Consider the following 72,089-nt stretch of genomic DNA (forward strand, 5'->3'; position numbering starts at 1 on the left):
TGACTACAATGTCTAGGGATGGGCTCAGCCAATGCCAGGAGCCTGGAATTCCGTTTGGGTCTTCTGCAGGTGTGGCAGGACCCCAAGTACTTGGGCCATTGGCTGCATTCCCAGGCACATTATCAGGAAGCTGCATTAGAGGTGGAGCAGCAGGAAGTTGAACCATTGCCCATATGGGATGTTGGCATTTCAGGTTGCTGCTTAACCCACTGAGTCACAGTGCTGGCTCTGATAAAGTTTTAATTTCTATGAGATCACTGATTTTCAGACTCTACATCTGAGGCAGATCGTGTGATGTTTATCTCTGTATGGCTGGCTTATTTCACTTAACGTGATAACCTATTTGTTAAATTTATTCCAGGAGATTTTTTTTTTCTTGAAGCTATTAGAAAGGGATTGCATCCTTGATTCCTTTTTAGGGGAAAACTACCAGACTATAGGATGCTACTAATTTTTTACATTGAATTTTTAGTTTACAACTTTGAATTTGTCTATTAGTTCAAACAGCTATTTGATTAAGGCTTTGATATTTTCTCTATATAAGATCACATCATCTGCAAACAGGAACACTTTGGCTTTCTCTGTAGCAATCTGGAGGCCTTCTATTTGAGAAGTCTTCTTTCATATGAGACAAAGATCCAAGCTGCTTCCGTCCTTTGTGTGAATTTCCCTGTAACACTGCTTTGCATATGAAAAACCCAAAGTACGGAGAAGTTTAATAACTTAACTCATGGTTTGTCGTTATTAAGTAACAGAGCTAAAATCAGAACTCTGTTTAGCACTCATTAATATGGGCTCAGTATATGCAATGAATGAGTTGCCAAAATTTCTTTAGGATATTTTTAGTTGAAGCAGAAATATAGTTGGATGCCCTTAGTCCTCATGGTTAGAATATTCATGAGTATTATTTACAAGCTTTAGTATATGACTTGTTAATGTAAATGAACAGAAAGTCAGCATTGGAAATATTATAAATCAAGTGCTTAATTTATTCAGAATTACAAAAAGAAAATTGTTCAGATTCAATACCTAATTTTTAAGTCTTCCAAAAGTTGACTACCAAAACTATCAAAGAAAATTGAAGTGTCCTTGTTTATTATGTGAGCTAGCCAGTTGGTTCTGTTTCTGCTTCCCTGTTCTTTTGGTAATTTGTGACACTTTATGCACCAATGTTCAATACCCATAGTCTATAACCTAGGTGGTATAACATTTTTGTAATAAAACTATTTATTTATTAATAACTCTAGGGTTTTTTGATGGGGAGGTATTCTGAATTACCCATTTTTAATGCTTTCAGAAATATAAGTTTTCATAAAAGAATTTAAAAACCGTTGTATACCCATTCATTTAAACCACTGCTCCACTGTCATTCACCTTAACATTTTTTATTTCTTTGTTTTGTAATGCACACAAAAACTTAATGAAAGCACAACCTCCTACTCTTAGCAAATGTGTGGAAGAACTTTTATTTTCTCAGAAACCTTTAAATATTAGAGCAAAGCATTCTTCCTGTGTAAGAAGGCCTGCATTTGTTTCCCACTTCAGTTAACTCAGGATTTTGCTTTAATGAAAGTTGCCTCATCATATTAAGAAATTTACTTTGCATTCAATAATTGCATTGACAATATTAATTGCCAAGACAACTGAGTCCATGTGTTTGCTATAGATAACTTACAATTTGATGTTACTTCTCTGATAATTGACTATTTGAAATGTAATTGTTTATGCATTGTCAAAATTGATGTACAATGTTTTACTAAAGTTGAAAGTTTCATTTGCAAGACAGACTGCAGCATAAAAGTAGCAGTCAAATGCTGTTAAAAATTACTGTCTCCTATTACAGAAAATGATGGTTTTTGCAAATCACCAGAATGGAAGTTAATCAGAAGTTGGTAATGTAATTTCATATATCCTTGCTTTATAGTAATGTATCCAGCTTAGGTTTTTTTTTTCAGCTTACGTTTAGTCAGAATTTTTTTATATACTTGAATAAGCTTAAGGAGAAAATAGCTAGTGTGAGGCTTAATATTATGTAAATGATGCAGTGGGGAGAAGGTTAGACAGATAAACTACTTACTGATGTAATTTGAAGGATACTGAAATTCATGGAGCCATAGAATTTATGAATGCTATGGGTATAGGTGATCTCTGCAAATGCTGATCAGGCTTGGTTAAGATGTTTTCCTAGCTGAGAAAGCCAAGGTATGCTTTGAAGATCATGTTATAGTGATGGATGGGAAAAAGTCTTCATAGAGAATGTGGAGGAATATTAAACATAGATCAGGTTTGCTTTATAATTTTATGAAAGTGTTTGACTTCTCAGTTTGCTCTCATGAAGAATCAGAGAACGGGCCATTACATACTAAATTTGATTGAGGACCAATGCCAATCTCGGAAGAATCAAAGGCATTTTATGTCCAGAGTGCCTTTCACACATTGGATACTATGAAGAATAAACGATACAGTATGTAGAACAAATGGCCAGCAGGCAGTGATTGTAGAATTACTTTGTTCTAGAGGACAATGACCATTTTGTCTATTTATTGGATTAACTCTCCTTGAACCTTGTTATAAACAGGAGAAATAACCCCTTGGAATTTTATTTAGGCTTCAGAAATCAAGAATTTATTCACTAATCAAAGGGTATTTTTCAGTGTCTTGAGAGGTGACACTGTGTCACTTCTGCCAAGATAATGACTGATGACTGGGTCTCAAGAGGGCTCTGTGGACACTTTATCAGAGGACTAGCAATGCTCAGCCTGGGCCGTCGACAGCAACAACTGGAGCTGCCTGGTGCCACTGCAAGTATATCTCATTGTCGGCACAGAAGCTTGTTGACTGGCGTGATAGGGAATTGTTCCTTTTCAAATGGTGGTTGATGTCATTTTCTTGCTTGGATCATGAAGGAGAATCTCATGTGATATTAGCAGACAGAATGTAACATTTTCTGTAAGAGATTGAAAGATGTGGATGTACTGGCAAGACCAAACAGCTGGTCTTGAATCAGTCTTTTTTATTCCCTACAGATTTTGGCTTTAGAAAGCTGTTTCCTATACTAACTATCTTTTCTTGCTTAGTCTTTACCAAGCCCCACACTGGGTTTCATGTTGTTTTTAAAGTGCTGGATGCGGATGATAATGAGATGATTGAGAAAAAGGAATTTTTCAAGCTGTAGAAGATTGTTAGTAAACAAGATGGCTTGATGACAATGAAAACTAATGAACCAGATTGTCACGAACCAACAGTGAAAGAGCTTGAATATACAAACCCAACTTTAAAAATGCATTTTTTTGGATAAAAAGGAGAAAAGAAACTTTATTATATAAAGAATTTGGAAGATATGGACTTTCTTCGGTTTTCTAAAGGTTTCATTGAATGAGGTAATACGTCTTTCTAAAATGGCTTTTTTCCCTCACTAGCACTACAAGTAAAGACGTTTATTGGAAAATATTAGAGAGTTGACAGCGGGAGAGAACATTAGTTTGGATGAGTTCAAGTCATTTGCCATTTTATCACTCCCTTGGAAGACTTTGTTATTGCCATGCAGATGTTGAGTTTAGCACTTTATCCAGGTTAGGTTACCTCAGCCTTTTATTTTTTCCTTCTTTCTTTTTTCCTCTTTCTCTCTCTCACAATCTCTCTCTTTTTAAGGAAGAAAATATCCTGTGGAGAGAGGCTGGTTAATGGGCAAAAGAAGAGTTGGATAGGAAGAATAACTTCTAATGTTCTATGCCACGGTAGACTAACTATGTTTGACAAAGTTAATTGAATGTCATAAAATAGTAAAGAGAAGTTTGAAATTCCCAATACAAAAACATGAAAAATGACTATGTTGGTAGCTATGCCATTTACTCTGATCTGATAATCACATGTAGTATCCATATATTGAAATGTTATGTTTCTCATAAACAAATGTAATTATTATATGTCAGTTATGTTTTTAAAATTAGGATAGCCAAGATGGCTGAATAGGGTGTAGCCAAATTAACTTTGCTCTGGAATAGGAAAAGAACATAGATAGGGCAACAATTTCAAAGGTCTGAGTAATGAAAATTTTTATTGAAGAATTTATGGGAAAAAAAATAAGAAAGTTTCTGTGAAAGAAAAGGAGTGAAGACAGAACACTTTGTGTTTCACGTGGACTTTGAGTCTGGGCTGGAATGAGAACAGGGGTAGGGTACCAACCTGAACCTGTGAACTGAGAGCACACTGCTGGCTTCCCAACACCCCCTGCTTGCCATCTTCAGGTAGAATACCAATAGGCAGCTAGTTCTGGGAATGCCAGGGCAATCACTACTATCTTCATGGACAGAGCACCCTGGCAGATCTAAGAGTATATCTCCTGCTCCCTGTGACTGTGGGAGCCCTACATGCACTGACAGTAGGAATTCTGTGACTGTTCAATAAGACATGGAGTGTAGCTGAGTAACTGGGCAATCACTGTGTCTGTGTTTGACTTCAGAGGCTCAGAGTTCCCTGAGAGACTGGGGGAAGTCATCGCAAAGGGTTCAATAGTCACATGGAGAAAAGTGCAAATGCTTTATGTGGTTCTTACCAATGAGTGGGTGGGGTATGTTCCCATGTTTGCTGATCACATTGGTAGAGAGGAGGTAAGACTGAATTGCACCAGTGGATGAGATCATACTGTTCTACCTGCTAACAATAGAGGATATCAATGTAAGTGTTCTCTGGACTCCTGTACCTCACCTCGGCACTGACTGGAGCTCTCTGGCTGGACTTAAACACTGCCTTTGATTATCCACTGGAAGAGTTGACACTCCATGAAGCCACAGACATATATTCCCTCTCATGGGGTTTTGATATATTTATTTCTTTAAAAGTTTTTTTTCTTATTAATTCTTCCTTGACTCATAGGTCATATAGTAGTATCATTTGCTTCAAGAAGGTTGTTTATTTTCTTTTTTATATTTTCAGTGATGTTGGTCATTCAGTGGAATGCTATTTAACTTTATGTTGTAAATTTCCTATTTTTTTTATGTGTTGACTTTGTTTTATTGCTTTTCATTTAATGTGATACAGAGTAACTGTCTAATAGGGACTATCATATCCGGATGTGAAAATACAATATAGTATGCATTTCTACTTCCAAATCAAAAGTGGACTCCCAACGAAACTTTAAAATATATCTTGACTATAGGATGATGGATTCTACCATTGTCAATGCCTACAATGTCTGCATACACTTAAGTAACAGGATGATTTAGGACTTAGGACTGGTTATGGAGGACTATACTATAATAATATGGGGAGAATCAGTGGAGGGGAGAGGAATTGGGGAAGGGAGAAAGGAAATCCCGGAGCTTATGGAACTGTATCATAAAATAATAATTAAAAAATGAAAATATGCTTAAGGTAGAGTGAATAATACTTGAATTTCTCTGTTAATTAAATTAGTGCTGTGTTAATTCAATTAGAACACTTTTGTTGTGCCAGCCACCATAAAGAGGAGCTGGTCTTGGGGAATATGTTCTATTAGTAATGATGAGACAAGGAGCTACCACTTTAATACATGACACTAAAAAGGCAGTGGAAAACCTGAGAGGATTGTGAAGATTTGTTAATCCCACATTTTTTGGGTAAGATTAATCTGATGACGGTGTCACCACCTATAATTTACAAATATTCCCACCTTATATAGATACTCTTTATGGCTGTTGTGTACAAATTAAGACAAAAAGCAAGTACAAGGGCTTTGGCAAAACACTCATGAGGATTCTCCAACAGACTATTAATTTTTATTTTGGTAAGAGTTTGGGGCTTTTAAATTTTATCCCAGGGCCTGGCGCAGTGTGGCCTAGTGGCTAAAGTTCTTGCCTTGAATGTGCTGGGATTCCATATGGGCACAGGTTCTAGTCCCTGCAGCTCCACTTCCCATCTAGCTCTCTGCTTGTGGCCTGGGGAAGCAGTTGAGGACCCTGCACCAGTGTGGGAGACCTGGAGGAGGTTACTGGCTCCTGACTTTGGATTGGCGCAGCACTGGCCGTTGTGCTCACTTGCGGAGTGAATCATAGTACGGAAAATCTTCCTCTCTGTCTCTCCTCCTCTCTGTATATCTACCTTTCCAATAAAAATAAAAATAAATCTTAAAAAAAGTAACTTTACCCCAGGCTGCATGGATTTCCTTGTAACCATGTGGCATAGAGTGTTAAATTTGGTAGTCACTTTCCTTTATTTTATTTTCCTTTAAAATAGTCCTTGACTAGTTTTTTTCTCCTATAAAATATGGGAATTAACTTTCCCTTACGTGGGTGTATTTGGAATTATGTTGATTGGAGTATAAATCAGGAGAACTGCATTTGAGTGTAGGAATGTATAAATAATTATTGTTAATTTAAGTGTCCTTAAGAGAGCTTAACTGCTCAAGTGAGTGTTTGCTTAATTTAAATTAAATTAAAAATGATGTATGGGAGAGATGGTTTCTAAAGTGCAACTTGAGTTTAATGAAAATGGGAGGAATCAGAAAAGTGTTGCGAAAATGTAATGTTATGATGATGGGATTTTGAGATACATGGCTGTAGATATTCCTGAATGTTAGACTGGTACAAAATTAAAACGTCAAATGGGACTCCGGAGGGTTAGAGAACTTTATTCCAAAGGTTTCTTTTGCGCAGCTACTGAACTCTATAAAAGGATCATTTCTTGCTTCAAATTTCGGAGTATCTATGAAATTCCCTGAAGGATAATTTTATGTAGAGTATATTAAAATATTCCAATCTTTACTTACCTTCTGGGTGGCTGACCACAACTTACAAGGGAAAGAGATTATATAAGGGCCTGCTAAGTGACAGAAGTAAGTGCCAAAACAACCACTTTGTTTTAGAAATGCTTTCTTAAAGAATTGCATTAGTAAATCTAAATATATACTGTGTCTTTTGTTTCCTTAATGGAAATAGCTTGGGAATGGTTTGAATTGTAAAATCATTTTGTCTGGTTTGGAACTTCTATCTTGAGCATAGATGGGTAAGAAAGAGCGTGGGGAAATGAGCATGACTCACAAATGTGGCTATAGTCTTTTGTCCTGGCTCTCCACCATCTCATGCCCTGAGTATTGTTATCAGAGGGTTTGATTTTCAGATAGGTAATTTCAGGCAGTTAAAGTAATGAAACTGGAAAATCCAGTTGAATACATGGGGAAAAGCCTCAAAGGAGTTTGCAAAAAGTTAGAAGGGTTTAATCTTCTAGAATACATGGGACTAGGAAAACATTTAAGAGAGGGAGACTATAGAGAATCTATATTCCTGGTATATCCAGGGACCACAGTTTCATTTTCAAAATTTTCTTTTATTTTAAAATATGGTAGAGCTCAGATATTGATTATTGAATACCATATATGAGATAATTCTGAATTATAAAGGGAATGCAAAAGGGATTATTTTTGATGCACTTGTGTAAGGTGAATTAATAAAATTCTGGGAAGCAAAAGCACACAAAATAGTTTTGTTTGTGGGATAAACAAGATTCCCATCATGTGCCAATACACAATCTTTTGACATTGGGTAGATTTAAATTCTTTTAAAGTCTTTGATCATGTTTTACAGGACAATAAGTGTGTGACACAGGATTGGAAAAATTTTTATTAATCAATTGTACTTTTTTAGAAAAAATTCCTTTCACTTTACCAATTTTGTGGTTCTTAAAAAAATTTGTTTTGATCACAAGGAACAATGGTTGATCAAGAAAATTCTTAGACCTTGATAGCAAAACTTTTCAGGATATATATGTCACAACTGTTATTTTACTATAAATTCAGGAACCTAGTGGGAATATTTGATGGTCTCATTAGGCTATTTAATTGGATGACTTATAAAATAAATGAGATAGTAAATATCCTAGGCAAAGTGATAATAGACCTACAGCTTAATTTTAAAATTTAGGGGTATGGAGAGAGACATGTTAATGGAACCAACCCTGGGCCTTTTTCTTGTGAACAGTCATTTGGGTCTGTTAACTTTTTTCTTTTCTTTTTTAAAAGATTTATTTATTTTTATTGGAAAGTTAGATATACAGAGAGGAGGAGAGACAGAGAGGAAGATCATCCATCTGATGATTCATTCCCCAAGTGAGCACAATGGTCAGTGCTGCGCCGATCCAAAGCCAGGAGCCGGGAACCTCCTCCAGGTCTCCCACACGGGTGCAGGGTCTCAAGGCTTTGGGCCGTCCTCGACTGCTTTCCCAGGCCACAAGCAGAGAGCTGGATGGGAAGTGGAGCTGCCGGGATTAGAACTGGTGGGGATATGGGATCCGGGGCTTTCAAGGCGAGAACTTTAGCGACTAGGCCACGATGTGCCGGGCCCTGTTAATTTTTCTAAAACTTGGTTTATGAAACACAAAGCATAGATGTAATAATGTATCCTAAGGACACATGTATTTCAAAATTATGCAGCAGTAAAAATGTAGAATCTGGCGAACAAATAATATCCATTTTACTTACTTCGGTCAGTGATTGGTTATTGTTTATTTTTTTAAGAATCGACTAGGTAGCCGTAGGACACAGGAAAGAGCTGATGGTAGCATCTTCCCACGTACTGAATGAGGCTTTAGAGAGCTGATGTGTCATGGATTTTATTCAAAACGGATGGTTCACACTGAGAAAAAATAGACAAAAGGATAAGAAGAACTTAAAGTTTTAATATCCTGTGGAACAGAAAGCATTTTTTATCAAGGAAGAACAATAGTAAAATTTGCAAATTTCTGTTTTACTTACTTTTAATAAAAACTACCTTGCATAGGGTTTATTAGGCAATTGGGGGATTGAAGCATAAGCACAGTTTACTAACTTCTTAGTTATTTTTCCTGTTGTACAGCTCAATTAACTTGATCTCTTATAATGGTAATGAAACATGGGGAAAAAATGAACCTTGTTCAAACGAACTGCTTACTTGTTGTGATCTTATTTGCTTTGTGCCCTGTAAACTCCATACTCCCTGTTTGTAAAAGTAGTGTATGTTTACAGAAAAATTCTCTGGTATGCGTTAAGAAAATAAAAATCATTTATATTGTTACTCCCCAGATATACTATTGTTCATATTTTCTCTATTCATATTTTTATACAATATAGAAATATTAATTTATGTTACAGAAATCTTAACATGCATTATGGAAATATTTCTGAATGTATAAATGTGTATGCTTTAGAATATGGATCTTCCAGCTTTATTGCAAATTCTTCATGGACATTCTTAATGTTTGTGTGTAATATTCTGTTGGTTCCATTTTCAGAGTAGTCAACCTTCTGTGTATTGGAAGCAATAGGGTCAGCAATTTAAACAGCAACTTGCTTCAATTGATCCAATTTCGAATCAATTTTCCAAGGCTGCCAACAAAATGAGCTTTGCCTTTTGCTGGCTGAGAGTGTCTGGTAATGATGCAGATAGGTGGAATACACTTTATGAATGCACAAAGCTCTTCTTGTTTATTTATACAGATTATGATCAAAGTCAGCAATAGGAACAATTTTCTTTCTTTTTAATTCTTTATTATTATTATTAGTATTTTTGCATGATACAATTTTGTATATATAGGGATTTCTCTTTCCTTCGACCATGCTACTTCCTTATTTTCTGCTCCCATCATTTCCCTCTTATCCTATATTATTACAGTAGTATAGTCCTTTAGTAACACAAACAAGTTTAATATTGTGCTATTTAAGTGTATCATGGAATTGTAGGTGCAGGCAATAGTAAAACATCTAGTATCAAATTGTCAAGGTATATTTAACAATTGTGTTGGGAATCTTCCTTTTATGCAGAGGTAGAGATGCATACTACAATATATTTCACTTCTTGGCATGGTAGTCTTCATTATACAGTTCATCTAAGAGAATATATGTATAAACTCGTTTATGTATGTATCAATTTATTTGTATTTTGCATGAAGGTTGCCTTGTATCAGAGAAAACATAAGACTTTTGTCCTTTTGGGACTGGCTTATCTCTGTTGTTAATGGTAGCATTTTATTCTTTTTAATGATTGAGTAGTATTCCATGGTGTAGGTGTAGCGCAGGTTTTCTTCCTTTCTTTTTTTTTTTTTTTTTAAGTCCTGTTCCTCTTTCTAAGGGCGTCTGGGTTGTTTCCATGTCTTTGCTATTTGAATAATGCTGGTGTAAATAAGGGATGCAGGTTGCTTTCTCATTTGCTGATTTCATTTAATTGAATCTATTCTCAAGTGTAGGATAGCTGTTTCATATGGTAGATTAATTTTCAGTTTTGTTAGCACTCTCCACACTGACTTCCACAGTGGTGGCACTAGCCTACATGCCAACCAACAATGGAGTAGGGTACCTTTTCCCCAGAATCATACCAGCAGTTGTTGTAAGATTTCTGAGTGTAAAGCATTCCCATGGAAGTAAGGTGGATCCTCAGTGTAGTTTTTACTTGTATTTCCCTAATAGCTAGGGAGCCTAAGAATTTTTTCAAATGTCTATTACCTGATTGAATTGAAAATTGGCTTTTATTCTAGGGCATTCTCAAATACACACTCACGGTATAAAATCTTGATAGAGTCTCAGGGATTTTCCTGCCAGTAGGTCCTCCAAACCACTGAAGGGGTGAAGTGATGGTGTTCTGCAGCTGCAAGAACCACAGGAGACAGTTTGGTCAAGCATGTCTGTTTAGTCCTTGTAAAGTAAGCGCAAATGTATATAGACCAGGAAATGGAAGGCAGAAGGGGATTTCCCAATAGTCCTCCCACCCAACAATGACACTGTAATTGACTAGAAGGCCACAGATCACATTCAACATGAACGGCTGGCTGGCAGGTATGTTTTCAGATCACAGGCTGGTAGGCCCACACGGGTGCAGGGTCTCAAAGCTTTGGGCCGTCCTCGACTGCTTTCCCAGGCCACAAGCAGGGAGCTGGATGGGAAGTGGAGCTGCCAGGATTAGAACCGGCACGCATATGGGATCCCGGGGCGTTCAAGGCGAGGACTTAAGCCGCTAGGCCGCGCCACCGGGCCTCACATCTCACTTCTTAAAGTTGCTTATCACGGAAATCCCAGCAAAACTTGTCCAAGGACAGAGAAGAGGGACTGGTTCATGCCTGCATAACCAGTGAACAGCCCAGGCTGAGGTCTGGGTTAGCTGAAACAATTGTTAGGGTGTTCCCCCAGGGACACAGTGTACCATGTGCCTATGACCTCCCACATAGGCTAACCAGGCAGGGATCCAAGAGTGATCTCCCACTATAGAAAAAATTCACCTACATTTCCTTCATCATTTAGAACCTTCTAATTTCACTAATCTTATATTAGTATTTTACTTTCTCATCCCAAAGACGCTTAAACATGATTTTTCTGGTGTGGTAGTTGATGGCAGTCTTGTTTATCATTGCTTAGGCAAAAAGTGGGAGTGATCATTTAATTAAATAATTACATTAAATCGATTATTTATTAATGAAGCATTTCAGTCCTTTAAGCTACAACCAAAAATCTAGACTTTTTAAAAATCTGTACTTCTAGTAAACCATTTTTTAAAAAAGACTTATTTTTATTACAAAGTCAGATATACAGAGAAGAGGAGAGACAGAGAGGAAGATCATCCATCCGATGATTCACTCCCCAAGTGAGCCGCAACGGGCCGGTGTGCGCCAATCCAAAGCCAGGAGCCAGGATCTTCCTCCAGGTCTCCCACGTGGGTGCAGGATCCCAAAGCATTGGGCTGTCCTCGACTGCTTTCCCAGGCCACAAGCAGGGAGCTGGATGGGAAATGGAGCTGCCAGGTTTTAGAACCTGTGCCCATATGCGATCCCGGCGCATTCAAGGTGAGGACTTTAGCTGCTAGGCCACGTTGTGCCGGGCCGCTAATAAACCATTTTTTAAATATCACAAACTTTTACCTATATTGTATTAATATTTTCTGAATAGGTCTCTTGGATTCTATCCCAACTGTATTGGTTTGAATAGTGTCTTCCCAAAATTAATGTCCACAAATAACCTCAGATTGTGACTATATTTGTAAATACATTCTTTTTTTAATTAAATAAAGCAAACATTTATTAAATTGTGATAAAAACATTCCATCAAATTACAAAACCTGAGTAAGAAAAACAAACGGCACATGCTTAACTGTAGTTGACATTCAAATAAAATTTGCATTCGCAAAATATTATACAGTAATTAGAAAATACCAGCCAAAGTAATATTAGGATACTTTTATGTGTGGTCTCAACAAATTTGAACCGAAGCAAATTTTAAGAAAGGTAAATTTTACAGTGAAACATAGCAGTAGAGATGGGAATCATTGAAAAAATGGTTGATGTTACTGTAAATACATTCTTTTCAGATAAAGTTAACTCAAACACTGAATACTACAGAAAGGTGGGTTCTAATCCTATGACTGGTACTTTATAAATAGAAGAACCACAAACAAAAATGAGGGAAGGAGAATCAAGATGGTGGGATAGGGTAAGGACACATTTAAACATTTAAATCATTAGCTAAGGTTTTCACCTGAGAGAGGGCACATTCCAGGAAATAGGAGAGAACAGGACAACAGCAGATGGGCAATGAGAGACTAATGGACACGGGAAAGCAGCTGAGGCAATGGTGTGGGTTGCAGTGACCAGATGCCACAGTGGCAGTCAGCAAGCACTGAACTGAGCTCCACCCATAGCCAAAATTGCACCAGCAACCAGGTGGGAAGGGGAGTTCACCGGGAGCTCAGGAGGTGAACCCAGGCAAAGGTCTGCCTGTCCTGCTAAGTTGATTGATTCGACCAGGAGCAGAGACAGAGCAGTATATCCCAAACAGGCTGTGTGAGAACAGGGTGGATTTCAAAGCCCAGACCCCCATCAGACTTGCATTGGTGCCATTTTGTGTAGGGAGTGAAAGGCTATGGAACAGGACTGTGCATGCACTAAGCTGAGAGTGAACTCATTTTTGGTTCAGTGAATTGCAATGATGTGGTATCTTATAGGTTCTACCCAAAACAGGTCCTGGTATCCCCCAGACCTAATGTCTGGTTGATGCATAACTCCACCAGTGGCATTTAAGGTGCCATTTTGTACAGTGTGGTTAAGGCTTTGAGACTGCAGGGAAAGCAGTGAGCTGCACAAGTGCTGAAATGGGAGCAAATTCACTTCCAGCTTAGTGCATTGCACTGGTCCCACAGGGTAAGAGTAGTTTCCACATGATGCTGGCCTGGACTGAAAAGGTTAATCCTCTGCCTGCAATGCCAGCATTTCATTTGAGCACTGGTTATAGTACTAGCTTCTGTACTTTGAATACAGCTCCCTGACTGTGAGTTGGGAAAGCAGAAGATGGATCAAGTCCTTGGGCCCCTGCCCCCACATGGAAGACCTGGAGGAAGCTCCTGTCTCCTGGTTTTGGATCAGTTTAGCGCTGGCTGTTGTGGCCATCTAGGTCCTGGACAAACAGATGGACTGCCCCCCTCTGTTTCTTCTTCTTTCTTTTAATCTGCCTTTTAAATAAAAATAAATAAATCTTTTTTTTTAAAGAGTAGTTTTAACAGAGAAGTGTGAAACACTGAAAAGTAAATAGAATCAAAAACTGAAATAATTTTAGATGTTCACATGGAAGTCACTTTGATGTAATCTCTTGGGGCTAACACACATCAATAATGTGTTAACTATGCTTAGGAATTTTTATTAAGAATTGGAAGATGAATACACATAAATATATTGAAAGTCACATCAAGTTATCTCCTTTTAATAGCAACAAGGATATGAAATTGATAGAGTACACCAGAAATATTTGGCAAGATGTTTTGTGGTTTTTTATAGCAATAAAATCACACAATGTGGACTGAATAAGGGGATGGGATTAAGAGAGGGGTGAGAGTCTGCACTCAGAAGATTGGTTAGATGGAATAGATTTTGATAAGAGATACATTAATTTATTTGGATAATTTTACCTTCAAACGTGGAAGCGATAAAAAATATTGTGGAGTATTTAGAAAGCTTGTTAGAGTATTTCCACGTGGGGCCCCTAGAGTTTCTGGCTTAGAATGTATGAAGTCAGGCCCTAGAATTAAGTTCAAATGACACAGATGTTGCTAGTCACAAGACATTATTTTGCAATCTATGCTTTAGGGCTAGAATGTCTGTTAAAATTGTGTATATTTATTTAAAGAAGAAAGCAACAGAGTATTCCAGTTTTCTGGTTCACTACCCAAATGCCTCAACCACTGTGATTGAGTGGAGGCCAAAGGCAGGAGTCAGGAACTCAATCAGGTCTCCTGCAAGGATGGTAGAACCCAATAACTTGTGGTACTCTAAGAGTCTGTATTAGCAGGGAGCTGAATTAAAGCAGGACACAATAAACCAATACAGTGGATATATATGAAAGATCTATCATCCTGGTATTTATTTGCTTAATTTTCTAATGTATTTTTGATTATATGACCAATTTGTGGATATAATTCTATGAATTTCAACAACTGTATGGAGACCTGTAACCACATCTATTTTTGCAATATAAATCAGGCTATTTTATCAACCTCCAAGTAGCTTTTCTAAAATATCCTTTTGTAGCTACATCTTCTTTCTCTCCCTAATCTCAGGCTTACCACTATGGTATTTATGTTCACTGTCTTAAATGAAAGAATGCAATATGTAGAAAAGACTTTTCAGACTTTTGTTCATTTATTACAATCCTTTTGAGGTTCAGTCAAGTTATTATGTGAATGCTTATTTCTTCTTTCTTTGAAAAAATCTAAAACTTTTATTAATAGAACAGATTCCATGTAGTTTTTGGGGGGCGTATGATTCTAGGAAGTTACACAAACTTTACTTCCTTAGTTTTAAATGCAGAATTGTAGTATATGGAAATACTTCAACTCCTATTTTATTTATGTATCTCTTTGTTTATTGTAACTCAATCATCTGTTGGTAGGCTTTGGGTTGCTTCCAGATTTTGGTGGTTACAACTTGATATATAGGTTTGTATCTGACATTTCTCTTTGGTTTCTCATTGTTGTATGGTAAATTCTTAGGAGGGGCATTTTTGGGCATATAGTAAAAGTGCCTGAGGTGAGTGGCTGTGTGGCACACTGGAGTGGGGGCTGGGCCCAACAGCAAGTGTTGGGTCCTTGAGGCAAGTGGCCTGAAACTGTAGGGTGTGTTGGGGTTGAGACTGAGCAACTTGTGTTGGGGCCTGGGGCTGAGCAACGTGACAGGGTTTTTGGGTCAGGGTGTTGGTCACAGAGGTTTGTGATGTAGGCAGATGACCACAATGGGTCTCCCTGTGCCAGGCTGCTGTATCTGCCAGCACGTGAAAGACAGGGCTGAGAGTTATCTGGGGCTGGGGCAGACTGAAGATCCTGTGCACTGGGGTTCCTTGAGCCAGGCCACAGCACCTGCAGTGTGCTTGTGGGGGTTCTCACTTGTGTCTTTTGGCATCATCAAGTAGCCCATGCTTGTTCTCATGTTGGTTTCAGACATGTCAGGATCTTTGAATTCAGAGGCTAGAACCCATGATGTATAGACTGTGTTTGGCACACACATTACATGATTAGAACATCTATGTTGCTGACTGCTGTGCAAAGAAGCCAACTTCTCAGAATAAAGATGAAGATAAGGGGGCATAACCATTGGCACTGAATGGAAATTCACCAGCTCATGAGAGGGAACCACTAGATGAGATAAAGAGTACTGAACCTATAATAGGCAAGCCCCATGTCCATAATTATCAGGAAGCAACTACAGAAGATGTGATAAATCTGTACTCTTCAACAACTCTTAGATTAATGGTTAGAAATTGTTGAGGGGGAAATTAAATAGGACAGCAAGATAGCAAGTAAAGGGTCATGAGTTAGAAGAAGACACAATCCCCATTCGCTATGTAAATCTCACCTACCTAACACTCAAATGACCTCTTCCACAGGAAATACATCCCTTCACTGGGACCTGGGTGTGGTATGAAACTATTCTGCTTCTCAGGCTCATACAAAGTCTGACAATGTGGAGAGACACCCTCTTCCTACAAACACAGGATAGAAAGCAGACACATTTTTTTTTCCCTCTCTCACCTTTCCCATCCTGTCCAGCTGTAACCCTGAACATGATCCTTGTATGTCTATGATCATCTCACTTTTAAAATAAGCATTAATTAAAAAAATCTTAAAAGAAGAACCTGCAAAGTTGCACGAATTTTGCAATTTATGAGAATCTGAAGTATACTTTACATAATGTTACTCTTAAACTTGTACTTATATTAGCCTCTAATATCCATCCCACTTTTCCCCCCAATCCAGGCAAATGGTTTTATTTACCAGGAGAGATAATCTGATGGAGAGCTGTGTGGTGGGAGATGGCCTGGGACCACTGGCACATGCTGGGGTGACTGTGTGAGGCAAATGACCATCCAGGATATTCAGCACCGGGCTTTCATATATCTCAGGCATGGGGGATGCAGGAAGGAAGCAACTCCTCAGTTTGTGCATGGCTTTTGATGCGTAGCATGGGTCACTCATTATGGCGGGTGTTGACCTTCTGTGCAGAGACAAGGTTAGGGTGATTAGGCATCCAAAGATTATTGAATGGGAGTGTCAGCTTGACTTCGGCAGGGTGGTGGAGTCACTTCTGCTCTGCCCAACCTAACATGCCAGCCTTTTGCTTTATGATATTGGTGGGCAATGTTTATCTCTGGCTGCTTTGAGCTGAGCAGGTAGCCCCCTAATCTTCTCTTGATGTCACACCCAAATAGCCAGTTCAAAAAGAGTCCTTAAAAAGAGTCTCAGTGAGCTGCATAGCAGTGTGTGGGTTTTATTGATTTGTGTTTTTATTGGCCAGGAGGAATTTTCTTCATTCACCAGGCCTGTGCATATCATATCATAAGCCCTTTACACTGTGAAATAGGAAACTAACAGATGACCTTAGAGAGCTGGTTGCAGCAGATTCTGTGCTTTTATATCTCCTTAACAGCTTGACATGAACTGCTGTCACTGGGCGTTAAAGCGGTCGCAATATTGCCTGTCATTAATAGTCTTTGCTACTCTGCCATTATAATTGCTGACCTTAGCTAGGCTCTCTATTCTGAGTGAAAATTTCTGTTAACAGGAACTATTAATGAAACAAAGTTAAATTCCTCAGCACTTTGCAACTGGAATTTATGGCAGTCTTCAATCAATTCTTAAAATAGAATCACCTTGGGGCCCAGCACGATAGTGTAGTGGCTAAAGTCCTCGCCTTGCACGCCCGGGATTCCATATGGGTGCTGGTTCTAATCCCAGCAGCCCTGCTTCCCATCCAGCTCCCTGCTTGTGGCCTGGGAAAGCAGTTGAGGACAGCCCAAATTTGGGACCCTGAACCCGCATGGGAGACCTGGATGTGGCTCCTGGCTCCTGCCTTTGGATTGGTTCAGCTCTAGCCATTGCGGCCGCTTGGGGAGTGAATCATTGGCCAGAGCTTCCTTTCGTCTCTCCTCCTCTCTGTATATCTGACTTTCCAAATAAATAAATAAATAAATAAATAAATAAATAAATAAATAAATCTTTTAAAAAAATAGAATGGCCTTGAATCTGTAACTATTGCTTTCATGACCTTAAAGTGATAGATAACATCCACAGAAATCTTTATGCTCAGAAGTCTTTGTTTTAGGAATATTGGGGTAACTATTTTTAAATTTATACAGTTCTTTGAAGAAGGAAAATAGTTTCCTCAAGGACTGATATTAGAATGATTCTGCAAAATAAAGCAGTCCTGAAAAATTGCTTAAATAAAGACATAAATAAGAGAAATGTACATCACAGATGCATTTCTACTGTTGAATAAAAATCTAGGCCAAGGCATTATTTGTTTAGGTACATAAGCACTGATACATAAAACATATACTATGTGTTTTTGCTTATGGGATTTCATGTTTTGTTTGACTTTAGAGTTATCATATACACATATTGAGTCTTCAGATATTATAGTGGAAATGAAATAAATATGATATAAGTATTATACATGAATATATATATATAAGGAATATTTATTAAGGTAGCAAAAGTTAGTAATGAGAGGTATTACTTAAAATTCAGGTCATAAGGGCATCTGGCAACATGATTGTACTACTTCTGAACATTGCTATGAAGCTGATTATTAGAGTCCTTAGGAAGGGCAGTAGGGGTTTCTATCTTCCTCTCTCTCTGTTCATATACAAACACACAGACACACACACTTATTTATTTCCTAAATGATAGATGAAAATTAAACCAGTTGAGGCGGTAGAACGATGTTAAGATTGAATCTTTATGTGCAGTTAAGGAATTTGCACATAACACAGATGACACCTATTCCTCAAATATCACACTACTTTTCACTTAGTATAGAGGATGTCCCAGTAAATATAATCCCGGAATATTGTGACTAAGTTGGATTTGGCCAGGGGATCCAGGAACTGCCTTTCTTATTGCTTTGCCTACTTCTATTTAAAAAAAAAAAAGTTTTTTTTTAATGGCTGGCACTATGGCTCAACAGGCTAAATCCTTCAAGTACCAACATCCATATGTGCACTAGTTCCTGTACTGGTTGTTTCACTTCCCCTCCAGCTCCCTGCTTATAGCCTGGGAAAGCAGTGGTGGATGGATTTTTTTTAAGAATATATATTTATTTTTATGTAAAAGGCAGGTTTAAAAAAGAAAAAGAGAAATAGAGAGAGGCCTTCCATCTTCTGGTTCACTCTCCAGATGACCACAATGGCCAGAGCTGAGCCGATCCAAAGCCAGGAGCCAGGCAGGTTTCTAGATCTCCCATGTGGGTACAGGAGCCCAAGGACTTGAGCCATCCTCCATTGCCTTCCCTGGCCATAAACAAGGAGCTGGATTGGAAATGGAGCAGCAGGGAGATGAACTAGTGCCCAAATGAGATGCTGGCATCATAGAGGATAGGTTTGTAGTGCCACTTTACTGGCACCTACTTTTTTTGAAAGTGGAGAAAGTTTGAAGCTGGATAAAAATTTCCTTAATAACTGTTGGATAAAAAACAATGGGCTTGAAAATGAGATAGTATAGGATATAGGATTCTAAAATCAAGAGAACTTGGCTGTCAATCAAGTTGCATCTGCAGTCTGTTAGGATAAATTTTCAGAAACTGTCACCTAGGCCAAGATATGGTCTCAGTAATAAGGAGTCTGGTTGCAGGATAGTACAGCACAAAAACCAATACTACAATAAAAAGAAAGAACGAAAAGATGGATGGAAGGAAGGAAGGAAGGAAGGAAGGAAGGAAGGAAGGAAGGAAGGAAGGAAGGAAGGAAGGAAGGAAGAGACAGATGCGGAAAGGCATTTCAAGCTTTGAAACTACCAGAGCGGCTCAGGTAACTTGACAATTATCTTATAACTCTATAACAACTTCCCTCCCCTTAACGTGGCAGCTGCAAGGGGATCCGAGGAGAAAATTGAAGTTCAGCAAGACTGTTTAAAGTCTGACCGCCTTACTCAGTGTCTGCAGTCCTCATAGAACCTGAATTGTCATTTGGCTTTCATTTCCAGATGGACAAGGTAGCTGTAGTTAGGTACGAATAAATGGTAATTCAAATTAGTTCCAGTAAAACATCTCATTCAGTTTTAAGGCACAAACATTTTTATATTAACTTTATTTTTGAAAACAAAAGATAAATATAAATCACTGTCAGGTTTATGTCACACAAATTTTGCAAAAGTCGGGCATGACAGTGAAATATATTTTTATATTTGAAGTTGCAGTAAATAGGAAAAATTAGCATTATATAAAAATTTGAAAAATTATTTCTCTTATATACAGAATATACAAAGTGCCTTTATGATATTTACATGCACAGCTTAAGTACTATAGTGAGGTAAATTAATCAATTATCTTTTATTGTTACCTTTTTTTTTTTTGCATAGTAAGAGTACCTAAAAACACTCCACAAATCTTCAGTGTAAATAAAATATTCAGTGCAATGTCCCCTGGGCTCATCATGTTGTTGAAAATGGTGGTAGCTCATTCTTTACAAAGGCTGAATAACATACCTATATTTTCTAATTACTTTATCCATTAATTCATTGATGAACACATAGGGGGTATTCTGTATCTTAGTTGTAATAATGAAAGTAGTGCAATGAGTATGGGAATTCAGATATCTTCATGAGATGCTTATTTCATTTCCTTTGGATACATACACAGTAGAGGGCTTACTGGATCATGTAATAGTTACGTTTCTAAATTTTTTTAAGAATCCCCATTTTGTTTTTCTTAATGAGTATATCAATTTACACATGTTCATAAGTTCATTTTCTTTCATCTATCAACAGTCAGTTCTCCAAACAAAGTTTATGGAAGATATTTCCCTTCCTTCAAAGGTTCTCTATGGCTGTCTGTTCGTATTAGTTGATTATAGATATATATAGATTTATGCTGAGCTCATTTTCTGTTCCTTTGGCCACTGTTTATATATTAGCAGGTACGGTGTGATAGCTTTTTAATATATTTTGAAATTAGGATACAAGAGACTTACAGCTTTGTTTTCTCTTGTATATGTAAGTTTAAGGATTTTTTTTTCTGTTTCTGTGAAATATTTCATTGCAATTTTGATACAGATTGCATTGAATCTTTAGAATACTTTGGGTGGAATGAACAATATGATCATATTAATTTATCCAATCAAGGAATGGAGGATATCTTTCCCTTTATTTATATTGTCAATTTCTTTCATTCATATTTTATATATTTTTCCAGATTTGCTTTATTTTTATTTGAAAGGCAGAGTAACAGAGAGAGGGAATGAGAGAGAGAAAGATCTTTTGTTTTTTGGTTCACTCCCCAAATGGCTCCAACAGCTGAAGCTGGCCTGGTCCAAAGCTAGAAACCAGGAGCTTGCTCCAGGTCTCCCACATAGGTGTAGAGGCCCAAGGACTTGGGTCTTACTCTGCTGCCTTCCCAGGCCATTAGCAGGCAGCTAGATATATGGGAAACAGAGCCATTAATACGGAACTGGATTGGAAGTGTAGCCACAGGAACACGAACCAGTGCCCAAATGGGATTTTAGCACTCCAGGTGGTGTTCCAGCATGCTATACTGTGGCATAGGCCCCTAGTTTTAAATGCACAGATTTCTTACTCTCTTGGCTGAAGTTATTCTTGAGAGTTTCTGCACGTATATGTCTTTGTGTATGGTTATTGTAAATGGAATTTTTGCATTGAATTGTTTTCCAGGTAGATTGTTATGGCTGGGAAAAATATAACTATTATCTGTATGTTGAGTTTGTATGTTGCTACTTAATTGAATTCATTGTTTAAAGTGTGACTTCCAGCTAAATTTGATGTGAACGAGAAACAAATTTGAAATCTTTGTTTTATTTATTTAGTTAATTTATTTAAAGTTTTATTTAATTTGTTGGGAAGACAGATATACAGAGAGAAGGAGAGACAGAAAGGAAGATCTTCTGCCCACTGATTCACTCCCTAAGCAGCTGCAACAGCTGTAGCTGAGCCGATCTAAATCCAGGAGCCTGGAGCCTCTTCTGGGTCTCCCACATGGGTGCAGGATCCCAAGGCTTTGGGCCGCCCTTAGCTCCTTTCCTAGGCCACAAGACAGGGAGTTTGTTGGGAAGTGGGCCCAGTAGGACACCAACCGGTGCCCATATGGGAACCTGTCATGTGCAAGGCGAGGACTTTAGCCACTAGGCTATCGTTTTTTTAAAATTAATATAAAGGAAACAGATGTTGTATATTCCCGAGGCATAGTTCCAAGCTGACTTCCACACTTTCCTCACTTCCCTGCAGCTGCTCAATACAGTTCTCTTGTGCCCTTTCTTTATCAGTTCTTGCAAAGACATGATTTTATTCATAGGCTTAATTCACCACTAATCATAACATTTAATAAGTAAAAAGAAAGACTGCATTTCCATTGGTGTACTCACATGGGGTAAAAATGACCATCATATCAAAAAGAGACAATTTCATTCTATATGCTTTTTGTATTCTATGTTAGCTACTGAATATCAGAGAAAACCATTTGATGTTTGTAGTTTTGAGACTGCTTACTTCACTAAGCATAATAGTTTCCAGTTGTAGCTTATGCTGTTTAATGGCTTTATTTGGTGTGTGTGGGCACATGGAAATTATCTATGGATCCATCTTGTGTTTTTCAAATTATTTTTTGAACAACTACTTTGACCACAAATTGGGAAGATAAGTTAGTTAAAATGAACAGTACCATCCCTCAGAAACCTACCGTACTGTGGAACTCTTTGCCTTTTTGTAATAGCTTTTTATTGCTTTGTAAAATATAGAAATTACATAACTAAATCTAAGCAGTTTTAAAGCCCTCTTGAGATATTAATCAGCAAGAGTAAAACCAAATCAAGGGACAACTATCTTAAAAAACAAGAAAATATTCACAAGGGACTCTTGAACTGTGCAAAGTGAGATTGTAATAGTAATGCTGAACCAAATTTCATACTTTCCACCATTTACCAGGAAAATGGACTTTGTTTCCTACCTTTTAGTTACCTTTCTTTATATGCTCGGATTTTGTATTCTCCTTTCCTCATATTGTCCTCATGAGAGGTTCCTGCCTTGTTAGAGCCTCTTAGTTCTCCTGTTACTCACTCCCTTGCCTTAATATAGTACAGATCAAATCATACAGATCAAGTTTCTGTTTGTTGAAGAATACACCACACACACACTATTTTTCCATAGGGTATAAGGTGTATGATAAAGTATTTGAGTTACATTTCTAGAATAGTAAAAAGTTTCAGAAAAACACATTATAGAATCTAAAATATCATTTCATGAGTTGCATATGCTTTTGCATTTTCTTTGATTTAGTCATATTGTATCAGAAATCAGAACGCCTTGACTAACCATTTCATTACTACACAGCTTCCAAGTAGAATATGATTTATGCATGATGTTTGCGGCGTAGTAAAGTTAAGTGGATACCTTATTTCCACACTGACATGATAGTCTGGTATATGTTGATGTCCTTTAGTTTCTTAAAAGTAAAATGTTTTAATAAATAAATCTTTAAAAAGTAAAATGATTTGAAATGGCTCAATTCTTTGTATTTGAAAATAATGATGTTTTGTGTGGTAACTTGAGTATGTCTCATAAAATTTTATCTTTATTGGTAGTTATGCCTATAAGATGTTATGGAGGCATTGAAATCCTAATAATTCCATTGATATTAGAACTACTCTGAAGGGTCATTACAATGTAAATATGCTAGTGATTCTGACAAGCTATTCACTGAAGCTACCAAAACAAGGTAGATGTAATCTTGCGGATTAATGACCTGCTGAAGAGCTAGTGTTGGAAATACTTCAGTTCTTTCTTAACTTACTGGATAGGTATCAAGGAAAAATGCATATAAATTTCATGAATTAGGGTAAAACATCCAAACTCAAAAGGACCAAAATAATCCCTTAAATCGTCCTATTTGCTTTTCAGATGAGGCATAGGGAGGTTAAACAACGTATTTTAAATTTCATAACCAAGGGTATAACCAGAACTAGGATTTAAAACCCAAATTCTATTTAGGATTTCTCTCATTAGGTAGTTTTCTGACAGAAACAAAGTAACTCCAGAAGTGAAGATAGTTTGTTTCTTTCTTGTGGAGGTTGGGGTAGGTGGATATTTTCCCCTGGTTTCATGAGATCCTCATGGCCATGTGTGGTTGTTATTCAGGTGAGCTAGAGTTTTAAGTAGCTTGTGGGTTCACTTGTAAAGATCACACAAGTGTGTTTGCTCCAGCAGCACACATATTAAGGTGACAGAAGTGAGCATAGCATACTTTTCATGTAAGTATCAAGATTTTGGCATATAAGAGGAAATGCTGTTTAAACCAGGATATTATTTTTTCCATCTCCTCAAAGAATAATCAGGTGACTATCTAGTGTCATGTTTGTTCTGTCCACTGTAGGGCAAGGACTAGAAGAGTTTGCTGTGTTGGGCAGAGAAGTCAGAAGCAGTTGACTATTTTACTAATTGTGGAAAGTTGGGAATATCTATTTGATGATCCTGGGGAAGCTTTGCACTGAAAGAGGGAAAGAGTTTAGAAATGTCAGATATCACATTGCAGGGCATTGTGCATTTGAATGAATTGATTCATCTGGAAACTCTGTAAGAGTTCTGGTGTAGATATCTTCCTCATAAGATATCAATAAAACCGAATGTGAGTGTGCAACTTCAGGAGAAGGGATGCCATCTTAACCTAGTGATTCTTGGTTAGTGATTTTAATTACTGTACATACCAGGCAACTGTTAACAATCATTCCAAGTTTCATAGTTCTATATTCTTTGTAGAAATCTCAAGTATATGGGGAGGGTTAAGTCAGCACAGTGCACAGCGCCCTAGGTGAGGAGTACATTTAAATTCCTTAACAAAAATGATGCTTAAGTTATGCTAACAATGAAAAAGTAGTGGGAAGTAAAGAGGAATGGAAGAGGAACTTTCGAGCTAGGGGTAAATAACCCATGGTAGGAATGAATATGATATACTTATGACACGGGGAAGTTACTAAAGCTGAGAGCACAAAAAAGAAAGGGAATAGCCTAGAAGAGACTGTGAGGGGGATGGAATTTTAATCCAACTACATGTTTATTTAATACTGCATACTCTTTAAAGAATAAAGTGGGATGATGTTTTAGATTAAAATTTTTATGTTTCACTACAAAGAATTTCTCTGAATAGTTCACTAGAATTTTGAGAACATATAATAATATGCAAAACTCATGATAGGCTCACTGTAAGTTAATTAGCTGACTTTTTAATGAAAGAAAATTTCAAATTCAAGACAGATCAATTATTCTCAATTATTTTGTTTAGAAGTAAAGGTAACAAACCTAACTTATAATAGAACACATTAAATAATGAAATAGATTGATTTTAGTTATTATTCTCATTTTTCCAAGCTGAGAGATACTTGATTCCTTTTTTCAATCATTATGATTGAATTAACTTTTTTCTATTCAGCATATTTCTTCCTCTTGATTGATTATGTTTTGAATGACTGCAGTTTTGAGTTTGAAAATAATTAGAGAAGTTATTTAATTGTTAATTGGTGGAGTCATTACTTGATTCTGAGGTTAGTTTGCCATTAGTGGTGCTGGGGGAAATGCGTTAACTCTGGCTAATTGAAAAATGATATGATCAAGCAACTTTAAGAAAAAACTATGGCTGAAACTTTTAAACTCAGTTCCTTGATGGACAGTTAGCCTGTTTGGCTATATTTATAATGACATATATCCACTAATGCTTTGAAAACTTAATAGTATGAAATAGTAATTCTTGTGGTACTCAGCTTTAACCAGTCATAACATGACTTTTTGATTGAGTTTCTTCAGGTATTTAAAAAAACATAATATTTCTACATATGTATGGGTTTCAGTTTATAGTATTATACATACATAGAACACACAATGATTAAATCAATTAGTATTTCATCTCAAACATTTGTTATTTTTATGTCCTGGGAAACTTAAAACTCTTATATTTTGATTATTTTAAATGTAAATTATTATTTAATAAATTATATGCTATTTGCAAATTAATATAAAATAATAGTTTATAATAAATTATTATAGACTATGCACTCTGCTATAGCATAGACCGCTAAAATTAACTCTATTAAATTATAGTTTAGTATCTCTTACCCAACCTCTATTTCTCCACTCCTTGCATTTTTCTGAGAAGTATATCTGTTTTCAAGTATAATAGTGATGTAATTGTGACATACCAGTGTAGGAATCCAATTAAATATTCATTATTTTTATACTTCCTGGAGTATTCCAGTGTCAGCATATTGCATGGAAATGTTTTCTATGATTTGAAGACTAACAGGAAATTTTGGATCAAGTGGTGTGACCTCTAAGAAGAGGCAAAGAACTATGAGGATTAAACAATAATATCATATTATAATATAATTTCAGACATCTGATTTCAAGGTTTACTTCTAAAACCAGATAATTGTTTTTGAAATAATTTTTTATACATATCCCCCAAAGACATAACCTAAAATATTGTGTATTTTTATATATACAGTGTAAGAAGCAATGTAATTAATGTTCTATGAAAAGTCATTTTAAGTCTTATATTCTGTATGTGTATGTTGTAAATCCCTTTTGAGTTAAAGAACTTTGGCTCACATTTTTACTTTGTTTTAATGCATTTTCTTGAAGTTCTAATCTCCACTTTCTGTCATATTTTCCTCATTATTTTAGCTTGCTTGCTAAATTATGGGTGAAGAGATTCCATTAGTAGAGGTCATTCTTCTATTTCTCTGCCCCAGGTGGGACAGCTGTGTTATCAGGAAGTTTGGCCAGAATGCAGTAGAAGACTGCTTGAAAGCTTGACAATCTGTTGTTCTGTGTTTGGAAGCAAGTGGCTAATTTAGAAATCATAATAGTAAAAGTCACTGCAACTATCAGCATCTTGTTGCTTACTTTGGTTTTGTATTGCACAGAAATGACTTTAAAACCTGGAAACTCCAAATTGGTACAAGGAAAAAATATTTAATAAGCTATAATGTAAATCCCAAAATGTGTACACGTTTCTATTTCTATTTCTTTGTGAAAAGCTGTAGATTTCCTTATTGCTTTCATAGGAAAGGAAACTTGGAATAAGCAGATCTATGGAATTTCTTTTCTGTCACATGGTGGATAGATATGTGAGACGTATGGTTTGTTTACCAATGTTACCAATCAGATCAGTAAATATTGTATTGAAAAAAAATAAAAACTGAAAAATGACTTATACCAATATGGTATGTTAACAAAAATTAAAATCTAGACTAACCACTTGCCTAATTTCTAAATTTAGCTTGTCTATAGTTTGATCTTGGATAAAAGTCACTTTTACAGTGTTAAATGCATACAACCATTTGCTTTTTACGTCTTTGAAGCACATCTATCAAACACATAAGTTAGTAACATTTCTGTTAATTGCTTGTGAACATACTGAAAAACCATTGTGTGTGTAGAATTTTTACATAAGTAGGACTGAAGGCTTGCTGAGCAGATTGTGAATTTTGCAATTGCATTTTAGAGCTGACTGAATCAGCCTATAACTATTTTCTTGGCTTGTATTCATATAATGGATAATGTTGCTTTCTATAAGGCACCCAGATTGAAATGAATATTGAAGTTTGTGTTTCTTTTCTTGAGAAATCTGGTTTTTGAGTAGGCTCAAACACAGTAATCTTGATGTATAAAAATAATCAAACCTTCTGCAAAGGTATATTTCAAGCCTATCATCCTAATAACAATGGAATGAAGGTTCAAAACTGCCACTGAAGAAGTGATTCCTAAAGTTTTGATGTGAATTTTTCACATTTAGAAGGGTGGTATAATTTCTTTTCCATCTCCCTGCCTTTCTGTCTCATACTTTTTCTTTCTTATTCTATCTTCTATGTGATTCAACAACTTTAAAAAAAATGTAAAAAATAAAATTTAACTATATTTTCCTTGGTTTATACTTGGTTTAATACTTAAGTAACTCTATATAATATATAAATTCCACTTTAAGTTGCTTTTTTATTCTAAATAATACAGTGCTTAGGTTTATACACAGTTATAGATATAGTTGACATGTTTATTAAGCTTATTGTTAGACAAATTTTAATTTCACATTACAATTGAACAGAGAGTACATGTTCCTGTTTCACCTTGTACTGCCTCTTCCCCTCTCAGCATCCCACGTTGAATGCTATCTGTGATGCACATGATGAAGTCAATACCTAGGATTCAGTCCTGCTGCTGTACATTCTACGGCTTTGACCCATTTATCTACCAAACAGTTTCATGTAGGAGAGTGCTAGTACCCTGACAATTTTCTGTGTTCTGTTGTTCGTCCCCTAAAATGTTTACTTCGGGTAACTCTATAGCGTTCCATAATTTGTTTGTATGTTTACATGTACATGTGTTTAATATATTCCTAGCCTTGGCATGTGATTCATTTATAACGTTTGTTCTCACTGGATGCTTGACTTTGTCTTTAGTTTGGATGGTAACTTAAGGCATATTGTGCACATAAGAACCAAGTTAAAAAAATTGGGGAAATTTTATTACATGCAGTTTTTCAACCCAAGAAACATTTGCCGAGTACTAGCTGTATATAGACATTAGTTTTGAGTGTATGGAGATAAATATTCAGGCCAGCCAACAGCATTATTCAATAATGAATAATGCTGAGTGCTATAACATGAGTAAAAACTTTTGATTCTCAGAGGAGTATGATAGCAAGGAGATACAACAACAAAATAACCAGAACAAGGAAATGAGTCTTCATGTGAATTTTGCAATTGTTTATTATATGTGTCAACTTTTCCAGGCTAATGAATGTCCACATAACTGGTAAAACATCATTTCTGATGACATCTCTGAGGCTATTTCCTGATGAGATTAATTCTGGGTTGGTGGGCTGAGTAGAGAAGATTGTAAAAATGATCATAAAAATTGCCCTGATATGAATGGATATCATCAAATCTGTTAAGATACTTGCTAGAACATAAAATTGTGAAAAAGTTGATGTTTCCTCCTTTCTTCTGCTTTTGAAGCAATTATCTTCAACTGCTCTTGGACGTTAGAGTACTGAGTTTTTTGTCTTTGAACTTAACTCAACCAGGCAATGAGATTCTCTTGGCCTCAGATTGATAGTCATGGGCCTTTGAACTTGAACTTAGGTTGAGTTACATGTCTAACTTGCCTGGTTTTCCAATTTAAAGATAGCATGTTATGGTACTTTCTGGCTTCCATAATCATATAAGTCAATTGCTATGATCTTTTATTTATACTTGTCTGTATATTCTATTGATTCCTTTTCTCTGGGGAAATCTGGCTGATTCTTGTGGGGCTGGAGGAACAGTGAAGACTGTGTGAATTGTGAGCAATGTGACTGAAGAGGTTGGCTGAGACTGTGATGTTCTATACAAATGGAAACAGAAAGCAAGAACAGTTGTATTTATGTCAGACACAGTAAACTTTCAAACAAAAACTACAGAAAGAGATGAGGTCAGTATAAAATGATTGTGATATTAATTCAATGGAAATTAATATGTAGCTAAGGCTGATGCACCAAATATTAAAGAACAAATATCGTTAATTACAAGGGAATGACATGAGCTCCACAGTGAGGGACATTAACATCTCATGTTCCTCAATGGACAGATCATCCAGACCAAAAAAAAAAAAAACAAAACCCAAAAAGGATTTCAGAGTTAAAATTATATAGACTAGATGGATTTGACAGACACAGAAAATTCCATCCAGCAACTGCACAGTGCACATTCCTGTCAGCAGCACAGTGAGTATTCTTTAGGCTAGAACACATTTAGACTCAAAAGTATGTTTTATGGTCAATATGGAATAGGACCAGCAATCAGCAACAAGACATACTCCAGAAGTCGTGTGAGTGCATGGAAATTGATTAATAGATTCTAAAAGAACAGTAGATTATTGAAAATCTTAGGAAATATAAAAATATTTTGAAATTAATTAAAATGAAAACATAATGTAACAAAACTTATTTGGAGTAGGACAGAGATAATACCAAGAGGGATATTTACAGCAATAAGCACCTAAATCAAGAAATGGCAAGCAATCAAATAACCTAGCCAAGTACCTCAAGGAACTAGGATAAGAAGAACAAAGCAATCCCCAAATTGTTAGAAAGAAATAAATGATAAATTGTGGGGCAAAATTAAGTGAAACTGAAGATTGGATTTTAAAATGATGTTTGAAGTTAGCTATAATAATAAAGAATAAGATACAACTAAAACTAAAAAGAGCTATCACAACTTATTACCCTAGATTTAAAAGTTTCAATATGGAGTATTAGGAACATCCATAAGTCTACACATCAGTGAATTTGAAAGAAATGGATATAATTCTGAGTACATAGAACTTACCAAACTGAACTATGAAGATGCAGAATATAAATTAGACGAATAACAAATAACAACATTTGAATCAGTAGTCAAAAGTCTGCCAAGAAAAACAGACAAACAAGCAAATAAACAAGCTAGAATCAGATGGCTGCATTGCTCCATTCTACTAAACTGCTAAGGAAAATCTAACATTAATTCTCCTCAAACGATTCTAAAAAGACTTAAAGGGAGCTAACCTTTCCAACTGCATTATGTGAGAGCAATGCTACCTTTACTCCAATTTTTAAAAATATATCAACAGGGCCCAGCGGCGTGGCCTAGCAGCTAAAGTCCTCACCTTGAACGTGCCAGGATCCCATATGGCCTCTAGTTCATATCCCGGCAGCTCCACTTCTCATCCAGCTCCCTGCTTGTGGCCTGGGAAAGCAGTCGAGGACGGCCCAAGGCATTGGGACCCTGCACCCACGTGGGAGACCTGGAGGAGGTTCCTGGTTCCTGGCTTTGGATCGGCACAGCACTGGCCGAAACAGCTCACTTGGGGAGTGAATCATCGGACAGAAGATCTTCCTCTCTGTCTCTCCTCCTCTCTGTATATCTGACTTTGCAATAAAAATAAATAAATCTTTAATATATATGTATATATATACACACAGCAAAAAAATTTATAGGCCAATATCCCTAATAAACATATATACAAAAAATGTCAACAAAGTACTAGCAAATTGAATCCAACAGCCTTTGCAAAGGATCATGTTTATGATTATGAGGAATTTAATCACAGGAAGGCAGGGACGATTCAACATATACAAGTCTATCAATGTAATATAACTGAATGATAAAAATGGTCATTTTGACAGATGCAGAAAATGCATTCGGCCCTGGGGAGAATCAAAATGGTAGAATAGGGTAAGGGTATGTTTATAGAGAAGCAGAAACTTTAGCCAGGGTGAAGCAGAAAGAGCACTTTCCAGGAAATAGGATATGACAGACCAATAGCAGTGAGGCACCTGGAAACTGAAGGACACAGGAAAGTAGTGGACAGAACGGTGTGGTGTTGCATAGACCAGATACCCCAATAACATTCAACAAGCAGCGACCTGAACTGCAGTGGTGGCCAGAACTCCACCAGCAACCAGGTGGGAAGGAGAGGTCATCAGGAGCTCAGGAAGTGAACCCAAAGAAAGAACTGCCTGTCCTGCTGGTTGATTTGATTTGACCAGGAGCAGAGAGTGCAGCAGATCTCAAACAGGCTGTGTGGGAATAGGGAGGATTTCAAAGCCCAGACACTCTCACAGGGCTGCATGAGTGCCATTTTATGTAGGGAGCAAAGGCTATGGAACAGGATTGCACATGCACTAAGCTGGGATTAAACTCATTTCTGGTTCAGTGAATTGCAATGATGTGGCATCTTACAGGTTCCACCCAAAATAGGTCTGGGTAGCTTCCAGACCTAATGACCAGCAGATCAAGAACTCCATGAGTGCCAGATCAGGTGCCATTTTGTACAGTGTGGTAAAGGCTTTGAGACTGCAGGGCAACAATGAGCTGCGCATGCGCTGACCTGGTAGCAAATTCATTTCTAGCTCAGTGCATTGCACTGTCCCACAGGGAAAATAATATTGACTTTGGCATCTTACGACTCAAAATCAGTCCCTGTGTTCCTCAGACCTAATGGCCAGCAGGTTCCAGCAAGATCAGCTCCACTAACAATCTATTATTTAGAATACCTGGTGTCTCACTAATCCTGGGACCTACTCCAACCTGAAGTGGGAGAAAGGCACAGACAATGGTGCAGTCATAGCAGGAGCTCACAGGAGTTGGAGAGTGGTGAGCTAGGAGCTGGGCCGCAGAGACCTGGATGAAGGTCTGACGTAAGAACTTAGATCTGGAACTCGCTGAAGGGAGTGGCACTAGTGACTGCAAACAAAGAAATGGGTACCAACTGTAATAAATAAAATAAAATTGTAGACCTGTGGGTGACACAGCTTAGAAACCTATCCTAAAGAGAAGAATCTGTTAACCAGAAGTACAATGACCAAGAGCAAAAGAAGGAATATTACTGAAGACTTCCCTGCAAAGCAGCAAAAATCTTTGCCATCCTCAGAATTATCTGAGGAATACATCAAGAAAATGGGGGGTACAGAATTCAAAACACTTTTTACAAAGCTTCTTATCAACAACGAGAAGCACATACAGGAGTTTAAGGAATTTAAGGAATATATCACACAGATAATAGCAACACTGAAACAAAATCAAGCGTAATTATTGGAAATGAAGGACACAATGGAGCAACTTAAAAATTCAGTGGAAAGTTGTCATAATAGAATAAATGAGGCAGAAGAAAGAATCTCGGAATTGCAAGAGATTTCCTGTCACCAGGGAGAAACAATCAAAACACTAGAAGCAGAGCTGGGTCAAGCTAAAGAAAATATCCAAGAATTAAGAGACACTATTAAATGGACAAATATGAGTTACAGGAGTTCCAGAAGGTGCAGAAAGAGAAACTGGATGTAAAAATGTACTTAGTAAAATAGTAAAGCAAAATTTCCCTAATCTGGAGAAGGAATTGGGAAACAGAACCCAGGGGGGGCACAAAACTCCCAACAGGGTTGACAAAAGAATTATTACCACGGCACGTGATAATCAGGCTCTCTTACGTTGAGCATAAGGAAAAGATCCTTAAATGTGCACATGAAAATAATCAATTGACATGTAGGAGAATGGCAATCAGACTCACAGCTGACCTCTCACAGGAAACTCTACAGGTCAGAAGAGAATGGAGCGACATATTTCCAGATTCTAAAAGCAAAAAATTGTCATCCCAGAATAACATACCCAGAAAAGCTTTCCTTTGTCTTTGAAAATGAAATAAAATTTGTCCACAGCAAAGAAAAGCCCAAAGAATATTGCCTCTTCCACACCTGCCCTACGAATTTTATTTAAAGATACGCTTTTAACAGAGAAAAGGAATATTACCCACCAAAACCAAGGACAAATGAGAAGAACATCCCAGTAAAATAACAATAGAAGACTGAATCAATAAACAACCCATTGCTAAATGACAGGACCAAATTACCATCTATTCATATTACCCCTGAATGTAAATGGCTTGAAATCATAAACCAAACATCATAGATTAGTAGATTGGATTAAAATTAAACCACATCTATTTGTTGCCTAAAGTAGACACATGTGAGTGACAAAGATCAGTGAAAACGATATATCATGGAGTTTGATTTTTTAAGCTTTCATTTCCTCAACGTTTTTTTTTTTTTTTTGGTCATTAAATTCTTCACTGACTCATGGATCATACAATAGAATCATTTTTTTAAGAAGGTACTTGATTTTTTTTTTTCCTTTCTTCAGTGACACATTAGTCATTCAGTAGCACGTTATTTAACTTCATGGCATTTTAAACTTCTAGTTTTCTTTCTGTTGTCGATTTTGTTTTTTGGCTTTTCATTTAAGGGGATGTATATTACATATGTAATGGAGAGCATCATATCCAGGTGTGAGGACAGAATGCAGTATGCATCTCTACTCAGATCTATGGGACTCATGGGCAAAGAGGTCACTAAGTCAATAAGATGGCGACTTACCGTCCAGTTCACTGGCGGGCAAGATGGTGGCCAAGGACTGAGCCCTGCACGTGAACCAGGGCAGGAGTCACGTAGCTCCAAGGACATACTGATTGACCAGGGCCATCTCACTTACCTACCCTGGCCTATGGGAGGTGGCTTCTGCAGTCATGCTCCTGGTAATTGGCTCCTAGTTTCTCCGTTCCTGGAATTCCTGAAGTACCTGCTATCCCTTACCCTATATAAGAATCTGAATTTACCCAATAAATCGAAACTGCTTAGACAGAACCCCTTTCTGTCTGTTTGTCTCTCGCAGGCCGGGAGGCTGGGTGGGGGGGCAGCAGGTTCATCCCCTCTGGCAACGGGGTACTAAAGGAATCTGTGGGGGAGACCCCACAAGATCAAAGATGGACTACCAAAGAAACTGTTATATTATCTTGACAATAGGATGATGGACTCTCTGCCATTGTATATGCCTGCAATGAGGGACTTCTGACTGTTTGTGAAGAGCTATACTATTGTAATATAGGGGAACTCAGTGCCAGGGGTATGTTTTGGGGAGTAGGTTAAAAAAAATTCCAGGACCTATGGAACTGTATCATAAAATGATAATAATGAAAAAATGAGAAAAATAAAATGCATTCAATAAAATGCAACATTACTTCATGAAAAAAAACTCTCAGCAAACTAGGTATAAAGGAATATACCATGTGGCTAGTGTTGTGGCACAACAGGATAAGCCACTGCCTGTAATACTGGTGTCCTATGTGAGTTCTCCTTCCAGTCCTATTGGTTAACATGTTCCTAGAATAGCAGGAGATTATGGCCAAGTATTTGGGCCCCTGGATACAGGAGACCTAAATGGCATTCCAGGCTTCAGACTTTCAAGCCCTGGCATTTGCAGCCATTTGGGGAGTAAACTAACAGATGAAAGATTTTTTTTTTCTCTCTCTCTCTCTCTTTCTTACTTTGTGTTTTTAAAACACATAAATATTTGAAAGAAAAGAAGGAACTTTTAAGTGCATGTGTTAGCTCTAGAGCCAACACTATATTGAATATTTCAGTACTGCAAGCATATCTTATGAGAACTGGAATCATTATTTAACATAGTATTGAAAACTTTACCCAGAGCCATTATTCAAGGAAAATAAACAAAAATTTCATGGGTAGGAAGTGAAGAAGTAAAATTATCTCAGTTGGTAGATGACACAATTCTATATATAAACCTGAAGACTTTACCAGAATATTGTTAGAACTGTAAAATGAATTCAGTAAAGTTGCAGGATACAAAATCAAAACAAAAAATACAATCATTTTATATGACAATAATATACTCACTGAATGGAAATTATAAAACACCCCATTTGCAATAGCTACAAAAAATAAAATAACTTCGAATAAATTTAACCAAGGAGACAAAAAAGTTCCATAATAAAAATGATTTTTGAAACCTGGCAAAATAAATTGGAGAAAAAAACAAAAGCATAGAATTTGTCTCATGCTAGTTAATTGAAGGAATTAATATTATTAAAATTGAACAAAGTCTTATCAAAATATAAGTGGAATCCCTCACAGAACTAATAATCTTAAAATTCATATGGAAGTGGCAAAGACTAAATAGCGAAAGCACTCTTGACTTAAAAGAACAAAATTGGAAGCATCACAATGGATGATTTTAATATATAATCAGAGCTATTATGACCAAAATTGCATGCTGCTGGTATAAAAACAGACTCATAAACCCACAATAGAGAACTGAAATTCTGGAAATTAATCCATTCAACTACATCCAGCTGATCCTTGACAAAGTTACCAAAAACATACAGTTGATAAATGACAGTTTTTTTAAATAATTGGTGTTATAAAAACTCAATGTTCATAATCAGAAGACTGAAAATTGCTTTAAATCTATCTAAACAAAAATCAGCTCAACTCAAATACATGTAAGATCTACATGTAAGACCTGAAACTATGGCACTGTTAGACGATAACACAGGGGAAAACACCACAAGACACTGGCATATTGACCAGTAACTGAAATAATTTAGAGTGAAAAGAAGGTTGACAGAATGAAAGCAAATATTTTCAGGTTATTCTTCTGGCTGAAGATTGATATTCAAAATAAATAAATGACTGAAACAACTCGCAAAAACAACATAAAATAAAAAATTCATTTAACTAATGGGCAAAGGATCTGAATAGATTTTTTTCAAGTAGAAGAAATACAGATGGCTAATAAATATCCAGATTTGACCATGTGACTCACCATCAGAGAATGCAAATATAAAGCACATTCTCACCTCAGTTACAATGGCTATTGTAAGAAAGTCCAAAAATGACCAATGCCGGTTAGTATACAGAGATGAGGGAACCATGTACACTGTTGGCAGTAATGTGAATTAGTGGAGCCAATAAAGGCTCACAACATTTATAAAACCCAGCTTTCCAATTTTGAAGTATATATATTTGAAGAAAATTATATCAGTGTATGAAAGAGGTGCCTGTACTTCCACGTTCAACACAGTACTGTTCACTATAACCAAGATATGGAATCAAGCCATGTGTCCATCAATGGGTAAATAATAAAGAAATAGGATATGCATACACAATAGAGTATATTTGGCCATGAAAGGGATGATGTTGTGACATCTGCAGCCAAATGGATGAAACTTGAATTATATAGTAAATGAAAAAAAAGACAGAGAAAAATATCCATGTTTTCTGTCATAGGTGTAAATGAGTATGTACATATATATATATTTGTTGTTGGCAAAGGTGAGGGGAGGGAAGGCAGATGAACATTGCAGAATGGATACCAAAACACAGCCAGAAATAAGTAACAAGTTCTCATGCTACCTAGAACATTCAGGTGATTGGGGTATATGTATCTTATACTGTATATAGAACTGAGAGAAATGAACTAGTAGGCTTCATACACAAAGGCTGGTTACCTGGTTTGAGTGGTTTTCATTGTGCAATTGTGTAAAATCTTATACTACATAAAAACCTATATCTTATATGTTAATAAAACTTGTTAAAATAAGAACAAGTAATTTATCAAAGCATAATGTTGTTTGTAATGTGTTGAATTCTACTTTCATAATTTTTCTTTTCATTTATTAAGGAGTTATAATTTAAGCCCTCTTTGACTTGGTTTCCTTATTTGTGTCTTTCTCATATGTTTATGAGAAATTTAAAATCTGTAAGTCCTGAATTGTTTCTGGCACATAACAGGTTCTATAAATTTCAGAAACTAACATATCTCATCTTATTGGCAAATGTCATCGAATATCTCTACTCTTTCCCTGACTAAACTGTACCCCTTATTCTCTTCCAACTGGTTCCCTCAGGGTTTTTAATTTTTCATGCCCCATCTCTTACTTCTTGTGGTTTTTGCTTTGCTTTGTTTTCTTGCCAGCTGCTGTGCTGGCCACTGTAAAGCTTAAAAGCCCTTCTGAGTTCTCACAGACTTACAGCTTCAATAGTTGGCTGCCTTTAACAGGCCCAGATTAGAATTTGATGACATTTAAAGACTCATTCTTCTAAAAATGAGACTCAAGGTTTTACTTGAGGTTTCTATTTTACTGAAAGCAGTTACAAGGAATCTTTTATCTTGAGTATTCACTCAATAAGATTCCTTCCTTGACATAATTTCTAGTAACGCATGTTCTCCATGGTGGTTTTTAAATTCCTACTCCTGTAATGTAGTTACATTTTTAATGCCTCTTTGAGATGAACCTGAACTTTTAATATTTTCCATTTTGATGCTGATATTTGGTCTACTGATGATCATAATAATTATAGTTATTAACATGTATTGAATAAGTGTATTTAAAACATTCTATTAAATCCTTTAATGTGTTGAAGGTAAAAAGAACACCACATTTTCCTAAGTACCTTTAAAAAATTACTTAATTCTTGCTCAATGAGGTAAGTCCTATTTTGACTTTATTGCAGTAAGAGGTCATGTAGCTTTCAAACTTAACCAGTGAGTGAACAAAGAAAAACTAGATTGGGACTCTCATATAACCAGTGTTCATATTCAATTTAAGAATCCTACTTAATGTAAGTATGCTTATGACAATTTAAAGTATATGTTATGTATAATTCTCAAAATCATTGTATTTAGTAGGCATATTATCATCTACATTTTTTATTATTTGTTTTAAAAGTTGATTTGAATGCCAGACAGAGAAACAGAGACACAGAGAGGGAAAGAGAGAGAGAGAGAGAGAGATAGCTCCCCACTGCTGGTTCACTTTCCAAATGTTGGAAGCCAGAGGAAACCAGGACGAAGTTGAGAGCTGGGAGCTTGGGACTCAGTCTGGGAATCTCACATATGTGATTTAATGCATAACTCACTTTCTTTTTGAGTCTGGAATGGAGATGAGAGCAAGAGATTGACTCAGACATTCCAGTATGGGATGTGTGCATTCCAATTGTTAACTTTACCACTATGGCAAATCATACCGCTTAACTCTGTTTTACAGTTGAGAAAAGTTGAGCCTTAGAGAGGTTTGTAAAACTAATAAATGACAGCTCCTACACTGAAGCTCAGGTATTCATATTATGCTTTTAGCTCCTGTATGGTTTGTTTGTTTGTTTGTTTGTTTGTTTTTTTAAATTTTTTATTATTTATTATTTTTAATTCATTAATTACATTGTATTATGTGACACAGTTTCATAGGTACTTGGGTTCTCCCCACCCTTCCCCAAACCTTCCCACCATGGTGGATTCCTCCACCTTGTTGCATAACCACAGCTCAAGTTCAGTTGAGATTCCCCCATTGCAAGCGTATACCAAACGTAGAGTCCAGCATCTTATTGTCCAGTCAAGTTCAACGGCTTCTTAGGTATGCCCTTTCTGGTCTGAAGACAGAGCCAGCAGAGTATCATCCCGATCAATTAAAAGCTCCAACATACCATCAGCAAAAATTTACATCATTATGGAATTAATTGACATAATAATGAGTAACCAATATGTTAAAAGTAAATGCGAGTTCCTAGCCACCTTCTGTGACCACCTCACTTACATTTCAATTTTAGTTTATACACAACATAAAACATTCATAACATAACATGTTATACATAACATCATATCATCTTAAATTAAGGCAAACATGTGGTATTTAACCTTTTGGGATTGGCTCATTTCCCTTAGCATTATGGTTTCCAGTTTGGCCCATTTGGCCACAAAGAACTGCATTTTGTTTTTTTTAATAGCTGAGTAGTATTCCATGGAGTAGATGAACCATAGCTTTCTTATCCAATCCTCTGTTGATGGGCATTTTGGTTGCTTCCATGTTTTTGCAATTACTGATTGTGCTGCTATGAACATAGGAGTGCATGTTGGTTTCTCATAAAACAATTGTTCTGGATATATTCCTAGGAGTGCTATTGCTGGATCATAAGGTATGTTGAATTTGAGTTGTTTGAATATTCTCCATACTGATTTCCATAGAGGCTGTACCAGCCTGCAGCCCCACCAGCAGTGGAGTAGGGTTCCCTTTTCCCCGCAACCTCGCCAACAAGTGTTGTTGGTGCTTTTATTCATGTGGGCCAGTCTTACTGGTGTTAGGTGGTACCTCATTGATGTTTTAATTTGGATTTCCCTTATTGCCAGGGAACTTGAGCATTTTTTCATATGTTTATTTGCCATTTGGGTTTGTTCCTTTGTGAAGTGTTTGCCCATTTCCCGTGCCCATTTCTTGAGTGGCTTGTTTGTTTTGACATTTTGGTTGTTTTGTAGCTCTTTGTATATTCTGGAGATTAGCCCTCTATCACCTATGTCGTGTGCAAAGATCTTCTCCCATTCTGTGGGTTGCCTTTTTTCTTTGTTGATTGTTTCTCTAGCTGTACAGAAGCTTCTTAGTTTGATGAGGTCCCAATTGTTTATTTTGGTCTCGATTTCTACTGCTTTTGGAGTCCTTTTTAGGATGTGAGGGCCTACCCCTAAGTGTTGCAGTGTGTTTCCAACATTTTCTTCCAAAAGTTTGAAGGTTTCTGGATGTAGGTTTAGTTCTGTTATCCATTTAGATCTGATCTTAGAGTATGGTGAGAGATGTGGATCTATCTTTTTGTTTCTGCAGGCTATTAACCAGTTGTCCCAACAGCATTTATTGAACAGACCTTCCCATTTGCCTGGATTGTCGTTTGTCTTTTTGTCAAAGATTATTTGGCTGTACCTGTTTGGGCTCCCTTCTGGTGTTTCTATTCTGCTCCATTGATCTTCCTCTCTATCTTTGTGCCAGTACCAGGCTGTTTTGATAACCACTGCCCTATAGTATGTCCAGAGGTCCAGAACTGTGATTCCCCCTGCTAACTTCCTATTCTTCAGGATGGTTCTAGCTATCCGTGGTTTTTTGTGTTTCCAGTTGAACTTTTGAATCATTGTTTCCACTTCCATGAAGAATGTTTTGGGCAATTTGATTGGGATTGCGTTGAATGTATATATTGCTTTTGGCAGTATAGACATTTTAATGATATTGATTTTACCTATCCAGGAGCATGGGATGTTACTCCATCTTTTGAGGTCTTGTTCAATTTCTTTTTTAAGTAGTTTGTAGTTTTCTTCAAATAAGTCTCCTACATTTTTGGTTAGATTTATTCCCAGATATTTCATACTTTTCTCTGTTATTTTGAATGGTATCTTGCTGGTTAAGTCTTTTTCCATCTTGGGGCTGTTTGCATTAATTGTTCATTAATTTTGTACCCTGCCACTCTACCAAACTCTCGTACAAGTTCTAGCAGTCTCTGTATTGAGTCTCTTGGCTCTTCTACAGAAAGAATCGTATCATCTGTGTATAGTGAGAGCTTGACTTCTTCGTTTCCCATTTGGATTCCTCTGATTTCTTTTTCTTGTCTTATGGCCTCAGCGAGTACCTCTAGGACTATGTTGAATAGTAGTGGAGAAAGTGGACATCCCTGTCTTGTTCCAGATCTCAGTGGGAAGGGTTCCAGTTTTTCTCCATTCAGTATGATGCTGGCGTTGGCTTCTTCATATATGGCTTTAATTATGTTGTGGATTTTTCCATCTATGCCTACCTTGGTTACAGTTTTTAGTAGGAAGTGGTGTTGGATTTTGTCAAAAGCTTTTTCTGCATCTAATGATACTATCATGTGATTCTTGTTTTTCAGTTTTTGGATGTAGTGTATCACATTTATGCATTTCTGAATGTTGAACCATCCCTGCATTCCAGGGATGAATCCTACTTGATCTGGATGAATGATCTGTCTGATGTGTTTTTGAATTCTGTTGGCTAGGATTTTGTTGAGAATCTTAGCATCAATGTTCATCAAAGAGATAGGCCTGTAGTTTTCCTTCTCTGTTAGTTCTCTGTCTGGTTTTGGGATTAAGGTAATGTTGGCTTCATAGAATGAGTTTGGAAGGGTTGCTTCTTTTTCTATTGTTTTGAAGAGTTTGTAGAGGATTGGGGTCAGTTCTGTTCGGAATGTTTTGTAGAATTCTGGAGTGAAGCCGTCTGGGCCTGGGCTTTTCTTTGTTGGGAGGTCTTTAATCACTGATTCAATCTCTACTTCAGTTATGGGTTTGTTCAGGTCGTTTGTTGCCTCTGGGCTAAGTTTTGGCAGGTGGTAGAAGTCTAAGAACTTTTCCATTTCTTGGTGATCTTCTGATTTGTTGGAGTACAGTGCTTTGTAGCAATTTCTAATTATGGTCTTAATGGATGCGGTGTCTATTGTTATGTTGCCTTTTTCATCTTTGATGCTGTTAATTCTTGCCTTCTCTTGTTTTTTCTTTGTCAGTCGGGCCAGTGGGGTGTCTATCTTGTTTATCTTCTCAAAAAACCAGCTTTTTGATTCATTGATTTTGTGTATGTTTTTTTTTTATTTCTATCTGGTTGATTTCCTCCCTTGTTTTGATGATTTCTTGTTTCCTATTGTGTGTGGGGCTCTTCTGCTGTTGTTTTTCCAATTCTTGGAGGTGTGTGTTTAGTTCCTGTATTTGGTGCCTCTCTTGGGCCTTGACATGAGCTCCAATTGTGATGAGTTTACCCCGTAGCACTGCTTTGTCAGTGTCCCACAAATTTTGGAATGTTGTGTCAGAGTTTTCATTGGTTTCCATAAATTTTTTGATCTCATCTTTAATTTCTTCTCTGACCCATTGTTCATTTAATAGCATATTGTTCAGCCTCCAAGAGTTTCTGTGTTTCCTGGGGCATTTTGAATTGCTGATTTCTAGCTTCATTCCGTGGTGGTCTGAGAGGGTACATGGTATGATTCCTATCTTTTTGAAGTTATTTAGGTTTGCTTTGTGTCCTATCATGTGGTCGATCCTGGAGAAGGTGCCATGCACTGCTGAAAAAAATGTATAATCTGTGGCGTTAGGATAAAAAATTCTATAAATATCTATCATGTCCAGTTGTTCTATTGTTTGTATAAGCTCTGTTGTTTCTTGGTTGAGTTTTGTTTTTTTGATCTGTCTATTGTTGTTAGTGGGGTGTTAAGATCACCCACTATTATTGTGTGCATATCTATGTCTCCCCTTAAGTCCGTAAGTAATTGCTTCACGTAGCAAGGTGCGTTTGAATTTGGTGCATATATGTTCACAATGGTAATTACTTCCTGATGGATCAGTCCCTTCACCAATATATAATGTCCTTCCCTGTCCTTTTTGATGTGTGTCAGATTGAAGTCCACATCATCTGAAATTAAGACAGCTACCCCAGCCTTTTTTTCTCATCCATTGGCATGAAATATCTGTTTCCAACCTTTCAGTTTCAGTTTCTTAGAATCTCTTCTGGTTAAATGTGTCTCTTGTAGGCAACAGATAGTTGGGTGCTGTTTGATAATCCATTCTGTTAATCTATGCCTTTTGATTGGTGAGTTCAGGCCATTTGTGTTAAGAGTTAAAATTGAGAGGTTGTGATTTTGCCCTGCCATACTTGTTTTTGTGGGTGTTGATATCTGTGTAATTGCCCTTCCTTGTGTGGACTTTAGTGGGGAGACCTTCCTGTTTGCCATCTTTGCTTATGATTCACCTCCTTTTTTTCTGGATTTAGTGCATTTCTAAGGAGATTTTGTAGAGCTGGTTTTGTGCTGGCATATTCTTCTAATTTCTCTTTGCTATAAAAGTATTTGATTTCGTTCTCAAATACGAATGAGATCTTTGCTGGGTACAATATTCTTGGTTGACAGTTGTTCTGATATAGGATTTGGAAGATTTTTGTCCATTCTGTTCTTGCTTGTAAAGTCTCTTCAGAGAATTCAGCAGTGATCCTGATTGGTTTTCCCCGGTATGTGATCTTTTCTCTGCTTCGTACTTATCTTAGGATTCTTTCTTTGTCTTCGTTGGAGTGGAACTTGAGCACCATATGTCTGGGTGAAGATCGCTTTGGGTCATATGTGCTGGGAGTCCTTTGACCGTCCTGGATTTGGGCTGGGTTCATGTTCCAAGTGTTTTGAAAGTTTTCCTGTATAATTTCATCGAGCACCATTTGCATTCCTGACTCTTTTTCCGCTCCTTCAGGAAGGCCAATAATCCTAATATTCAATTTTCTGAGGTTGTCTTTCATTTCTTGTATGGTCTTATTGGCTTTGTTCAGACTTGTCTCCAGCTGTTTAATGAACTGGGTATGTTCATTTTGTGTGTCTTCCATTTCAGAGATCCTCTCTTCTGCTGTATTTGTTCTGTTGGTTAGGCTCTCAATTTTGTGCTCTAAGTCAAGGATTTTACTTTTCATTTGTTGTATTTCTGTGACTATGTGGTTCTTGAATTCCTTGAAACCCTCCCAATTCTTCGCATTGTCTCTGACATATTTTAACATTATTTTTTTGAATTCTTTGTCTGGTAGATCTTCTATGTCTTCATCTCGCATCTCCGAAATAGACATTGGCTTTTGATCCTCTATTGGTGGGGTGTTGGCTCTCTCATCTGCATCATTACCTTTTCTGGTATTTCTTCCCATTGTGTTAGTGTTTCTTTTTTGAGAGATCTAGGCACCAGTGTGCTGAGGGGTCTCCAAGCACTATCCTGTAGAGATCGGAGTCTGCAGGCGTGGAGTAGCAGGGTGTGGGAATTTTCAAGGCAGTTTTGGTGCGTCTCCAGAACACTGGACCTCAGGGTGCCACTTCCAGGGCCCAGCGGATTCAAAGCGCACTCTCAGCTCGTCCCCTACAGGTATGCTACCACAGGGCGTGGGGGAGTGAAGGCACTCTCTGTGCGCGCCCCCTGTGCGTGGGATCACAGGGCTCGGAGGATTCTAGGTGCTTTCTCGGTGTGTCCCCAGTGCCAGGGACTGCAGGGCGTGGAGGTTCCAGGTGCTCTCTGGGAACGCCTCCTGCACGCGGGTCCGCAGTGCCCTCCTCGTGCATCTCCCAAGCACGGGACTATAGGGCGTGGGGTGTTCCAGGTGCTCTCTGGAAGCGTCTCCTGTGCAGGCCGGCCCACCCCAGCGCTTGCAGGGGACCGACTGCCCCAGCGCTAGCACGGGACTGCCCAGCCCAGAGGCGTGCTCGGGTTCCTGTGGGACATCACCACCCAGCTGAGTGCCAGACCGCAAAGGCACAGGGGAGTATTCAGTGTGCCTTTTGCCTTTCTCCTCAGCACACAGGACCACTGTGCGTCACCTCCCAGACACAGTTTTGGCAGTTTCAAGGCACTCGCCCTGTGTCCCTAGACGCTGGAGTCTCGGGGTGGGGTGGGGCGGGGAGACGAGCACCAAGGGTGTTCAGGCTCTGTGCATGCCCCTGGGGAGTCAACTCCCGGAGCCTCCAACCCACCATGTCCCCATCCAACTCACTGAAACCTCAGGTTCTTGCAGTCTGCCTCTTCCTCTGGTGGGAACCCTCGCCGTGGGTGCGTCTCCCGGCTACTGCGTCAGGTGCAGGTCCTGGCGGGTCCCGATGGGACCTGGAGACTGCGGCGGGTGCAGGCGGGTGCAGGTCCTGGCGGGACTTGGCGACTAGGGTGGGCGGATGCCGGCGGGTCCTGATGACTTCAGGTCCTGATGTCTGCAGCGGGTGCAGGTCCTGGCGGGTCCTGGCGACTAGGGTGGGCAGGTGCCAGCGGGTCCTGATCACTGCTGGTCCTCACGGCCACAGTGTCTGCGGGTCCTGAGGTCTGCGGGTCGACTACGGCTCTCAGCGGCTGCACTCAAAAGTGACTCAGCAGGTCAGGAGCAGTAAGTCGTCTTCCCTGCCCTTTGTTTTGTTTTTCCCTGGTTGTTCTTCAAAGTTGTGTGGATTTTTTTGGCTCCACACTGTCCAGGGAACTTCACGTTCTTCTCCCTGTAGCTCTATGCTGCTCCACTTACGCTTTTGTCACGTTCTAGCCCTCTCTGTCTGTGAGCTCCCTCACAGTCTTCCTCCTATGTCGGCCATCTTGCGAGTCTCCAGCTCCTGTATGTTTAACCATCATGATAAGTAAGTATCTTATTTCCCCTTCTATGATCCCACTCACTGTCATATGCATATGTGTAATTCAAGTTGATGTCTCACTCTTGAGCTGAGACCCATACCCAGTTGTCTATAGGACAATACATAACTTTGTGCCACTTGAAGCTCCTATTCAGAATGTTCCAATTGAAGTTATTTCCTCAAAAGCCTGCTGCAGCTCCAAGGTACTTTAATCTCAGCAATTCATTCTACTCTTCTCACAGTTGCCCAATTTAGAGGTTTGAAGGAATCATCTTCACTATCTTGTTTTCTTGTCACTCAAACACGATTATTACAAACCTCAGATTACCACCAGATGCACCTGATTTTCTCCATTTTTGCTCCACATTTTTTCATGCCACTACATTTTTATTGTCTTGCTGAAAAAGCCTCCTGATCGGTGTTTTAACTCTACTTTTGCTTAACTAATGAACACTAATAGTGACTTTTAATATATGACAATGCAATTATCAGACAAGTAACTTATGCATTATAGGCCCATAATCATCATGGTATATCTGGTGTATTTTTACCTACCTATACCTCTCGCTACTTCCCCATCCCACATCTTAATGTTTCAACGATACTTAGTTTACTGACGTTATACAACTTATCTGTACTAGGTTTTTATACACAGTTACATCTATCGTAAATTACATGTCTTCCTATTCATCTCTCATGTTTCCTATCATTTAGATTCTAGTTTAAATAACTGCTGTCCTTGGGAAGCTATTTCAGAGAATAGCATGCTTCTTTGTTAAGTTTTAGTCCTTAAATTTTTTCAGGTGTTGTACCAAACATCACCATACCAAATCTACTAGCATCTTGATCTTTGAGTTTTTAGCCTCTCAAAATTTAAGAAATTCCTGTTGCTTATAATGTATTCGATCTGAATGGTCTAAGATACGTAGATCAGTGCTTCTTTTTTTCAGATTAAGTGGTGTTTATTTAATTAGAAAAGAAACATACAATTTGAGTAATATAATTTCCCATTAAGAAGATTGATTTGCATCTGAATATAAAGGAAATGATAAAGTGCAAAAACATAGACACTGTTTTATCTGACATTTAGTTTTAATCTGTCTTGTTCTTAAAAGGGATTTTGTTTGCATTTTAGATGGATGCCTTTCAACAATTTCAAATAGTTTTTGGTACAAAACTTTTGCAGTTGTATTGATTCTGCTTTATTCTTTCTGTCTTCTTCTCATGGTCCTAGAATTAGTTATAATATTTATTACAATGTGTCATAATATATTCTCTTTTACTCTTTGTCACATACTTTTCGTGCCCTCCCTCTAACTCACTATGGACATTTCTGCTTAGCTCATTATAATGCACCACTTAGTCTAAAAGCTATCTGTTAACTTCTTAATTTTAATTATTTTACTTTTCAATGCTAACGTTTCTTTTTAGTTTTCTTTCAAAGCTATGTCTTGATGGTTTCTACTGATTTGCTTAAAATTTGAATTTTAAAATTTCAGTGATAGGCACAGTTATTTTAAAACTCAGTATCGGTAGCCTTGATGGATGTATTTTTAATATTCTGCTGGTTTTCTTTATTTGTCTTTTCTTTTCTTTTTCTTATTGCTAGTCTGCTTTTTAAATTTTTATTTTCCAGATATTATCCTGGAAGACTGTTAGTGAAAAGTTTAAGTCCTATGTTGTTATTTCCCTAAGAAAAGCCTTAGTTTCACTCTGCCAAAGTGTCTTAGGATTTCAGCAATTTGAAATCTTGGTGACTGCTTTTCTTGTGGTCATGTAAATGACTAAGAATTGGATTGCAGTCTGTGCAAGTATTATGTTATTTTGGATTCACTCTAACACTTTTGAAATTCCAAAACAAACATCTTAGGGCTATGAATGCTTCATGTATTGTGGATTTCAATTTGAATCTCAGAAGCATTGCTTAACTTTTAATTGATCTCATTTGGAATTGGAAAATGTCCTCAATGTTTAAGAAACCACAAACAATGGGCTTACTTTTCTGGGTACATCGGTGAGAAAAGACATATGCCTGTTTCAGGCATGTAACTTTAATACATTTCATAGTTTTGAGAAGCTCTTGTAATTGACCTAAATGGCAAAGTTGATCTGAACTTATGTAACATTACTGGATCTGGTGGTCAAATAGTAGTAGGGAAATTCTTTTTTCTTTTTAAGATAAGTAGATTGCTTTTTTTTTTAAAAAAAGATTTTTTTGTTTTTAAAAAATTTTTGTCTGAAAGGCAGATTTATAGGAGAAAGAAAGACGCACACAGAGAAAAAGATCTTTCATCTGCTGGGTCATTCTCAAATGGCAGCAATGGCTGGAGCTGAGCTGATCTGAAGCCAGCAGTCAGGAGCTTCTACCAGGTCTCCATGTATGTACAGGGACTCAAGGACTTAGACAATGCTGCCTTCCTAGGATATAGCAGGGAAATGAATCGGAAGTGAAGCAGGGAGAACACAAGCTAGCACCCGCATGGGATGCCAGCACTGCAGTAGGAGGCTTAGCTTGCTATACCATTGTTCCACCCTCAAGGGCAATTTAAAAATTTTTTTTTTTATTTTCATGATGTGGTTCCATAGGCACAGTGAATACCCTACCACACACTCCATTGTTTTCCCATGTATTATTATGACAACATAGACCTTCAGCAACAGTCAGAAGTCCAATATTCTGCGATTTAAGTGTATCATGGCATTATAGGTATAGGCAATGATGGAAAGCCTAGCATCCTATTACCAAGGCATATTCAGCAGTTTGTCTCAGAGTGCTCCTTTTATTCAGAAGAGCTGCATGCTGCAACATATCTTCCTGGTATGCTAGTCTCCATTATACAGTTCACTATGAAAATATATGTATATACAGGTTTACCTATGTATCTGTTGAACTTGTATTGCATGAAGGTTTCCTTATATCAGAGAGAAGATATGATAGTTGTCCCTTTGAGATTGTCTTATTTCACTGAAAATAATGATCTCTGGTTGGGACCATTTTGTCACAAATGGTAGAATTTCATTCTTTTTAATGACTGACTAATATTCTATGGAGCTGATACATCACGGTTTCTTTATCCATTCCTCTCTTGATAGGCATATGGGTTGTTTCCATATCTTTGTTATTGTGAATTATACTGTTATAAATACAGGGTTTGTAGTTCACTTGCTTTTATGCACATCTTAGTTCCTTTGGGTATACTTCTAAAAGTGTTATAGCTGGGTCAGATGGTAGATCAATTTTCAGTTCTCTTACTACTCTGCTTACGACTTCCATAATGAGTGCACTAGCACACACTCCCACTACAGTGGAGCAGGGTAGTTGCACTAACTACAACGAGATTTCTGCATAGAGCCGAGAGCAGAATGACAAAGAAAAAGAAAATATTATGTTGAAAAATGCCATTTGGGTTATATCTCAAAATAATTTAAAGGAAAAGATTTTCTTATGCAAGAGTTTAAAAGTAACTAATCTATATGAGAAATATTTTCTAAGATTTCAGCTGGTTAAAATATGTGATGCCTTAGAATACAAAACTCGAGGTTGCATTTTTAGTCAAATGAATCTAAGCATTCAAACTATTCCCTAATTTCCAAAGGATATGGAAGAAAAACAATTGTGTTAATATTTAAGAGTTTTAATTTAATGTTTTATGTATTATTTTTTGGTAACACATTTCTTAAACTCATATTCAAAGATTTAAATGCTTCACTAAATAAAGAGTTCAACCAATAAAATTTAAAACATCATAGTCCAGCAGGTATACAGGCCAGGGCTGTTAACAATAATGAAATGAAAAGATGTTTAGTATACTTAAAAGTTGTTAAATAGGTTTTAAATCTAGAGATGTGTATTTGGTGCAGCAGTGAAAACACTAGCAATACCTGCCTTCTATATTTGAGTTCCTGTTTTTCCTCCCAGTTCCGACTTGCTGCTAATATACACCCTGAGTGGTAGTAGGTAATAATTGAAGTTGTAAGATCTCTGTCACCCTTTTGAAAGATCCAGTTGAGTTCTGGGCTGCCAGGTTTGCTGTGGCCCAGCTCTGGCTGGTGTGGGGATTTAGGGTATGAGCCAGCAAATAGACATTCTGTCTCTCTCTCCATTTCAGATAAATAAGAATAAATTTGAAAAACACGAATCTAAATTTTTAAGCATCAAATTATTTTGCAGGAAAGTTTTTGAATTTTTAATAGTAACAACGACAATTGATATTATCTTTTCCCTAACAATTAATTCTTTTTTTTTTACTTTTTTATTATTTATTATTTTTAATTTATTAATTACATTGCATTATGTGACACAGTTTCATAGGTACTTGGATTCTCCCCACCCCTCCCCAAACCCTCCCACCATGGTGGATTCCTCCACCTTGTTGCATAACCACAGTTCAAGTTCAGTTGAGATTCCCTCATTGCAAGCATATGGCGAACATAGAGTCCAGCATCTTATTGTCCAGTCAAGTTCAATGGCTTCTTAGGTATACCCTCTCTGGTCTGAAGACAGAGCCAGCAGAGTATCATCCCAGTCAATTAAAAGCTCCAACATACCATCAGCAAAAATTTACATCATTATGGAATTAATTGACATAGTAATGAGTAATCAATATGTTAAAAGTAAATGTGAGTTCTTAACCACCTTCTAACAATTAATTCTTAACTGATTGTCTTTGGAATTTAATTCACATTTTTTTTCTAAAAGGAAAATTTGACAGAAACAAAATGCCTCCTTTGTAGTAGGGACTACATTCTCTTTCTTGATATGTAAAATACAAAAATACCACTGAGTCTGATGCTTCTATTTCTTGATTGTTTAGCTCTTCTTCTAAATATTAGATATTGTTTTATCTTTTGTTTAAAATACCTTGTAACTTTGTTTATCAAGTTTTTACTTTTCTGTTTGCACTGGTCTATCGATTTTGTTGCTTGCAAGTAAAAATTTTTAATAATTTATTGGAAGTGATTACATTATTTCCATATGATAAAAGGCAATGGAAAATGCCTTTCCCCAGTAAAGGCACACATTTCACTGAATTCCAAAAGTATTTGTAACTCTTAAAAGAGATAAAAATAAAATTATTAAGAATTTGAGTCACCACTACTGAAAATTATGTGCATATTTTTTACATGTATTATCTCTGTGACAAATTATTACAAACCAAGTGGCTTAGAAAGGGCAAATTCATTGTCTTACAGAGCCAGAAACACCGAATCAAGGTGTTGTCATTTGATTCATTGTGAAAACTCTGACAGAGAATCTGTTCCATGGCATCCTCTTGACTTTTTGTGGCTGTACACACTTCTCTGTGTTCCTTAGCTATAGTAAGATAAATTTGTCCTCTGCTTGCAATTACACATGGCTTCCTCTTTGTGTCTCTGTGTGTTGTCCTTTTCTGTCTCTTATTAGGACACATGTCATTGGATTTAGGACCTATCAGAAACCTAAGATGATCTCATCTCAAGATTCTAAATTATATTTGCGAAGATTTCATTTTCAAAGCAGGTCACCTTTACATACACTGGACGTTAGATCCTGATTCCATGTTTTTGGCGGTGTTAGTCAACCTACTGGAGTTCTTTGTAGCAAGTTGGGTGATTACATCATCATTCCTATTTCACACATTTGTATGCACTCTGAAGTCACAGAAACAGAGCTGAAGGCAGGATACCTGCTAAACCCCATCTAAGTCCAGTGCTTTCTCTTCTATGTGACAGCTCTCTCAACACACTGATTTTGCTTAGGTGATCATTTCTTTATAAAAGAGGAAAATAATACTCTTTAATTTTGCCATAGAGCTGCTAAAGTTTCATATTTTATTGGTATAATTTTTAAAATTCCTTTACTATAAAGGACCCCTATTAACAAAGTCTTCCTATGAAGATTTCTAAACTTATCAAAAAAAAAAAAAAAGAAAGAAAGAAAAAATAATGTTTTTCTTTGGCTTTTTGAATGCTCGCGATTCTAGCCCACAGTATATATTGCTCTCATGTACTCGTTCCATATTGAGAACCCTGGGATTCAACCAGTGATGAATACCTACTCTTGAAAAGGTTCTGGGAAGGTATACTGGCTCTGGCTATAGTCTTCTTTATCTGCAATCTGTGCGAATAATTAGGCATGCACCTGTCTCAATACAGATAAGGGAATAAGGCTGTGAGGGGTATTTAGATTTTTTTGTTTATAGGAACAAAATATATTTTATAATTTATTTCTGCCAAGGCCAGACCACAGAGCACACAAGGCAACATAAAAACACATTCTCTGCAAAGAATGACACATAGCAATAATTTGCCTAAATGAGACTTTCCAAGCTTTTCTAAGATTTAGAAAAGACTAATATCCCACAAAACTAAAAATCCAATTCACATGGAGTCAGTTATAAAAATTCAAATATGTGGGAAAGAAGAAACAGCTTGTCTGGTTTTCTAAACCAATGCTTCATTTTAAATAATGGCTTGTGTTCCAGTATTCCTGTGCACTTGTCTTGCATTAATTTTGCTCCATTGTTCAAAGGAGGTTAAAAAGTAAACAGTATACAGTTGAAAAATAAGGCTAATCTCTAAGAAAGTCAGAGCATTTTGCTTTCCAAATTAAATGCCTGCTCTCATTCACATTTTACTTTTACGAAAGGATTCATTCTTTAAAGTCAATTGCACACTTTCCACAAAGTCTTGAATCCTAGACTTCGATTTCTTCTGACCTTCAAATTTGATTAGCAATTGATTTGTATGTAACAGCTTAATACTTTATGGATTTTTTGCATATATATTATAATTTTGGATACCTGTGTCTTGAAAATCAGGAATTTCTGGCACCTGGTACTTTCCCTCCTGTGGGTAATGTGACATTATATATCCAAATATTGAGCTATTACTGATTTAATGTACAGTCTCTATCCACTGTAAGATACTGGTTAACTTGGACAATAATTAAAAAAAATTTGAGTGATTATACTTTAACACTGAATTTTAAAATTTATCTTAAATTATTATTTTTTATGATACAGTTTTGTAGGTGTGGAGATTCCTCTTATATTTCCCCTGGCATTGAATTTTAAAAATTAAAGCAGAGAGAAAGAGAGGACATGCTGCAAGCTGTTGGTTTATACAATATAAGTCTCCTTTGTGGTTTGCAGAAACCCAATTATTGTAGTCCTCACTGCTGGTTTCCAGGGTCTACACTGATGGGAAAATGAACTCAGGAACCAAAACTCAAACTCAGACACTTCAGTTTGGGATGCAGACATCTCAGCTACTAGAATAAAGGTCCACTCCCTCTCACTGTTTTGCTTTTAGGTTATCATTCATGGCAGTTGATTTGTAAGCATTAAAATTGCAATACTTTAAGTGAACTTAATGAGTGACAGAAGTGCTACCTTCACTTTCTTCAGTCTATTGTTTCCATGATGTTTTAACAACATAATCAACAGGCTCAGCAGTGACAGGTTTTATATACCATTTGGGCCAGTCTTATTCTTAAATGTCTGAATAAAAATTTACTACTACGGGGAGTCAATATATTTGCAAGTCTTTTTATATTACCATTCTCAATGACCAACATGCTCAATACTCTGAGGCACATTTGAAGACTCTTCTAGGATAAAAACAATGGGAGCTATTTAGGGCTGGGTATTTGTGTGGCCCCATATACTTGCAGCTATATTCAAGAGTTAAATTTGCAAAATCCTAGACCTAACATACTTTTCAGTGTTTTAGTTCAATACGTTTCTTCCCACTCTTGTATCTCAACACATGTAATGGTCCAGGATCATTCCTGCTATGGAGTGTTTGGATTTTTCCAGAATAGAAATACTGCCACAAGATTGGGAATGATTATCTTAGAATACCTTATGATGATTTATGTTTTTTAATACCATTTATTCGTTACACCATCCAATTTGTCTTACCTTCTAATGTTCCCTGCATTAGAGTGATGAATAAAAGCCATTTGAAAAATTTCCTCAGCTATGAGTCATATCATCACAAGTTAATTTGTTTATAAAAATCTTTTGTAATACTTGTCAAAATTCAATGATGAACTTTTGATTATAGAGAAAAAAATTGACTCAGGCTGAAGTTGTATCATTTTTGAGCTACCCCTCAAACTCAGTAAAATCAAACATCAAAACACACCTGTCCAAAAGCCAACAGTATTCTTCATAAAGATGTTTGATTTTATTTTTCTATAATTTTTGTATTATCCAGTATAAAAGCAGTTTTGATTTCTTCAAAATAGTACGCAACTTTATTTTAAAATTAGTTAACATGCAACGATTTGATGTAGTTTCTTCAGTCAGCTACTCATACTTTTGTTAAAATTCTATGTCACTGTCCAAATATAACCCAATGCATATATTTAAGATTACAAGGTTTTCTTAAGCCTGTTTTACATATTGTTCCATATACAATATACTCCATGACATATAATCTCTGAATGATTTATTTGAGCAATCAAAACAGAAATAAGAAAAACGAAATTTACACATGAGGGGAGAACACTTCTATCAAGGAGACTTATATCGCTATCCCTCGCTATTCTCCTGGGAAACGTAATATCTTGACTAGATTTTGCATTAAAAAATGCAGACTCATTGTGACATACCACAAATCAACATCAGAAGTTCCTGTACATTTGAAAAACGAAGGTAAAAATATCTGCTTTAAAACAGCACTATTTAATCAGTAGATTTACGGTTTTATAAACATTCCCTTAGTGTACATATTAGACACAATCTTTCAACTTTGGCTGAAGAATATCAGCATAAAGACAGTGCTAAAAATTTCACTAGTTTAAATACTACCCATATAAACTATTTTGAGACAATTACAGAATAAATGCTTGGACTTCTTTAAGCAAATTAAGTTGTCACTACTATTTTATGCAACTACTCAAAAACTTAATTTTCCACAATTGTTTTTTTTTTAGCAAACTTTAGTGCCAAACCGTATTCAAAGTGTTTTGATCTTGCTAACTCATGGATTAAAAAAAGCTTGAAAGCTGACACCAAGAAGAAAGCTCAAACCAGGAAGGGTAATAATGCCAGTAGCAGGATTACAAAGGGATACCTGAAGGGTATAAAGTCCAGGAAGGGGAAACCTCACTGTGGCTGAAACCAAGTTTATGTGAGAACCAGAAGACATTTCCAGTTTGCTGTGTAGAAGGCCATGTCCAGGAGGAAGTACACAGCTGCAAATTCCAGGATTGAACAGAAAGAGGAAAAGCTTCCTGCTATTGTCACAAAATCAGCTGATGGTGACAAGAATGGTGACAAGAATGATGGTTAAGTTTTATAAAATGCCTAGATACTATTCCACTGAAGATGTTGAATCACATCACAAATGATTAAATTAACATGTGAGGAAACTGCAGGCCAGCATAACCCCCAAGACCTTTCTAAATATTCTCACTGTGCAACACAGAAGCAAGAGGGCATTTTTCCAGAAGCAGCCAAGCAGTGCCATGCAACTCCCAACTGACCCTGTTTGCTTCAATTGAGTTTCTCTGTGTGGAACACACCATAAATTTGTCATTGCCACCACCACAAAAATTGGTGGCAGCAGTGTTAAAATCCAGAACATCTCACTGATGGCTATTTCAGGTGGAAGAAACTGTGGAAGCCCAGACACCAGGAAGATGAGCTGTTTGACATGGAGAAAGAGGATTACAAGATTGCAGAGTAATCCAAAGTGGATCAGAAAGCCAGGCACTCACATTTCTTTTTTTCCAAAATTTCAAAGCTATCCCTCAGCTTCAATGCTATCAGAGATTTGGTCTTGCTCCAACAAAGGGAATTTATTATCACAAATTGCTGTTGTTAATTGCTTACCCAGAAGCTAATAAAATAACTGCTTAAATTAAAAATTCAGAGGGGTAAGTGATGTGACAGGATGCTGCTTGGGAGGTAACCACATCTCAAATCAGAGTGCTGTGTTTGAGTCCTAGCTGTGCTTCCAATCTCAGCATCCTATCATTTCACACCCTGGCAGGAAGATGGTGAAAGTTTAAATGCTTGGGTCTCTGCCATTAACATGGGAGGCTCAGATTGAGTTCTCAGCTTCTCCTTTTTACTTTGCGCGTGGCCTTTGCAAGCATTTAAGGGAGGGAGCCAGAGGAGGAGACGAAAACATTCTCTTTGTCTCTCTGTTTTTCTCTTGCTCAGTATGGCTCACTCTTTCCTGCCTCTTAAATAAATAAAACAAATAAAATATTTATTTTAATAGTTTTAAATCTTACCAATTTATTTTAATAAACTATTTAAATAATTTAAATGGTTCTTGAATAGAAACTGCTGATAGAATAGGAAGGAGCTTAAAAAAAAAAACAACACCTGGAAAGTGAGCCAGGGTTTTGTCCCTTCTTTTCTGTCTCCAGAAATTGAATATACTGACTGTGACAGTTGATACTTTGGGGACCATTTTGGAAGGCAGCTATGCTCACCACTATACCACCAACACCTATGGGTACCATTTTGGAAAATTAAATATGCTTGAACAACAGTAACTGCTAAGATGACAGAACAAAACATAGGAATGGCTCTGGACTTCTTATCTCAAGACATCTTTTATGTGGAAAAGTCTTTTTCTTTGCCAGAAGACATTTAGATGTTTTGTTTAATTTATTATAAAAATCTGTGTGATAATAATTATAGCCACCTATAATTGAGCTCTATTGCATTTATTGTGTAATGCTAACAACTTTGTTATTAATTGATCATCATAGCAATACTCTTCCAGAGGTGCTATTTATTTTTCAGTAATTTAAAGCGGAAGAGAATTAAACTTTGAAAAGTCATGTTAAGATCCCCAATATCACACAGCTGGTATGTAGAAGAGAAGAGCTTCAAACTTGTTCATTAGATTTTTTTTTCTATTTCAGTATTTTGGCAGGTAGGGATAAAACGTATGTTCAGATAGTCTTACTTGAACTGCTACATCTAAAAACTTAATAATTTATCCTTGACTGTACTTTTCACACCCACTTCTCTCACACATGATTTTTAACAAATTGGACTCCATTCCATTGAAGCTATGCTATATCTCAGTATGATGTTTAAATCCTTCCAGATTCTGCTTTGTACAGTTGTTTATGATAGCAATCTCCACGTAAGGGAAGAGTTGTATTCTCAAAAGGTAGGTCTTTGTTCAGAATCATAAGGAGGTAGCAGCTGGCCTGAAGTTATGACTGGCATCTGGTCTCAGACTCATTATGGTTGCCCTAATGCTCTCTTAGATTCACTGAAATGCTTTGCCTCTTTGAACGAAGTTACCAGAAATTCAAGACACCTGTATTAACCAGTGACTTAACTGCAACACTTGCTTTCTAACTTCCTGGATAGTTTTCCAGTGGCTTAGCAGAGCTTTCTTGCTGTTACTTAGGTGTTATGAAAAATTAATTATTCATGTAAGGTAGGTTCTTTTCAGCCTAAACTGACTCACTTTTTTTAAATCTAGCCTTTGAAATTTTCTAATAGCTGTTACGAGCCCATTAGCAAAACTTTTAAGGAAAATAAAAATAAGAGGATAGTAAAGACATTATCCCAATTATGTCGCTAAAGACACAACAGAATGCATTAACTAATGTGGAGGGTTATTTTTGTGTGTGTTTTTTAATTAAGCTAGATTTCAAAAGTAAAAGACCACCAAATCATTTTATTTATGTTTGTCATTGGGAGCAGAGTTTGAGAGAGTAAGTATGAACAAAAAGGATGATTTCAATCTTCTATTAGAATTACACGTTTATTTACCATTTATTGAATGCCTATTAGGTAGCAGATGCCACATGGGGGCGCTTCTTTCATTTAGTGCAATCCTCTCACCTAGCCCCTAGGAGGCAGAGCACAGTTTGTACACATGATAATGATGGAGACATTGAATAATTCGCTGAAGTTCACACAATGGGAATTTATGTATGTACTTGTCTTTGAAGTACATGTTCTTACAGTTTATAATTCTTCTAGAGAAAATATTCAATGATTTGTGAAATTTTAAGCATAGGCATGCTTTATAGAACTTCCCAGATATTGAAAACTAAAGCGCTACTTACCAACCAGTTGTATCTCAGATTATAGGCTGATGTATAAAGTGTTTGTCATTTTGTATATTCTAGAACAAAGAATACAATTAGTTTTTTATCATAATTAACTACCTTGGTCAAAGTTTTTAGTAATTACTGATTAGATGAAATTTATTATTTTCAGAATAACCGAATTACCATGCTTTATTCCCGTGGATTTTGAATTGACTTTACTTAAAAAAAAACAACTAAAATTGCTGTCTCACTGAGCAAATGAATAGATTATTGTTTTTATAAATAACAAAACTAAATTATATTTGCTTATAGTGGTTGTAATGACCATAATGGTCATACAAAGAAAGTAAGAAAGTCCTTAACATCACCAGCATCGTTTGTGCCATAAAGAGGACCAACAGACTCAGACATGTAGTCTTAGTTCTGGGAGAGATTTGTGGTACAGTTTTATCTTGTTATACTTGATGATGATCCAGCCATGCATATACATAGCAATGGCCTTAAGATTCTATCATCATTTGATAAATTTTTCATGAGGGTAAAACTACATTGACTATTCAATAGCTATGAAATATAACCCTTCTTGGCCATTCTGTATGCAATTTTTTACTCACTAATTAACACTGAGATTTGATTTCCATTAAGTATTGAATTGTAGCTAATGAATTCTGGAGAAAGCAATAATCAAATTCTTGAGGGTCTTATTGTTATCTTTTAAAATTTTTTATTTATTTGAAACGTAGGGTGACTGAGAAGAGACACAGAGAGAAAGAGATCTTCCAATACTTGTTCATTCCCCCAATGTATCTATGGTGGTGAGAATAGATCATTTCTATTTCTAGGATAATAGGAATTTAATGCATCAATTTGTATACATCATAGCCGGTGCCATACATAAGGAGCAAATTAATTTATATATGTTGAAATTCTTCTCTTGGTTGAAGTGTTAACAAGTAAAAGTTTAATGGACTAGGTTTATTTGATTTGCTAGTTAGGTCATAGTAATAGCCTTTGTGTATTTGTCTTTGTCTCTACTGAACCATTTAACTCCTTTAACTCTTTTGCTCTTGGTTTAACTCTGTTAAAGTCAAATGCTTACACAATTATCAATATGTAACTTTATTAAAGTTTTGCTATAATCTTTAATATAGTTGTATACTGTGACTTGGTTAGATGATGCAAAGATGAAGACATTTAAGCTTTGGGAAACTGTAATGGATTCTCCTAGCTTTCAATTATTACTCACTGCAGAATTTACCTTGTGACAAAACAAAATTGTCACCAGTTACACAATTGCAATTATTCATTAGTTTAAGAGCATAATTCAAAAGTTTGAGGAAAATGTAATAAAAGATAATAATTATTTTGGTACAAGTAGTTTTGAACTGTATGCATAGGGTTTTTTTACAGTCTATATTTGCATGAACTTTTTGAAGATCATTCATATTTGACAAGAATTTATGTATGTATCATTATTATATCCTTTCTGGATGGGAATTTGATTTTTATAGATAATTTTAGTAGAAAGATTTACAGGGGCCACCACCATGGTTAAGCCCATTCCTGCAGTGCCAGCATTCTATGAGTGCTGTTTGTATCCTGACTGTTCTACTTCTGATCCAGCTCTCTACTTACGGCCTGGGAAAGCAGCAGAGGATGGCTCAAGTCTTTGGGCCCATGCTCACGCATGGGAGACATGTCCAGAAGTATTAAGTGAGTTTTTAAATTTTTGGTAAGTGTTGCATAAAATGCAGAGTTTAGGCACTTGAATTATTTGTGAAAACTGAAGCTTGGAAAAGAGAAGGGAAAAATATAAGCAAAAAGAATTTCTAAAAAATTGCTATACACATCAGAAATCAAGCTTATATTTAGTTTAGAATAAATTTATTCAGCAAAATTTTTGAAGATATTAAATTTGACATTTTCTCAAATTTCTTGCATTTAAATATTTCTGTTTAATAAAGCTGCATTGCAGCCTTGATGAATGTCCAAGGGTATAAACGTTTTTTAGGTTAACAAAGAAAAAGATATTTTCCCAATTTTTTTTCCTAACTCACAATTCAGGATTTTTTTAACAAAAGATTTATTTATTCATTATTTTTATTTGAAAGGCATATTTACAGAAAGAAGGGGAAACAGAGAGAAGTCCTCCATCTACTACCCAACTGGCCGCAGTGACTGGAACTGAGCTGATCTGAAGCCAGGAGCCAGGAGCCTCATCCAGGTCTCCCGTATGAGTGCAGGGGCCCAAGGATTTCAGCTATCCTCCCATGTTTTCCCAGGCCATAAGCAGGTGGCTGGATGGGAAGTGGATCAGCCGGGACTCAAACCAGCACTTATATGGGATGTTGGTACCACAGGAGGAATATTAGGCACTATGCCACAGTGTCATTCCACCATTGATTTTTTGAATGCTAAACTTCTATAGCCAAACTGTATTATGGCTTATGTCTTAACAGTGCTTGTTTTATGCATCAACATGTGATCGAAACATTTGCTCTATAGTGTTAGAAAAACAAGATCAAGGCATGAGGAAGCCTTATGATGGAACTAAAGTGAAATACATGAGCAAAAACACAATTGTTGCTTGAATTTTCCCTGCAGATGGCACTATTTGACTGCCTATTTTAAATTAATGCATTCATATGGACAGTGAAATCTGATTGGAATACTCTTTTTTAACTGGAGAAGAGATCTACATAAAAAATTCACACTAAAAATGAAATCTCCAGGATCATTCTCCATTTGGAGAGATATATTGTGAATGCTTAAAGTAAGAAATATCCCAGAGCCTTTGGAATTGTATCATGAAATAAAAAATAAAATAAAATAAAAATATATCCAATAAAAAAAGCAAGAAATATTTTATTCTGATACAATTATGTAAGAGTTACTCCTGTAATCTTAAAAGTGAATTAAACAAAGATTTAATGAAGATTTATGTGAGATAGAGCTTTGGATCAGTTTACAATGCTATATTTAGAGACTAAAAACAGACCAAAAACTGAGGTCCATATTCTTAGTTATCTCAAGCTAATTGAAAATCACTAGGAAGATACTGTTGGTAAGGAGAGGGTGCCATAAAAGGTTTGAGATGGATTTGAAGAAGAACTATTCAATTGAATGTAAAGTGCAGGCAGAGACAAGATAGAATTCCCAGTAAAAGAATTGTATGAGCAAAGTAATATGTAGAAGATGGTATTCTGTTTGGATGTAATGACTTATTCAATAGCTAATATATCCTAGGCTTCTGCTAGGTGCAATAAATTCTGACTACATACCACGGTCTGGTTCTGAGCTCTTGGGTATGTTATTTAAGTTCTCTGTTCCTTTGTCTCCTCATTTTCAAAATGGGAGTATAAGAGTTTCGGACAGGATTAAATGAGTTAACATATGCATGGTGTTTGATTATAGTAATAAACATTACTGTTATTATAAAAATAAATGTTATACTTGTGTATTTGTATTTTATGCCAATCATTTTAAAAGAATGGTTCTCTTCTGTCAGGAGACTAAAAACTAAGTAACTCCAAAGTTTTAAAAATAAGAAAATGTAGGCTTAGGTAAACTAATTAACTTGCTAAAGATGTTACCAGCTGCATTTGTACTCAGGCCAAGTCTATCCATTTTTTTTCTTCATTCCCTGTTCACTCCTTATATAATTAAGTTGATTGTAATCAGTCTGTGTAATGAGCGGATGGCAAAGAGATTCAGGAGGATTTAAAAATGGTAGGAGCCCAGGATAGAAGATTTCAGTGCTTGTCCAAGGGTTTGAACTCCAAGAACTGTGTAACAGGAAATTATTTAATGATTATCATGGACTGTGTATCTTCCTTTGCAAAGAATGAAAGAAAGCTGAACTATGGACGTCCACTAACAGGAATGGTTGAAGGTTAATTAAAAATTCAAATGTTAAATATCTAAAGCCATTTCTTTTTTGGTTGCTCTGTGCCAGGAAAATGTTTTTAAAGTATAAGGCTGAATCAAGAGGACAGAGCTTGGAAAAGCTGTTTGTAGTGAGCTCTGTGGGACAGCTGGCAGCCAGCGATGAATCGCCAATTCACAGCCACCTCAAGTAAAAGAAACCTTACCTGGGGCTGGGGAGGAAAGCCAACCAGGAGAAGGAAGTGGGAACAGACCGTGGTGCCCAGAGTCCCAGGAGATCACACTGATTCCGGGTTCACACTGGAGCCAGAGTGAAGGAAGGGTTCTGATGGGTGCTTCAGAAAAGCAGCATACTTCTTTCTCCCATTCCTCCACAAAGTGCCCAACCAATGAGGAGAATGACCCCAGAGTGAGATAAGTGAAAGCTGCATTTGATTTTGGAAGCTGTGGTGTGTATCTGATTTGCATAATTAGGTGGTTCTATTGAAAGCATAAATTTGTGTTCCCCACTGGCTTTGAATCAGGGCAGGTGTCCTGGCAGGGAACGGTACACACATTTGGAACTGTGAGACATGCACGGGTCCCACCCTGCTACTAGCCCTGAGGGAAAGATGCAGCAGTGTAAGCTGGTAAGGCAGAGCCTATGAAGTCAGCTGGTGCTGGGGACACCTCTGCAATGTGTAAGACTGGGAGTCTTACACTCAGAGACGGGGAATTCTGTGGCTGTTTGATGGTGTGTGATGTGCAGCTGGGTTGCTAGGAGTACGGAGAATTGCACAGATCTTTTGTGTGATACAATGCTGGCGTGGGTGGGGCTTGTAGCCACCTAGCCTAACATTGGACCTTGATCACCTAGAAAAATAGGTGAGATTGTGATTTTTCCTGAGTCATAATCTCTATGCTGACAAAAGAGGAAATCTGCCGTGCCTAACTTGGGTGTCACCCTTGACTAAAGTAATCTTTTTTTTTTTTATATTTTAAGCTATTTTTAATTATTTATTATTTAACTTCATTAATTACATTGTATTATGTGACACAGTTACATAGATACTTGGGTTCTCCCCACCCCTCCCCATACCCTCCCACCATGGTGGATTCCTCCACCTTGTTGCATAACCACAGCTCAAGTTCAGTTGAGATTCCCCCATTGCAAGCATATACCAAACATAGAGTCCAGCATCTAATTGTCCAGTCAAGTTCAACGGCTTCTTAGGTATACCCTCTCTGGTCTGAAGACAGAGCCAGCAGAGTATCATCCCAGTCAATTGAAAGCTCCAACATACCATCAGCAAAAATTTACATCATTATGGAATTAATTGACATAGTAATGAATAACCAATATGTTAAAAATAAATGCGAGTTCCCAGCCACCTTCTGTGACCACCTCACCTATACTTCAATTTTAGTTTATACACAACATATAACATTCATAACATAACATGTTATACATAGGATCATATCATCTTAAATTAAGGCAAACATGTGGTATTTAACCTTTTGGGATTGGCTCATTTCCCTTAGCATTATGGTTTCCAGTTTGGCCCATTTGGCCACAAAGAACTGCATTTTGTTTTTTTTAATAGCTGAGTAGTATTCCATGGAGTAGATGAACCATAGCTTTCTTATCCAATCCTCTGTTGATGGGCATTTTGGTTGCTTCCATGTTTTTGCAATTACTGATTGTGCTGCTATGAGCATAGGAGTGCATGTTGGTTTCTCATAAAACAATTGTTCTGGATATATTCCTAGGAGTGCTATTGCTGGATCATACGGTATGTTGAATTTGAGTTGTTTGAATATTCTCCATACTGATTTCCATAGAGGCTGTACCAGCCTGCAGCCCCACCAGCAGTGGACTAAAGTAATCTTAAATAAAAACAGGGTCCGGTGCAATGGCTCCATTGGCTAATCCTCCCCTTGCAGGCACCGGGATCCTGTACTGGTGCTGGTTCATGTCCTGGCTGCTCCTCTTCCCATGCAGCCCCCACTTGTGGTCTGGAAAGGCATCAGAGCACGTTGGGATCCTGCACCCATGTAGGATACCTGGAAGAGCCTCTTGGCTTCAGATTGCCTCAGCTCCGGCTAGTGCTGCCTCTTGGGGCGTGAACCAGCAGATGTGGTTCCTTTTATTTGTAGATCTGTATTTCCATCAAAAGTAAAAAAAAAAAATCTTTCAAAGCAAAACAAAACAAAACAAAAAAACCACCACTACCACCACCACCAACAACAAAAAACCAAAGACCAACAGAGAATCACGTTATTAGATTTCAAGACATACTGCAGGGCAGTTATAATTGAAACAACCTTGTCCTGCTACAAAAACGGACTAAAGTTCAATGGAACAAAATAGAAATCCCAGAAATGAATCCACATATCTATAGCCAACTAATTTTTGACAAGTGTACAAATATTAATTCAGGAAGAAAGAATAGTCTCTTTAAGCATGGTGCTGGGAAAAGAGGATCAACATGTGCAGAACTGTGACACAAGACCCCTACCATATACCTTATGCAAAATCAACTCAAAATGGACCAGGGATCTACAGCTGCGTCCTGATTCAATCAGATCACTAGAGGAAAACATTGGGGGAACAGCATGGAAATTCCTCAGAAGTCTGAAAATACATCTATAATATGACCTAACCATTCCATTCCTTGCAAGTTATCCAAATGAAATTAAATAGCATATTAGACAGTTATCTGTTCCCAGGCTTATTGCAGCTCAATTCACAATAGCTAAGGTATCAAATCAACCCAGTTTCCAAAGGATGACAGGATAGAGAAAATATGGTACATGTATGCTATAGGGTATTGTTCAACCATAAAAATTAATAAAATCTTCTGCAACTAAATGATTGAGGAATAGCAGGATATATATGTATATAATATATATTTATAAATATATGCAATATATATACTAAATCACATACTTATATTACATTTTCACACTGTCTTTGCTCATTTGAATTGATGTGTGTATGTGCACAACTGTGTAATAATAGCTCATTGAAAAGTATTGCATCTCTCAAGATCAGAATTTTGTTTTAATTTGTAAATCTACAATATAGATTTTCTAGAATCATGCTCAACAGATGCCTTACATAAGTGTGCTTTATTAAATGTGTAGACTCAAGTTTATATACTAACAGTGTATATTGGAGAACTCATTTTATATCACTGTGTCTTAGTTACTTCTCTCTATAAAGTGACTTAAAATGCTAACTTTTCCTTTATATATGGTTCAGGATTAAAGAGGGTGAATTTGCTTTTATGTAAAGATTATTTTATTTATAGAGATTCAGAGAGATTGAGAGAAAGGGAGATACAGTAAGAGATCTCCCATCGTTCCCCCAAAGGCTAAGTTTGATCGATAATTTTCAGAAAGGGACAAAATATGAATTACTGGTCAAATACAGAAAGATTCTTGGTCACTAGCAGCCTTCTCAGGGGAACCCATACGTGGCTAATCCAACACTAAACATTCCTATGTGTGCAAATTTCAACAATAAATGACAGATGTTTTTGCTTGTATTTGAATGAACAGACTTATTCAGTTCTTCAAATGATAATTCTCTTATTTACTAAAAAAAAGCTTTAATGAAACAATTATACTTCTTTGTGGAATACTATGTGGTGTCACATTAATGTATACATGGCACAGTGTCCAATAATGAAAAGTGCATCTTTATCCTCAAAATATGAACCTTTATTAATGGGGAAGCATTCACTTCATTCCTACTTCCCTGCTTTACTAAACTTCTCGGTATATTACCACCTGATTTTTTTTTCCCCCTTTCTTGGCAGGAAGGTCTCTGACTTCTTGGAGTACAAACACTGTCAGTCTATATTGATGGCTTTCATACTACACGCTGACAATGCTACTACTCAAGAGTGGAAATTGGTCAAAAAGACATATGACTGTCTATCCTTCCCAGAGAACTTTACCGTGATAAAGAAGCCTCAAAGGGGTTTTTCTGTGTAGCTCCCAAGGTAACTTTGAGCTGTGTATCTTACTTTTTTGTTGTCCAAACATGTACTGTTACTAAGTTCTATGAGTGTGTTTGCCATGTATCCAAAGAATTATTAGTGTTAACATTTTCATCTTACTCGATTATTTTATACAAGACTCAATTTACTGTGTAAATTAATTTTAGATTATAAATTGAATGCAAATGGAAGCAATACACTGTCTTGCAAAACACAGGCTAGAACTTTTTAAAAGATTTATTTATTTGTGTTGCAAAGTCAGATATACAGAGAGGAGGAGAGACAGAGAGGAAGATTTTCCATCCAATGATTCACTCCCCAGGTGACCGCAATGGCTGGTGCTGCGCCTGTCTGAAGCCAGGATTCCTCCAGGTCTCCCACACAGGTACAGGGTCCCAAATCTTTGGGCTGTCGTCGACTGCTTTTCCAGGCCACAAGTAGGAAGCTGGATGGGAAGTGGAGCTGCCGGGATTAGAACTGGTGGCCATATGGGATCCCAGCATTCAAGGCGAGGACTTTAGATGCTAGGCTACCATGCCAGGTCTTCTTTATGTTTTTAAGATTTATTTATTTTTATCAGAAAGACAGATTACACAGAGAGAAATATAGAGAAAGAGATCTTCTATCTGCTCATTCATTCACCAGGTGGCTTCAATGTCCAGAGCTGGCCTGCTTTGAAGCTGGGAGCAGGACCTTCTTCTGGGTCATCCATGTGGGTTTAGGGGCCCAAGGACTTGGGCTGTCTTCTCCTGCTTCCCCAGGTCATAAGCAGGGAGCTGGGTAGGACCAGGACTTGTAACGGTGCCCACATGGGATGCTGGCACTGCAGACTGAGGAGTAACTTGTTGTGTGTCACTGTGCCAGGCCCCGTCAATGAATCTTTTAAAAATAAAATGCTGTTTCTTTTAGGGAAGCACGAAGAGAACAAAAAGCTAAAGGCAGTTGACTACATGATTTTTAGCACTTGTGCAGCTCAATGTCATTTAAATGAAGTAAGAACACAGTAGTTCAAATACAAAACCACTACTTTCATGATTATTTAGGGTTGATATCAGCACAGAATCCAAGCAGAGACTGATTGTGATACAATGACTGACTTACCTTGACTTTCAGACTTCGTAATAAATTTAAAATCAAATAAATCTGAAGAAAAATGTTAGTATCAGGTAGAGGTGAAGCAGAACACTATGTTGTTTGTCCTGACTTTATCTGAAACCAACTCATATGGTAATCTTCTGTTCTGTGGGAAATAAAAGAATAAATCAGGAAGGGGCTTCGTGTCAGCCCTAAGTTATCCTTGAACAACATGCAAGGAAACTCAATTGATGCTGTAAGCCCAGTGACTTGGATAATTCAAGCTTGTTTTTACTTTAAATTCTGATTCTTTTCCTTGTTTTGAACAAATTACTTAATACTTCTGAGTTTCATTTTCCTCATGTGAAAAGATTAGAACTCCTGTGACTCCCAGAAGTTGACTGAAAATTAAATGGGAGGATGTACAGGGTGTATGAGGGTCCTGCTGACTTCGTTATGGCCACCTACTGCCCAGTGGCCATATGTAAGTTGTTTCAGCTTCAGCATTTGGTTGCTGCCAAAGTGGACAGTCCTACAGAGAAACACATTTGTCTAAAAAAAAAGGGAGGTAGTTACAAGTATTTGATTTTATCTGTTTTATATTATAGTCATTATTTATTAACAAGATTTGATGCTTGTGCCTTCATAGAAGCAGCCGCTTCACATCTGAATAGATTCAGAAGTAGATGACATAAGGGCATGATGGCCTGTTTATGTATGACTTATTAAAATGCTTTCTTGTTTTCCCAAGTGCAGTAAAGAAGACAGTTTGCCAGTGAATAGATTGAAGCACTAAGTAAATCAAAATGTTTCAGTGATCCAAGAATAACAGCCAAGAACTAAGGTAATGGGGGTCGGGTTTTGTTTTTTTTTTTAAGTCTTGCAGCTGACTTTGGAATCTTCAGTTGATGGGCTTCCATGGGAGTAAGTCACAGATGTGAGCTCCTATGGCAAACGTGCCAGCCTGTGAATAGTAAATATTCAAGGTAGCACTGGGCTCATCAGTGCTGAGAATAGTTCAGTTCTAAAGCATTCAGAAATCTTAGCAGTCATAGTCATAGCAAAGAGGAAACTGCAAATTCAATGACAATTACCTAAATCTCTCCACTGATTGGAATGTGCCTGCTTAGGTATAAATAGTAGTTAGTCCAGAGTCTGGCTATGTCACAATGCACATTTACATTTTGATAAGGACAGACTGATTTTTTTCCCCATGTATGTTGAATACAATATTAATAAGAATATCGGTTTGATATTTAGTGCTAATTTACTTTATTTTCATAAAAGCCACCTTGAAAGTAACTCCTCCTCCTGGTATTCTGCTTTGGAAATCAATACTTTTGAAGTCACTAAGAAAAAAATGTAGACAGATTCTATTGACTGATAGCCTATTTGTCAGTAGAGCAACTCACAGAAAACCTGATCACACCAAGAGGTGATTATTGACTGTGTATTTTCATTGTCCATATGGTATGATTGTTTTACACATTGTAGGAAGGGAAGTGACTTAAGTTTTATTTTTAAATGCATTTTATCTGATTCTTATTCTGATCACCTATATGCATACCTCTTTTATTGATAAAAGTAGATGGAAATTGTCAAAAAGATCATATTACCAAATGGCCTGCATATTGATTACATGATATGACCACAAAAATCAGAGAATAGCTGTGTATTAATTAGTATTCTCTGTTTGTTCAATATACCTTGCACTCAATTCTCCTATTATTAATAGTAAGAAACATAGATTTTAATGAGTAAGGTATTCTGATCACGGAAACACAAAGATTTTTCTATTGCATTTACTCCCTCAAAAATAAAATTTATCTCATTATCGATACTTGCAGTTGGAATTCTCATTCAAGTTCTGTTACAATTCAGGTCTAATTTCTACAAGTACCTCTTTTAGGATTTATGAATTTATTTAGATATTTTATACTGCATCCCATAAACATTATATAACTATAAATATATGCACTATATTTTATACATAATTTTCACAAGAAAATCTTTCATTTCACCATCTTTACTGTATATATGGCATGTTTGCAATTATGACACTTTATGTGAAGCTTTAGAATTTTGCTCAACTAAATTCAAGAGACAAATGCTAAAATGGGAAAGGTAGAATTTCTATCAAAAAATGATAACACCACAATTTTCCATACTACTTGCAACAAAGTGCCATTCCTTACTTTCCCTACCACTTGGTGTGTATTGAAAATGTGCCACAATGAAAAACTGGCAGATTGTGTCGGATTCAGTTTGCTGAACCGCATGCACATGAAGCCAAAGAGTTACTGGGTAGAATCCCAGCAGAGTCAGAAAGAAGAAAACAAAAAACAAAAAACCATAAAACAAAGCTGAAAATGGAATGAAGAGGAGAAAGCTGGGAACGCAAAGAGAAAAATGCTAAACTGAAACCAGAGGGAAATGTTGACAAGGGCAACACTAGAAAAGGGAAGTGGGGAGGGAAAAAAAGAAAAACGAACAGATTGCAGGCAGAATCATTCTAGAACTGAACACATCTGAAGTGTCAGGCAATACATTGCTAAAAATGTGTTTGGAAGTGCAGCCATTTCTTGTTAATAGTGGATTATTCTTAAGTGTTAGGAAAGACTTGTGAGACTTGGTGCCAGTTCTATTCCTGTAATTTAGTTTTGCTGTAAGGACACAAAGGGCACCTTTTTATAGACAGGGACAAGGGGTGGGGTTGAAGCAAAAAGTAAAAGGCAGTTTTTATAGGAGGGCAGAGATAAACAGTGCATGGGCATTGGAAGAACCATTTCAGGAATACTATTCTGTTGTTCATGAGTCTGTGCTGAAATTACAGGTGGATTTGATATCAAAGCACTGTTTTTGACAGACTAACTGAACATCAAGTTCCATGCATAGTGTATATTTTAATTTCCTATCTTTCATCAGGAAATATAGTCTGATGTGATATTAATTATCTGAGGAAATGTGAAGTTGGTTTTTCTCTATATGAGTTGTAAAATTGTTTTGGAGGAAGTATCAACAAATTTTCATAATTCTAAAACTACCAAAATATTTTTATAAGCTCAAGGTTTCAGATCTCTTGAGACCCTCAGTAATTATAAAATGTTGTTGAACAATGCAAGTAAGTTTTTAAGTAGTTTCAACATTTTTGTTATAGATGTTTCCTTACTTCTGGTGCCAATGGTGGGTTTCAATTTCACATTTCCATTCTTCTAGGTAGGGAGACAAGAATTTCAACTCTTTAAAAAAAAGGTGTTTTGTATAAAGAATATTGTAATAAATTTGTGGAGGATATTCTCACTGAAGCATATTATCACACAATTGAAATTTATTTGGTATTCACACAATTGAAATTTATTTGGTATTTGATAGATGGGAAGATGTGCAAACGTTTCCTTTATGTGTCTCTGATTCCCAAGTAAATAATAGGTGGAAAACATCTTATAAAAGCAAAAACCATTTATTTGATATCTAAGACATTCATAGAGCATGTATATATTCAGATGTGTATTTGATGCAGATCATATACATCCTATATAAATGTTTAAATATTGTTAAAATGCTTCCAGCTGATCAAGGTCAGTGCACACACATTCGTTTTTATTCTTCATCTGAGAGAATGTAGAAGTGCTAGTACCAATCAGCACATATGGACCCAGCTCTTTTCTTCTAAAACCTTTATACAATAATAGAAACTAGGATTTTTTTTGAGAAATGGATGATTTTTGTGTTGGGGAGAAAATATAGAAGATAAACCTAGAATACCTTATAATGCCAAAAATTAATAGAGTACTAAAAAAGAAATCCCATCCCCACCCTGCCCCACAAAATCTCCATGTCTAAAGGAGCCCATTTAAGGAGTTGCTATTAAATAACATCTTTTCCTTCAAAACTTAGCAATATTACCTTTTTTTTTTAACTCAATGGTCCATTTACTCTTGAGATAACATGTTTTTAAGTTACATTATAGTCAAAGGTTTCCTGACTAGTAAATAAAGAGTTCAACAAGTAAAAAGTAAAAATGCCATATTCTAGTAGGGAAAAAAAGCAAGACAGTATTCAAATGAAAAGACTTAACTCTATTCATGAGAAAAGCTATCAAATGTTAATTGAAGTGCATTTTGTAAAGTGCCATATTTCACTCTTCAATGTTAAGGCCATAAGATAATGAAAAAACAACAACAACAACAACAAAAAACACCCTCTTATACCCAAGAGCAGATTTAGGAGATAGAATGGCTAAATTTAATCTGAGATTCTGGATGGGAATATCCTGAAACACAAGAATATCCTTAAGTAAAAGGTAGGATACCTGAAAAGGATGTGGATTAGTTAATAATAATTTTGGTATGTTAATTGTGATAAATATACTGTGTTAAAAAAAGAGGAGAAAGTGGGTATGAGGTGAATAATGCTTTATGAAACTGAAGCCCTATATAGTGCTTTGAATGTGGATACCATCAGGTTCAATGCTAAGTTAATTCACTGAGTTGAAGAAGTGATTGCAACTGGCCCTACAAAGTCCCTGTTCACCCATGAACGGAGGGAGTTTTGCCGCTCGATACCTTGCTCTCTGCACATTGCAAATAAATTCCTGCTTTTATTCAACACGCTGGTGTCAGTAATTAGCTGGTTGAGCATCAGGCATATAGACTCAGTTATAGAGGTTTAATAGGAATTCTTCCAACCAGTATGAGGATATTTTACATAGTTCTTTTGTGACAGAGTCCAGCCAGGTGATAGCACCCCATATCAATGGGCAGATATGACTTGCTTTGGGTTCCTTGACTAAGTTTTGAGTATAGCTAACCACAGCTATCTGCTTACTAGCTGATTGGATAAAGGTGTGGTCTGACCTTAAACTGGTTGAATGATCTGTAATGTGCACCACCCAGGTTTATTGGATCACTTATGTTGTGCACCAACCAGAATGTGGCTCGCTGATTGGATGGCTTGAAAAAAGTCCCTGGCTGTTGTGCACCAGTGAGAGTTTAAAAACCCCTATCTTTAGCCATGCAGCATAGTGGTTTCTGAAATGTAGTGGGAGCCACCATGCCAAGCTTGGCTAAAAAATGACTCCTCCTTACATCCCACACTTGCTGGCTTGCTCTCTCGTATTTTCCATGACATTTTCTATTCACAAATATTGTCTGCCAACTATGTGGAGCAGACCTCTCTGAACTACTTTTGGTTCTGAGAGCTGCCTGATTAGCAAGTGACTCTTTGTTCCAATAAATTCTGTTGAATTTAATTTGTCTAACGTTCATCTTTCACACAAATTATCTTCAAAAGAATGTTTTATTTCCTCCAAAATTATCGAAGGAACGCTTTCTGTCTACATCACAGTGTTGTGAGAAATTGCAGCTTGGTGCTGCCTTACAAATCTGCAACTGCAGCTTTTAGTATTCCTCAGCATTCTGCCCTCCAGATGTATCATGGTGGATAGTTCTGCCTGAATTCCTGTAAATGGTAGAAATATTATTTTGATTGTGATCTAAAAGAAAAACTCATTCTTGAACCAAATCTACTTTGGGTCAATTGATAGAATAGTCTTGACTATGACTTTGATAGAGGTTCTTAATGGATTTACTTCTTTATTCTGAAAGGCAAAGTTACACAGTGAGAGGGGGAGACACAGAGAGAAATGTATCTCCCATCTGCTTGTTCACTTCCAAGCTGGCCACAACAACTAAGCATTTTGCAAGGCTGAAGCCTGGAGATTCTTCTGGGTGTTCCATGTGAGTGGAAGGGGCTCAAATACTTGGGCTTCCTTGTGTTACTTTTCTCAGACAATCAGAAATGGAGCAGCTGGGACATGAGTTAGTGATCGTATGGGAAAGAACTGTTGCAGGCAGTGGCTTTACATGCTAGCCACATTGCCAGAATCTGATAGAGGGTGTTGAATGTAATGCTTTTGATCTACCTAAGGAAAAGTACTTGGACACAGATTCCTAAGAAATAAAATGCTAATAAGAATGAGCAAATACCTAATAATGTTTTTCTTTGCTTGATCAAAGATCTCCACATGAAGCAGATTGGCAGTTCAGTTGGTGGCCTTTTCCTACTGAGTCAGAACTAAAGCAGAACCCCAGCATTCAACCCACCCTAGGAACAGACACCTTTTCACTGAGAAATAGGACAAAGGAGGTATTTATTTATGGTATTAAAATATATTTTTTGAAGTATTCAGGTGTGCTGGCTAAAATCCAGTTGGATAATTACATTCTTTTCACAGAAATTTCATCTACAATTAAAACTGCCAACTTCAATTTCATCAACAGTTTGAATTCTAAATAGTCTCTTTTTGACACACTTTGTTCCTTAGTGGCTGGTCAATTGGCTCCAGTCCCTGATGAACA

General features: G+C 36.8%; 1 pseudogene; it reads left to right on the forward strand.

Moving 5' to 3' along the window:
• The first annotated feature begins 10,758 nt into the window (after positions 1 to 10,758).
• LOC101527554 (large ribosomal subunit protein eL6-like) lies at positions 10,759 to 54,576 on the forward strand (annotated as a pseudogene).
• The last annotated feature ends 17,513 nt before the right edge of the window (positions 54,577 to 72,089 follow it).

Source organism: Ochotona princeps, chromosome 6 (assembly GCF_030435755.1).
Source record: "Ochotona princeps isolate mOchPri1 chromosome 6, mOchPri1.hap1, whole genome shotgun sequence".
Taxonomy (NCBI): domain Eukaryota; kingdom Metazoa; phylum Chordata; class Mammalia; order Lagomorpha; family Ochotonidae; genus Ochotona; species Ochotona princeps.